The sequence below is a fragment of the Sceloporus undulatus genome, unplaced genomic scaffold, assembly GCF_019175285.1.
Source record: "Sceloporus undulatus isolate JIND9_A2432 ecotype Alabama unplaced genomic scaffold, SceUnd_v1.1 scaffold_14, whole genome shotgun sequence".
Classification (NCBI taxonomy): domain Eukaryota; kingdom Metazoa; phylum Chordata; class Lepidosauria; order Squamata; family Phrynosomatidae; genus Sceloporus; species Sceloporus undulatus.
In genome coordinates this window covers 2,273,525-2,345,613 of record NW_024802936.1, presented here as the reverse complement: position 1 = coordinate 2,345,613, position 72,089 = coordinate 2,273,525, and the positions used below count along the sequence as shown (strand labels likewise).

The following is a 72,089-nucleotide window of genomic DNA, read 5'->3' as shown; positions in this document are numbered from 1 at the left end:
ACAGAGGATATGAAAGTGTAACCAAGCAATACTTACTTTGTCAACATTTGTAGATTTATTTTAGAGATATATACCTTACTGCTTTCAATGAATTCTTCTGGCAGTTTACCAAAATAAAAATGACAGTAAAACACAGAACACTGAGATTCGCACCCACTGCTGAGTCAATCAATCATTATGTCAAATGTTTGGGGTAGAGGCTTTTTTTTTTGGTCAAAACATGAAGTTTTGCACCATGGAAGCCAATGGTGAATTACATTTCTATCAGCAACTACTCTGATGGATCCAGCCTTTCCTTTTAGCATTGCCAGCTGTTATGCTTAAAAGAATAGGAACAGAATCTTGGTCTTATTTGTGACCTTGTAAATCATATTTATATAGTTTGCATTAGCGGAACTAGTCATTGGTAATCAAATATTAATAATGTGACATCCACAACAAATTTGACATGACTTTCATTCTCATCATTCTCAGTTTGCATGCATCACTGACAGCTTCTACAAAAATAAGATAAAAGAGGCATCAGGAAAATAAAATCTAGAGCAGAGCTATTTAAAGACATAATGTATTTTTTTTCCAGATCGTGCACGGGTGCTGGGAGGCCTGCCTGATGTTGTTACTATCCAGGAAGGCAAGGTACAGTAAATTGTTTAAAACATTTAAAAAGTCTGGCTGCAGCTTTCTCAATCTCAGAGCAAGAGAGATTCAGAATTACTCAAAGGTTCTGGCATTTATGAAGAGGTAACACTGCTTATTTCTTTTCAAAGTGGAGAGTGTAATTGCACTATTGTACACAGGCTGGCTTTATGTATTTGGGACACACTGACTGAAGTGGTTAGGGAAAAAATGAAGAAGGTGGCAGCCAACATTTCAGGCTACAATCCGATTGAGATCTAAATTATGTTAGGCCCCACTGATTTTCAGTGAACTTCACTGTACTTACCTTTGGTTTAAAGTTCACAGGTCAGTTTCATGGACAACCTATCAATAACTACAAAATCCATCGTTACTTTAGTTTGAATTTTGCTCGGCCAGTCAGCCAGACATATGCATTTTCTTATGTAATGGCACACATTTCAAGAGAAATAAGAGTAGTAATGAAACAAAACATTTAAAAAGAAAAAAGAAAAAAGAAAACCATCTGAAGTACTTAGATCAGGGACTGGCAAAGTATGGCCCTAGGACCACATGTCATAGATGTTTTGTGGCCCTCGAATGACCATTTTCTGACTAACAGAGAGAGTGAGTTGCCCCCAGGTGTAATGGTTTGCCTTTTAAATAGGTTGCAAAGCCTCCCTGTACTGCTTGACTCTTTCTACTGAAAATTAAGATCCAGCTTTTCATTGCATGTCAAAATGAACAGAGGATATTAGTCTAACACCACGATGGAGCTAAAACAATACCAGATAAATATTTTCTCACTATACGCACATACACACAAGTACACACATATCGACACACACCAGAGCTATTCACACCAGATTTTGTTCCAGATGCTGTTAAAATATTGGAAAACCTCATGGCAAAATAATATATAGCTATAAGTGGTAGAACAGATATTGTGATGATTCTGTTTCATTTAATTCAATTGGAGTAAAAAAAATAGATTAGCAGTTATAAGTGTCACATATGTAAAATTCTGAATAAAAAAAATTAATTCAGGTTTGTTGCCAAAAATATGCAAATGTTTACTCTGGTCCCAATTCAATTTTTTTTTAATCGTCAACCACATTTTGGAGCAATGGAGAGAAGACAACCCATCAGTACTTTCTAAGTACTATTTAATTTTGTAAGAAAAAGGTGACCCACGGCTACAAAGCATGACTTTGGCTCTGTGATTTCATTAGCAGACCTACCCTTCAACTGTCCTGCTAAGAGTAATTTATTGTGAACTAGCTGATCCTCAAAAGACTGGGCCATTTCCTCTTGTTCTAGTCTGTATGCTTTCCTGAGATCTATAAATACTAACTTCCTGTTGCTGACCTTGGGAAAAAGAGCTGAGGCTAGACAGATGGTGGGAAAAGCAGAAGAAATCCCACTGAATGTACAATTAGAATTAGTCTCATAACATAAGCCCATTATGGTGGTTTTAAAAGTGTAAAACAACAAGCACCTGCTGGAATGAATATCTAGTTGTGGATATGCATTAGAAATCATGTTGTTCCTTCAAGCTGCAGCCTGTGTTAGAAGCTGGGGAGGTTTGGTGTGCATGTGTCTCCTTGAATCCTGTTTTCTGGGCACCATTTTTTAATTTGTCTTGCCTGTCTATTAGAAATTACAGGGGGGATTTACATCAGGGAAATGCCATGTGGGAGTGAAAACCCCTCCCTTAGGACTGTGGGCCTTATCCATTTCTGGTCCTTTGACCAGCAGCTGCTTTTCAGACTGAAACAAATGGCCCTGGACAGATGGGCCCTTTGCAGCATCATGCCGACGTGCTAGGGTTGCCTCGGGGCGGCGCATGCACATGCCCCGCAACCCTAGCATGTGATGAGGACATTGCAGCTGCGTAGTACCATCTACATGGCGTGCACAGCTATGATGTCGCAGCAGTGCAGCATCAAAGCAGCGCTGTACATCTGCAACGCCATCACACCATCTCTGGTGGTTTGCGGTGTCACAACTGCACCGCAAAAAGGAGCCGGCACCTCTTTTTGGCACTCTGTACTGTGCCAAATGGCAGGAGATCCAGTCATGGATTTCCTGCATCACATCTAGCTAGGGTTTCACCATTTTATTAAGAATGGCTCTGGAGTAGAACAGAAGAAAAGAGTGCTCTCATTTCACACAGCCTGACAGATATCTCACAGGCAGCTGCCTTTCCCTTTATCCCTTCAGCATTGTATAGTTCCATAGGGATACCTGACTTTACTACCTTCATTCTCATTATACATTTAAATAATGAAACAGTGTTCTCAGAACTCCATGACTGGATAATAAAAATTCACTCCAGTCTGACTTCCAGCATTCAAGACGATACATAGGGAGTTTTATGCCATTAGAAAATTGAAACCACATTTTCCAGACCAGTGGAGGGGTGGGGGGACAGGCTGAAATGCTGTCGTTTTTCTAATTTTAGCTATACGATAAAGCATTTTTCTAAGAACTAATCAACAGTCATGTAATGTGACACTACATGTTATAATAATACTTAGTCTACATTATTAGTGTTGGTATAATTAATATAATTGCTTTTATTACCAATTTGTAAAGCATTTTTGTGCATTGGGTCACTATGTCAAAGAGATAGTTTCCTCAATGATAACCTGTGTTCTAAAAAGAAAAGTCTAATGAAAAAACCCTACCAGTTTTGACTTTTTATTCACTAGCTTCACATAATCGACATTGCACAGAATTGTTCGTAAAGGACTTGGGATGGATGCCATAAATGTGAACAAACTCTTCCATGTTCCCAGCACTTCTGGGGACAAGCAGAGCCAGGAGGAAAGGACTTACAGCAGAAAACTTATATGGGGTCTTAATCCGGGAGGGAGTTTCACAGCTACTCTTTCTCCAAAATAAAAGCATCCATATTACAGACATATTGTACTTGTTTAAACACATGGCTAATATCATTTGTAGCTGCACCTTTGGTATTTGTTTTGGTTAGACAGGCTTTGTTTAGCCTAGCTCATTGTTCATACATAGCCATATCGTCTTTACTTTTATCTACATGACATAGAAGATGGTTTTAGGAGTACTTCCAGATTGACAAGCCACTGAACCTTTGATAGGCACTTGAAAATAAATCCTAATGAGGGTCCCAATTTTCAAAGGTCTCTGATTTGTGCTCCCACCCTGGAACAGCTCAGAGGCATGCCAAATGCCCTTAACAGACATAATAGAAATACCAGAGCTTGGCGAAGGGAGATGGGAGCATGTAGGCTAACATTCTCCATGGTTTATTAGGTCAAAATCATTGTCTGACCCATCTCACTCTCATAAAATATGTTGCCTCTGTGGTTTTGTCTGGCATGCACACCTATTTCACTAAACTAATATTTGTTAAGAAAGATACAGATTCTAATGCTTGGTGGCAGAACAGTAACTCATCTACCCCTGTAGAATTCCATTCCTCTCATCATTCTGGTTCTTTGGAGAAAAGAAACAAACAAACAACCTATTTTTCTTCACGTATGGTGGATTTTTGTTTGTATTTCTTTAATCTTTTGGTATTTTTCCTCCTCCTTGTTTTCTTGAAAATCCATGGAAAATTACAAGAAATTATCTGCTGTGCTCTGCTTCACCCAACTCCTTTTCACCATTAAGGCATCAAAGATGAAGCAAAGAATAAGACAGTAAACTAAATTAATATATCACAGGTCTTATCATGAACTGGTAGTTATACAAATGTGTCTCTTAGTGGTATTTTTAGGGTGTTGTTTTACAAGTTGCTCACCTGAGAGAAACACATAATATTGTACAATAGCATCCAAAATCCACAAAACAGCAACACCTTTATTTGACCAGCCAACATGCACAAAATACATGAAGCTCCACTGGCTTCTTTGTCAGGCAAAGATGTTAAAAATCATACAGGAGAAAAAACAACAACTTTTGACTGTGTGAATCACAAGGTTACATTTTTTCCAAGATGTAGCTGTTCTCAGTTCAGATGATGTGGAAGGACATTTATTCAGGCAGACCCTTCCTCCTCCTGGCCATGTGGAAGAGGAGGGCCTTGCCTGCATGAATGTCCTTCCGCATTCCCAAAACATGGAGAACATCTTGACAAAATGCAGATTTGTGACCAACAGCATCATATTTTTTTCCTCCTGTGTGATTTTTAACACCTTTGCTTGATGAAAACACCAGTGGAACTTCGGAGGCTTGCAACATGTATTTTGTGCATTTTGTTTGCCCGATAAAGGTATCACTGTTTTGTGGATTTTGGATGTTATTGTACTTTGCTACATGGCCAACACAGCTGCTCCTGGATATGTTTTCCATAAGATAATACTATCCATTCCAGATATATATAAGCATTTCTTAAATATATTCAATTTTTCATGTAGATAATTATTAGAAACAGATTTATTGTGTTTGAAATTTTTCTATAACTTTTAACTATCTCTTTAAACTATGTTTAAGTCTAATTTATTGAAATTATGACATCCTATTGGCTCATATCTAGGTTCTTCCTCACCTCCTCAAACATGTCCAGAAAATAAATTCTCTTGGCAAATCCTAAGCTAGCCAACATGACCTGCTCGCCTTCACATAATGTTGTCCACATTATGATCATAGAGGCTGAGTTTATAGCAACACTGATATCAAAGAGGAGTGGTCCGTCTAGGTATATGTAGGGCTAACACATCCCTATATAGAAGAAAAGTGAAAACACCATATTCAGGTAGCTTTGATATGTAAGAGAGTTATTCATAACTGCTATTTATGATTTTTTTTCCTGTTTTTTCCAGGCACTTAATCTCACTTGCACTGTCTGGGGAAATCCCGTGCCAGAAGTGTCATGGCTGAAAAATGAAAAGCACCTGACTGGAGATGACCACGTCATCCTGAAATTTGAATCAGGAAAACTAGCCTGTTTTGGTATCACTGCTGTCAATACGGTGGATTCGGGGAGATACAGCCTTGTAGTGAAAAATCAATATGGTACAGAGACAAGTGATTTCACTGTAAGTGTGTTCATGCCTGAGGAAGCATTGGAGATCCCACATCCAGAACCTAGTAAAGGAGATAAGAAAAAGAAAGCATAAAGCTAAACCTAAGGAGGACAAATGTTGGTGAGAGCTAGACTTCTACCTGGTTTAATCGTGTGTGTAACCTGTTTTGCCTATGCATAGGAGGTAGGTCTGGGTCCTTACACTCACTTCATTTCAAGCACGATGACTTAGTTATACTAGGCAAAATTAAACCACTGCCCTGCACTTCCATATACAAGTTCTCCTACTGTTGTCTCAGCCTTCCATCTTAAATGGAGCACAATTGTTCAATGAGTGCATGTGGCAATAAGGGTATGGATATTCTGTCCTGGTGTTCATAAGCCACAACCATATGTAATTAGTGAGAGGAGTGAAAGGATATGTAATAACTGGATATGTCATAGCTGGTTTACTGGAGATTCTTTTCTCACCAAGAATCTACTGTATATACTCATGTATAAGTCTAGAAATGTTAGTAAAAAAATTAACCCCAAAAAACTGGGTCGATTTGTTCATGGGTCAATGTGAGTAGTGTACTTTAATAGTATATATATTTAAAAGGTGCCATCATTTTCTCTGAGTAGAGTGGCTAAAGGCAAGAGCTTAGTCCATCTTGGGAGCACCTAAAAGAAGCATTGGCCCTCTCTGTTCTCTCATCCATGCAGCCTTTAGGGTGAGCACAAACAGTTATGCCTGCCATAACTTTATAAGTTCTTTGCCATTATTTTCCTTTGCTTCATCCTTTACATCCTTTGTTACATGCCTCTAAATTTTACCCTTGACTTATCCATGGGTTATATCACAATCCATAACTTTGGCCCCAAAACCTGCCCTCAACTTATCCACGAGGTCGACTTATAGTCAAGTATATATGGTAGATTTGATCACATTGGTAATCTAATATCAATTGAGTGTACTGTAGCATAATACTAGGAAGCAGATGTTAAAAGTAAACAAATATATGTGTTGAGACTGTATTAGTAGGCACAAATGTCAATGAACCCTCCTCAGTGTTCACTAATGAATAAAAGAAAAATTTCTTTCATCTTGGTTTTGTGTTTTGTTTACTTATTCTCTGTTGCCTCCCATCATTCATGTACTCCTTTCTTTATACCTTTCTGGCTGTCATAATCTTCAATGAGGTTTCTTGATGCACTCTCAGAAACCACAAGCTGACATTTTCATGCAATCTGCACTATCCTCTGCCTTGTTCAGTCTCTGCTACAAAAACTACTTAAGCATTCCACCCACTTTAAGCTTGTTAATAACTGCTGAGCTGAACAGAAGGCCTCTTATTCAGTGTCCAAGAAACTCTTAGGTATTGGCCATTCTTGACAACAGCCTTGTCCCAAGCCTTTTAGCAAGTGGGGTGGGGGAGGAGGGTGGCTGTAGAGGCCTTGATGCCATGCAAATGACATACTTACAGCCATCCATTGAACTAAAGGGTGAGGCAAAATTTCAATGGAGAGTATCTAATTGTCTGGCTATTGGCTTATAATATTATGCTAAGCCACCTGTTGTAAGTATACTTTGAACATGAATTTGTTCACATACCTATAAGATTATTCCATTTTTAAAAAAAATATAAATAGGAGAGGATAGGCTTTTAGCCTTGCTAAAAGGAATCTGTAAATTACAATGAACAGCTCTTTAATGTCATTTGGGACTGCATCAACAGAAATTTTATAGTAGAAAGGTGGGAGATGATGTTCCTACCTTACTGGAGAATAGTTAGGAAGCAATCAAGGTTTTCGTCATCCTGTTTTGATCACCACATTTTAAAATGAGTACAAACAATGGAAATTTCAGGGGAAAGCAACAGAAGATGCAGGAACGATGAGTTCAAACACAGAGAGGCTGAAAAGGCTTGGTATGTTTAGTTTGGATAACATAGGCTAGAATGAATAAATTGACTATCAACATTTTGAGTAATGAAGCTTTCCACATCCCTTTCTTAAAAACTGGCATGCCTTGTCATTTTAATAAGCAGATTTTCACTTCTGAGTTTGTTAATCGATTTCTTTCACACATTAGTTTCTTTGGGTGCACAGGATCCTGGAGGTGGAGGTATAGTAGTTACAGATCATAAAACTTAGAATAAAAGTAATACTAGTAGGTATGAGAAAACCAGATAGGTTAATTTACCACACCATGACTCTCACAAATATTTTTTTTTGAATCTCTATTAATATCAGTAAAATAGCAGTGCAATCCTGTATATATATTTACCCAGCAATAAGTCACATTGCATTCAGCTGGAAACTACCTTTGAAAGACGGGAATTTCAAGTGTGGGTTTTGACAGGAAATGTGTACAGAATTGCAGCCTAAATGAACCTCTGGATGCTTATTCAGCTAGAAATAAATACTGCAGTTTATTTATTGCTTCCTCTTAGCTGTCAGTTGAACATTTTGTATTTTTTGTTTTATGAAACTTGAAACTATGATGGAAATGCATTTAAACTCAAATATACACCCTTAAAACGATTTGGAATTGTAACGCAATAATATATTTATTATTTTTAATAATAAATTAATAATACATTTATTTAAAAAATTAAAAGTATTTGATGTATCCAGTCAGATAGGGATTGTTATGCCATTGAAACATTATGAAATGACTAAGAAGATCAAGGTCAATCTAAGTTAGCACTGGGTCTTTGTAGTACTGTACCACAGTGGTGACAATGGCCACAGATTCTTCATCCACAGGTTCAACCATTCACAGCTTGAAAATATTCAATATATATACACATACATTCCAAAAGGCAAACCTTGATTTTGGCATTTTATATATTTTACTATGCCACTGGAATTAACAGGAATTGAGCATCTATGGATTCTGGTATCCATAGGGGGTCCTGGAGCCAAATCCCAGCAGATACCAAGGGCTCACTGTAATAACATTTGTTTCATTACATGCTGTATCATTTTGTGTTATCCTTGCTATAAATTATGTCTCATTAGCACACTCCTGAGAGTAAGGGGCGAAACAGACCGCCCTGAAGTGGTGGCTTCAAGCTGCCCCTGACAAAGCTGGATTGGGGCTGCGGCAACCACATGCCGCACCTCCAATCTGTCTTTTTGCTGGCCAAAATATGCGCGGGAAGCAGCTGGCTTTTTTGTCCTGGCTCCAGTACCATGTAGCATATGAATGCCATGCCTCCAGACTGCCTGGAAGCCGGCCCCCATGTAAATGGCTGAGTGGCCTGAAGCCATCTTTGGGGCATGCATTGTCTGCACACTGCATCTACAAGCCATCTGGAAACCGGCTTTTAATGACGGTCTGTTCCAGGTCTTAAGACCCACTTAAACAGATCAGGTGATATCCTCTGTGACAGCAGCATCTCTTAGTGTAAGAGTTCTGATGTAGTGATAAGATATTGTTTAATCCAAAAATTTGTACTCCACAGAGCCATCCTTACCGATAGTCAGACTGGGGCCACTGATGCACCAGCTTGTTGTTTCTGAGTCCCTTGGCCTTCCTTTTCTCTTCTCTTCTCTTCTCTTCTCTTTGCTATATGACCTTCTGTGTCCTGTGATCTCATTGCTGATGTTTAAAACTTAAATGTAATTCTTGTTTGCTTCCATATGCAGAGCAGAGAGATACATTGTTCTAGGTCAAACCTAGCCCTCTCATTTAGGCAGGAAAATCAATAATAAGTTGGTGTCACCTTACCAATGTTACACCTCCTGTTTTATCGCCCTTCATTAATTATGCTTTGAAGTACACAAAATCTTTTATACTCTGTGTTAATTCATAGCAGACAATGTAAAATGTTACCTCCAATCATTAGCAACAAATTTACTGTTTTTCAAAAGCACAAAGAGATACAATGATTTAATAGTAAAGGAGCCTAATGAAGATGTTGCTGGAAAATAACAGTAATTATTCAGATTAGGTTATCAGAATCTAATAGTGCACGAGACAATTGATATTAATTGACAACAAAAAGTGAAATAGAGATATTAAATATATATGCTCTTATAAAATGATGTACTTAATCAGATGAATGGGCTGATGTGAGAAGAGATTCTGAATTTAAATAGCTCATCTGTCAATACTGATTCTGAAATGAAGAGGCCAGTTTTATAAATGTATAATAGTTATGTATTGGTAGAAACTGCCTTCTGTTGATAAAAGACAATTGTTTAATATGTTTTAAAGCAAACATTTTTCTCCATTCTGAGCAGTAAATCACTGGCTGCATTGCTGTTGATGCTATAATAGGATCTGGTTTAAGAGTCACTTTTTGAGAGCATATATTTACCCTCCTCCCACCAAAGAAGCCAAAAAGGAGATCTCTGTTAACTTTCAAAGCACTTATCAGTTTTGAACAGAACATGGTTGAGAAAGAAAGACAAATCTTTAAGGGGACCATATGCTAATACAGTATAACAGAGCTAAGAGTATATGACACAAACAGAAACCATATTATGGTATGTTAAATGCCACATGTATAGGAAAGATTTTTTTTCCAAGTACAGCCAGGAGATTATTCAAAGGTTGGAAATATTTTATCTGTTTCCAAGTAAACATACATAGTTTTAGATTGACTGACAGACTGAAGCTTAGATACAGGACTGCTGTAATTCAGCTCCATCAACTGAAGGACTACTGAGGCACTGGAGAGCAGAACCTTGAATGATCATGTATCTAGTCCCTTCCCTCCAGTAAGGTGTGGTGCAAAAAACAGTTGCGACAGGACCCTCCAGGCCTTGCTATGAGGAGTGTGTTGGACAAGCCATCATTGAGCATCTTGCTCTCCAGAGCTTCAGGACTGCTTCGGTTAGTGTGGTTGCCTGGCTTCTAAGATGGTTTGGCAGGCTTGAATCAAAAGATGCAGCTATGACAGGGGAGCTCTGTTTTTGTAACTACGTCTGAGGTTCTCCAAGCATAGTAATGAAGTCAGTTCTACATGAAGAGAATGCATACTTAGGTTCAGTTTCAATAGGGTGTTGTAGCTTTGTGGCAAAGTGCATGTTTTGCAAACAGGATGGCCCCAAACCAAAAGGCCTGGAAATTATTCCCATGTGAAACCCTGGAGAGCTCAGGATACGATACTGAGCTATTTGGACAAATGGTGTGACTCAGTCAGCATGAAGCAGCTTCCTATGTTCTTCTTATATCCTGGATCCATGAAAAAAAATTAATAAGGCCTTGTATACAAAATAATGAGCATTGAGAAAAGTACACAAACAATATAACCCTGTAGGTTGATGGGGTTTCTACATATCAATGCCTGATTTTATAGCTATTCTGTTTCATTCAATATTAATAAACACAGATGTAGTAATAATAAACAAATAAGAAATAAATAAATGCCATATTTTTTTAAAAAATGTAACATATAAAATTAAGTCCAGATTTAAAATCCACTCTTGTGAAACATCGTAAATTTGATTGTAAAGTGCCTCTCAAGTCCAAGTATTAAAAACCAATGAGCTAGAACTTAAATTCTAGAGGCTGGATGAAAATCATTGGTTTAAAAATATCCAGCACTTTAAATTTGGAAAAAGAAACCCTACGTTTCATGCAGGGTCCTTGTAGAGTGTCACTTTTCAAAGGTTTCTGCTCAGTTTATGAAGGCTACAAATTTATGCTCTAATACTTAAAGTGCTCCACTGGCACATGCCCCAGGCCAATAAAAGGCCGGCACCACTGCAGCTCTTGAGGCAGCAGGACTGGCTGTGTTCCAATAAACAAAAGCAGAAGTTTTGTGCATCAGTAGCATGATGTCAGCATCAAACAGGATGAATGGGTGATTCATCCTGCATGCTTATGTGTACTGCAGTATTTGCAAATAGACATGCTGCCAACAAGAGCTGTTAAAGATTTCCATACTCTACTATTATATACTCATTTAAAAATAAGTATAATCAGCCCTATATTATTCAGACAGGGGTTATTTGAGCTCACCAGTGAAATGCATCTGTTATTAGTAGTATCAGAAAACAAAGATGGAGATTCCCAGTCTTTTGAAAAGATAATATTTCCAGGGAGAGGCTTGGATTTTCAAGAACAAATCGCTCAAAAAATACATTATTTCAAATTTCATGTATTAAAAACAAAACAAATAAGCAACACTAAGAATATGAATATCTGTAACTATGACATTTTGTGTATAGGCATTATGAGATTATTTTACATCTGTGTCTATGGATGACCACCAACAATTTCATTCAGTATAGGTCAGAGCAGATGGACTGGAAGGAGTGGCCTGAGGCCACTCCGGCTGCAAGCGGGTTGGGACTGAAGCAGACACATGGCCAGCTCCCAAAGTGGGCCACTGCTGCAGGGTAAACCTGTACCAACCGGAGTTGGATTATCCTGCTCCTTTTTGTTCTGGTCCAAAGGACTGGAGCATGGCGCCAGAGTGGCTTGTGGGACATACGTCATGTAAATGCCACGCCATCAAAGCAGCGAAAAGCCACTTCATTTGGCTTGGCTGTTCTGGGCCTATATCGTTCCATTTAACAAATGAGCAGAACAAAGTTGACGTTCACAACCATCAACCCAACAGAACCTATGGTAAGTTGAAAGCTGTATACTAATAAGTTTACAACTCTGATCTTCCCCTTGCCACATCTCCATATGAACAACAGGTAAAGCAGCAGGTGTGCATCTGGAGGAATGCTGCAGCACGTCCCTTCGTCTATCAACTCAGACTACTGAGATCAGACATCAGATCAGACAGACAAGGAAGAAGAAACAATACTGCAAGTTCAGAAGAATATAGTTCAGAGGAAGGGGCGTGCTTAAATTATTCAAATACAGAAGATAACATTCAGATATCACATCCTATTCCCGGTAAACAAAATTCCAGGATACCCCGCTATTGTCTTCAATTTATACTAACCAGTGTGCTTCTTTATGGATGTTTGAATTCTAACCCCTGAGGGGAAAATAACCATACTGCTGTAGGCTTTGTTGATCCTCTTTCTCTCCATACCAACATTTAATTCACCCCTTGAATGGGATAAACAAAGCAGAGACTGAACTCAGCTTCTATAAAGCAGGGAACACCCACCTCTCCACTGTGTTAGTAATGTTGCTATAATCAAGTAAACATGACTAACAGGAATACCAATACCTGCTATGATCCCCAATGCTATAAAACCAGTTTGTGCATCATGATGTATATGAGTCGATTGTGTCACTGGAAATTGTTTTATGACTAAACAGTTTCAGGAGCTGATAAAGAGAAAGGACACAGGAGCACATGACTTGTATTTGTAGCCAATTTTTATGGCAGGTAGTTAACCGAAAATGCATAATAACATATGGAAGTCATGCATGCAGAAGTGAGGTACGGAGGGTATTTACAGGAATACAGAGAGTAGTTACAGATCTGCTTGCAAGTGGCAGGAATATCAAGAAGATGCACTTAAATCAAGAGAATACAATTTAGGTGTGGCATGCAGAAGTATAGATAAGGCAAAGTGATTTGTTTCTTGGAAATATTAACATTAGCATGAGACATGCCCCGGTGATAAAAGGCAAATGATGGCAGACTACTCAAGGTTGAAAGTACTGTTTTTCCTTTCCAAGGCTAAGATGGAGTGTGAGTATTTTACCATCATTGGGATGTTATCATACAGGACGTGACACAGCTACACTGATGGATCATACTTCTACCCTGGCAACCATGTAGTCCCTTCTGGAAAGCACCAGGCTAGTTTAGGGGTTGCCCCCATATATTAATGTGAATGGAATGCATGGATACGGAGGGCGGACTGTGTACAAATCTACCGGATTATACGCGGCAGGGATGCGAAGAGGCAAGGGCTGCATCTGCACTGCATACTTAACCCAGTTTCATACTGTTTTAACTGCCATGGCTCAAGGCTCTGGTGCCACAACAAATGACCATTCCCAGAATTCCATGGCCTTGAGCCATGGCACTTAAAACAATATGAAACCAGGTTTATTATTATTATTATTATTATTATTATTATTGTATTTAATTTTTATCCCACTTTTTTCTCAGAACTGAGACTCATTTAAAAAAGTACAATTAAAAACATAGAAAAAAGGACATTAAAAAGGAATTAAATCATTACAATATTAAAACAGTTATTTAAAAGAATAACTGCCTAAGCTTTTGTTTAACTTTGGCTGTTTCCTCCTCACTGCATAAACACCATTTTATATATAGTTTTATAGCATATATATATATATATATATATAGTTTATACATATATATATATATACATATATATCAAATTATATATAGTTTTATAGTTTATATAGTTTATATATAAGCTATTATATATATATATATATATATATATATAGTTTATACATGATATATAATATATAAATATATATATTACATATAATTATTATATATAGTTTTATCTTTTTAAATTGTGTTTTATTCTTTTAAATAACTGTGTTTTAATATTGCAATAATTTAATTCCTTTTTAATGTCCTTTCTTCTATGTTTTTAATTGTACTGTTGTTTTTTACTGAGTCCCTGTTCTGGGAAAATATATATAAAGTATATAGCTTATATATAAACTATATAAACTATAAAACTATATATATATATATATATATATATATATATATATAATTTGATATAGTATATATATAAAACAGTTTATGTATAAACTATATAAACTATAAAACTATGTATATGTATATATATATATATATAGAGAGAGAGAGTTAATGTATTATATAACTATATATCATGTTTTTAGAAGTGGTGTTTATGCAGTGATTGAGGAGAAACAGCCAAAGTGAAGGGACACATAGGGGAAGCGTGGTCTGAGAGAAATCCTCAGAGAGAGATTCCTACGAACGGGGGGGGGGGGGGGGGGGGGGGGGGGCAATTAAAGAAAGCAAGAAAGAGGGAGGCGAGGAAGCTCCGCCCACTCTCTCCATCGGTCACTAATTGGCTCGCTCGGCTTTCAGTCGCAGTTGGGTGGAATCCCTGAGCGCGCGCCAGGCGGGTAATCACACAGTCGCGCGAATGCGCGTGCGCGCACTGCCTCGCGCACAAAACATCTCTTTCCTTTCCCTCCTCTTCCCCCCTCCCTCATCCCTGATCACGTGGCTTTTCCCTCACTCGCTTCAAAGATGAAGAGAAAAGCGTGAAGTGCTAGAAACGAGGGGGGAAGGGGGGGTGAGAATTTTCATTCGGCGCATGCGCGCGGGCGTCAGCGCGAGGCGGCGGCTGCTGCTCCTCGCGTGCGTCACCTTCTCTTCCTCACCCCTCCTCCCTCCTCTTTTTTTTTTTTTTGCAGTTGGGGCCGTGCGCATGCGCGTTCGTCCGCCTCATCCGCTTAGTCGCGCGCCGCCTCTCCCTTGATTTCATTCAACAGCCGCCTGGAAGAGGAGAAGGACGGCTGGGCGCTGCTTCCCCCTTTTCTGCGAGGGAGCTCAAAGGCAAAGGTAAGGCGGCGGGGAAGGAGCCTTTTATGATGATAGCTCTCTTTTTCACCCTCTTCCTCTCCATAGTAGCGAGGCTAGCAAGCTTGTCTTCTGCTGCTCCAGAGAATAATAGGACTTGGAGCAATGGATGCAAGCCGCAGGGAAAGAGATTCCAGCTCGACATTAGGAGGGACTTCCTGACAGTCAGGGCTGTTGGACAGTGGAACACGGTCCCTGGGAGTGTAGTGGAGTCTCCTTCCTTAGAGGTCTTTAAGCAGAGGCTGGATGGGGATGCTTTGAGTGAGAGTTCCTGCATGGCAGAATGGGGTTGGCCTGGATGGCCCTTCCAACTCTAGGACTCTGTGAGACCAGGGTTAATTCCCAGCTCTGCCCTTGCAAACCCATTGGGTGGGTGAGTCACACTCTCTCAGCCTCAAGGCAACGTGCTGTAATGGTTTGAGAGCTGGACTACGACTCCGGAGACCAGGGTTCGAATCCCCATTCAGCCATGGAAACCCTCTGGGTGACTTTGGGCAAGTCACGCTCTCTCAGCCACCGAGGAAGGCAGTGGGAAACCCCCTCTGGACAAATCTTGCCAAGAGGACCCCATGATGGACTCTTGCGTTACGGTCGCCATAAACAGGAAACGACCTGAAGGCACACAGCAACAACAGCAACACGAAACTGTTCAGTAGCTCCCAAACAAGGGTCCAAGAGGCATATTCACCAACAGACCAACACACAGATTAACATGTAAGTCTCTTCCTCTCAACCAAGGGTCACACAGTATCTGTGCCCCACACACTTCCATGCCTCCGCCTTCTGAAGATGCCAGCCACAGGCAAAACATCAGGGATAAATTCCTCCAGAACTTGGCCACATAGCCCAAAAAACTATGGGCTTCGGCTGTGAAAGCCCTTGACTTCACATTGTTCAGTAGCCATTTGGGGCTTTGCCTTGTGGGTGTCTAGCATCCCCCGGCTTCAGCCCTGAGGACATCTAGGACCCTGGGCTTCAGAGGGAGCTGTTCAGGATTGTCTTCTCTGGAAGCCTGGCTTTTCCTTTTCCACGCATTCATATGCTTGATGCTCTGTGGGTTTTGCCATTTAGTTGTCTGGATGCTGGTTGTGGGCGTCTGCTCTGCCATCAAAACCACTGTTTGCACATCTTGTGATGCATCTGTGTAGGTATTTTGTGGTGGCAGCTTGTTTGTTTAAAGTGAAATGTTGTGCTTATACTCCCAGCTCATTTCCATCCAGTTCCAGTGGTACTGTTTTGATGCTAAACCAGTGTCTTTTGTCAGTAATGGACCTGATGAGGGTGAAGAAGCAGAAGCTTAATCCAGACAAGACAGAGATGTTCTTGGTCTGTCAAAAGGCCAATCAGGGATATAGTGATTCAGCCTGGATGGGGTTACATTCCCCTGAAATCTCAGATTTGCAACTTGGGCATACTCCTGGATTCATCCCTGAGCCTAGATGCCCAGGTTTTAGCGGTGACCAGGAGTGTTAAAACTAGTGCAACAACTGCCCTTGTTCTTGGAGATGTCAGACCTGGCTATGGTGATATATGCTTTATTGCATCTACTGTCCTCCCTCCGTTCTCGCAGTCTTTGGACTTGCGTCCTTCGCTTATGCGCAAGGGACGAACGGAGGGAGAATGAATGGGGTGTGTGCCCATGGCGTGTGCCTGCACAACCCTGCAGCAAGCACCTGTGCCTATATTCAAACCAATGGGGCTTGAATATAGGGGAAACTCCGCTTTCATGAGGGGGTCCAGAACAGATCCCTCGTGAAAAAGGAGGGGTGACTGTAATTTCAGTACTGTAACACACTCTGTGGGGTTGCCTTTAGAAACTGTTTTCAGTGTGTTCCTGGGCTGTACAACACTTTCCCATCAGGTTTTGCCTGCATGGCAGGGGTTTGAACTGGATAGCCCCTAGTAGCCCCTATGGCCCTCTCCAACTCTCGGGCTGCAACCACTCTGCAGAAATAACCCAGTTTGACACTACTTTAACTGCCCTGGCTCAGTGCTATGGAGTTCTGGGAATTTGAATTTGTTGTGGCCCCACCAAAACAAACTCCAATTCCCAGAACTCCGTAGCATTGAGCCAGGGCAGTTAAAGTGGTGTCAAACCGGGTTATTTCTGCAGTGTGGATGCATCCTTAGCTTCTTTGACTACACTTACCCATCACCTTCCCTGCTCTCTTTTCTTCATCATGCAAATGGTTTTTTGCCTATGAACTGGTTGTTGTAGGAGGGCTTTTAGTGGCGAGCACTCCACTTTTGTTCTTAGTGTGACTTTTAAAATTTGTCATTAATTATAAAGATCCTTTTTAGTTCCATATTGTTTTAATCTGTGTTGTGAATTGCCTTTGATTACATATTGGGGGGAAAGATGGGTCATTAAACAAACAGTGTGAACCGCTTTATGGACAGCAGTTGAAATCTAGGAGACATATCTGTTGAATGAATGAATATGCTACAGTAGCTTTCTGAAATCTCGGTTGATAGTACCACAAGTGCTTGGCAGGCTGGCTATACACTTGCAAATATTACTCTTTTATTAAGTCTTCATGATGGTACACACATTCTCACGATTTTGAAAAAAAGGTATTTTGTTCCTCTATTCCATCATTCTTTAAAAGCTGTAACCATAAGACCTCATAAACCTTCAAATAATTCATGTCCTGCAATTGTATGTATGGTTAAAACTGGTGCCTGATCTATATGTTTATTCACAGGATATTGTAGCAAGTTTGACTTGTTTGTTATATCTGGTACAGTAGTAGGAGTTATGGCCACATACATAGAAGATGCTTATACTCACGGGCTGAATCACAAGAGAGATCTAAAATCATTAAAATACTTCCAAGTGAGATAAAGCCCTGTGATCTGTGTTATGGGCAGTCTAAGGTTTCCCAATTATTATAAAAAATTAGACGCGATACACTTTTACATCTCTCTTTCTCTGTGTCTGAACTGAGAGTCATTGTACCTTTGTTGGTGGTGTTTGTCCTATACTTTTGGTTGATAGTTACTTCCAGGCAATTTGGAAAGTTTGAATTTGGCATATATACAGCTCAGGACAATGCAGATTACTTGAAAAATCTCATAAGGTGACATTTGTGGATTTCTTCCTAGAAGGGAAGTCATTGGCTATATCTGTATGTCACCATAAACGAAGGTTCAGAGAGCATTGAACCTTGGCTTGTTTAGAACTGCTTACTAATGGCCTGTCAGGGAAGAGATAAGACAGATTGAGTTTGAATATCAAAATAAGTAAACCATGTAGAGAAGGTTAGTGGCTTGTTTAGCCATTTCTCCTTGCAGTGGAAGCAGTTGGTAGTGTGTACTTGCATACTGTCTCATTCATGATTGTGAATTGCGTAAGTGTGCTTAATGAAATCATTAAAGAACAGCTGAGGGAGCATTCTTCCTAAAATAGTCCAGGAAAATGGCATTTGATGTACAAGCTGAGTCTCCCTTATCCAGAATTCCAAAATGTTTGGAGCTACAACACAAATAATGTAGTACAGTATGTACATTTGAGAGACTGGGGAGGGATGTGAGTCTGGACATACATGTGAACTACCAGGAGCCCCCGCCATTTTATTTTATATAAGGGACCATATTATTGTTTAGGAGATCTCTGTGAAGCCCTCCAGCAACCTGCTTCTGCCTTTGAGGCAATTGGGTAGTATGCCCCTGGTTGTTGGTTGATAAGATGGAAGTAGGCGGCTGTCAAATATTCCAAAATCATGTCCTTTATATAAAACAAATGGATCAGTATTTGTGGGTTGCAGAGACATGCAGTTGGGGAGAGCAACTTAAATTTTGTGCTGCCCTGCCCATCATACACAGATTGCCAAGGCTGCTCTTCCTGAAGACTGCTCTTACTGGGCCCTATCCCCCACCAGCTTCTGATGCTGCTTGCTTCCTCCCACCAGTGCCCTAGTAATCAGAAAGTTTATTTTTCATGCATCTTTTAAAAAGCAAGTTTTTGAAATCTCATGCCTCTCTCTGCAACATCACATCTCTTGTGTCTATCTGTAGCCTGCAAATACTACACTATTTTATTTTATATAAAGAACATGATTACTTTATAGGAGATCTCTGGGGAGCCCTCCATCCATCCGCCTTTGCCTTCAAGGGGGTTGCAGCGGTCCTCCTGGTCATTCATTCACTTAGCAATTAGCAAATATTCCAAAAGGGAAACATTTGCAAAATCTGAAACACTTGTGGTCCAAAGCATTTTGGATAAGGAATACTCAACCTGTATTTAAAGCTCAAGAAATAAGCCTGAAGATGGGAACCTATATCTAATTATCAAGTCAATGTACATAGTTTTCCTCTTAATAAAGATTAGCATTCCACTAGATGCAACTTGAATATGGGAGACCATATTGGTAACTGTGGGATTTCTATTGTGGCTTCATTTGGTTGCTTGATTTGGAGAAGGGTTGTTCCAGTTGCAGCAAGAAACTTAACTACCTGTGTAAAATTCACATGTCATTTAGTAGTACTCCATATAACCAAAACAGATTTTGTGATTCCTGCCCACATTTTGATTAGATTTTATTGGATTTTTCTTTAAAGTTCTATATACTTTTACCATAACCTAAGATTGCCTACACCAATAATAAGATCTGAATGTTTTGGCAAATACGTTGATGATTTCTTCAGCACAATATTGTTTGCTGATTCTTAATATTCAGCATATTATTATTCATTGTCTTCCTGGTTGATTGAATTTAAAAGCCAAACATGTCCAGCACTCTGTCCCTAGCCAAATGTCTAGGGATAATCACACCAATGTTTGATACTGAGATAGCCATCTCTTGTTGTGTCTTTTCTATTACCAGAGGCGGTTATTACTTGTGTTGTTGTGTGCCTTATACAGTCCCAGAATCTACAAGTTTTATTCTTAGTTATTATTGATAAGAGTTTTATGGTAACTCATCTTGATCAGTAGAGTTTTCTGGTCCCTTTAGCAGCCAGACAATGGGGTAGACATTGCTATATGACAGGCTGACATGTAGGAAATCTAGGACTCAAGCAGTTTGTAATGCTACTGCAAGTCTGAGCTAATCAGTTCTTCATTACAAAGGGCCGAAATACATGTGACATTATTATTGCTGTCCTATTGATCCATTCTTTGTTACCAAAGGTCAAAATATATGTTGTTCTTGTAATTAGTAATTGCATGAATGTGTTTTGGTTTAAATACATGTGTGTGAGAGAGAGAGAAAGAAAGAAAGAAAGAACAGGGACTAAGGATGGGGGGCTTTAACATGCTACCCCTCACACTGGTTCCAATTGGTGTCAAGGCCAGTGCTGTGGACACTTTTTGCACCGACAGAGAAATTGCTTTTATTTCCAGTAGATGCTTACATCATTCAGCAAATATCAGTAATTGTGATCTTTCACTGGTGCTATTTACTTTAAAAACAATCTCATGTTCACATAGTTATTGACATTGTGTTCATTTTAGCTTGTAAGCTGATCAGAGATCTAAAACCTCGATTAGTCTTTAAACCTATTATTTTTCTCTTCAGCTGTTATATTTCACCCTGATATGTAAGATTAGACAACACATAAATTATTTATTTGTTGAATTTATAATGTCATTGACTAGCTGTTTCTAGTCACTGATAGAAAAACAAACACAAGAGTTTAAAGTACTAAAATAAGATGATCTTTAAAACGTATCGGTATCTCATTTATTTGCCCTGTGATTTTGAACTAGACGAGGCAATGCTTATGCTTGACTGGTGTTATATTACCCAGTTACAAGATTATGTTTTCAGGGCTGACCTTAACCTGTTTGTATGAAGTTGGCAGCTAATACTTTGTCAGGCAGAGACTGACCACATTACCGCACTACACTCTTATAGTGCTGCTGTTCCACTTTAACTGTTCCAGCTGCCTCCTGTTGCATTTTGGGGTTTGTAGTTCCATGAGGCCTAAGAGCTCTCTGGCTGAGAATTCTAAATGCCCCTCCATACACTGCAAATCCCAGAATGCAACAGGAGGCAGTCAGAGGAGCTGAAGTGGAATAGCAGCACTATAAGAGTGTAGTGCGGCAATCTAGTTAGAATACATTTTTGTAAATATCTTTAGGGAATAATTTGGTTATAATGGAATTCACTTATATCTCAGCCTCAGAGGAAAGCAATGGCAAACTCCTCTGAACAAATCTTACTAAGAAAACACTGTGATAGGCTTCCTTTAGAGTTGCCAGAAGTCAGAAAAGACATGAAGGGACACAAAAATGACTCGCCATTCAGCAATTGATTCACTGGGTCTAGTTATGATTCTAATATAAATAGGATCCAGGCCATTTTCATGTTTGCTGCTGATCTTTATGTCAGGTTCTTATCCAATTACCTTTGCAGAAAATTTCTTCTGACTTATTGAGATCAGATACAGTGGGAAGAAGTATTCTTTAATATTGCCCTCCTTTCAAACTGTCCTCCTTTCAAACTGCACATTTTGCTAAGTTTGTGTCACTTGTAGAGTCCAATCTACATCTTCCCACAATTCTCAAAGCTTTTACAGGCTAAGAGGCTTCACAATACATTAGGCTATATAGATCAAATTGCAATTGACAAACAGACAGGCCAAATGAAGTGGCTTCAGGCCACTTTGGAGGTGTACTGTTTAAACAGTGCATGCGTCCCTAAGAGGCCGGCCTCTTAGGATGCGTGTGTCCTTTAAACAGCACATCTCCAAAGTGGCCCAAAGCCACTACATTTGGCCTGTCTGTTCGGCTCCAGAGATACTAGATTACATGATGCCCTGGTGGTATAGGGACTACCATGCTGTTCTTCTTTAAATGAATAGAACCTAAGAAAAGCCATCCAAATATTTGTTCGAAATACAGTGATATCAAGATTGGCTATGGAAGAGTACTCAAATTAGGCCATATTTGTCAATTATTTGTATGATTTCTGAGATATGCCTGATGATGCAGACTCATTTATGGACAATTAATTAAAAAAATTAATCTCAGAAATGGCAGTTGTATTCTTGGATGAATAATGGCTAGTAAAGACCCCCATCAAAATTTCCTGTAAATAGTATTGATTTGCTGAAAGTAAACATGAAAGATATACAATAAGAGAACATGCAATATCTGTGGTAAAGCATCCATCTTATAGAAACCTTGAATATAGGCGCATTTCCGTTTTTTGGGGAGTCTGGAACGGATCCGCCATGAAAACGGAGGGGCGACTGTATTTCCTAATTTCACACACCAGTGGTTTCAAACATTGATGAAATACCAAAGGGGAGAAAGGAAATCTTTGTTGCATACCCTTGTTCACCTTAAAAAGGAAAAATAAAAAAGCAGAGAATACCCATCTGCCAGTTGATTTTACCAGCATAAAGTGAAATAATGGCAGCATGGGATCAGTCATGTAAAAGCAAGACAGAGAAACAAGCCTGAAGGTGTATGACTCAATCACAAATAGAGATGGGGACTTTGGTTTTATGGAAGAGACTCTGGAGAATTTGAGGGAGATCATGGGGGCTGCAGACTGAAAGAATTAGGGAAGCTGGTGATCAGCACACATATGAAGATGGGGGGGGGGGCAGTCTGTGAGGAACTGCAGGTGATTGTTGAGGGCACCAAGAATTATGTGGAGTGGAAGAGCCACTTCAAAGGGGATGATATAGGCATGGATTTGGGCTACTTTTTGGATGGCTGTTCCTATCCCAGGTTTCAGATAATTTGCACTTTGCCCAACTTGACCCATGCCATGGCAAATATTAGGTAGAAAACCCATTTTAAATTTAAATAAGATGGGTAGCTATAGCACTTACACTTCTATACTGCTTTACAGTGCTAGGCACTCTCTAAGTGGTTTGCAATGTGTTAGTCAGTTGCCCCCTACAAGCTGGGTACTAATTTTACTAATGTATGAAAAGATGGAAGGCTGAGTCAACCTGAAGTCCTGCAGGATTGGCCTCTCAACGTTTTGGCTGTAGTACTGGCATTTAACCACTGTGCGACTGGGCTCTTGCCACCAAGGTAGTGAGAGGAGGGTTAGATTTTTTGGATTTTGGAATATGGGTTGTTATTTGAGGCTGATTTAAGGTAATAAATTTATTATTTAAAATAAAGGAACATAATTTTAAGGCAGATTTTTATAGGGTTGAGTCTTTTATGAATATTAATAATAATAATAATAATAATAATAATAATAATAATAATAATAACAACAACTTTATTACGGCCAATTGGCCAGTACGTTAAGAATAATTGAGAAGGCACTGGAGACTTATTAAATGGATGATTGTGGTATAATTAACGGCTTTTGAAAACGAAGAGAAGAATGTAATTTTTAGTTTCCTTTTTTTAAATGGAGATGAGAGATACAGCTGATGTTCTAATACACTGAGGTCAAATGGGATTGATTTTAAAAGAAAGGGTGACGGTGTAAACTGGTTATTATATAAAGGTGGTGTGTATTAATTTTGATTAAAACTAGGGGAGATGTAATAGCATTAGAAATAGCTAATGATAATTAATGTTGAATATTAATATTAGATTTTCTGTTCAAGACTTTACTAATAGGAATATAAGGCATTAATTATTAAAAATTAGATTTTATAGAAAGGAGGTGATTTGTTAAATGAGAAGGTTTTTGATAGGTTTTTAAGAGAGTGTGTTGGGTTAATAACTGCTGAAATCGCTTTTGGAGTTGGAAGTCGCTTTTAGCTTTTTTCTTCCTTTTTCCTTTATAATGCATTTAATTCTTGTACTTTTAGCTTTTTTGAATTTTGCAGTTCCGATCACTTTTCTTATTTTTTTTCCTTTTTCATTCTTTTTGTTTGTTTGATGTGTTGTTGTTGTTGATCTGTTTTAGATATTTGAAAATTTTAAATAAAATCATTAAAAGAGGGAAGATCCAGGCTGTCCCTGTCATGTGTGAAGCTTACTGCTCCTTTGTTGTTAGGCAGCGAAAATTAAATTCCTCAAAAAAAAAAAAAAAATCCCTATACTATTACATCTGGGGAGAAAATTAGGTTCTGCTTAGGTAAAACTTGCCATGTGTATTCTAAATGCAAAGGTTTTACCTTTGTTGGAAGTAAAATTCTCATAGAGTTAAATCCTTGCCCATTGACTCCTTCTTCTTAAAGTTTCCACTGTTGCTGCAAATTTCAGTATCTTCAAATCCAGGAGACCTTTTCAGGGTTTGCTGGGTTGGTCATGTGGGAAAATAGAACAAAATCCATAGCTCACAAAAGAGCAATACCTTGAGTAATTGAAAACAAATCATCTTTGTGAATAAGAATGACAACACTTTTGCTTTTGTATAATTATCACTCGTGTGGTTAAGACATTGACTCTGTTGATTGCAAGATCGGCAGGTTGGCAGTTCGAGGCCCGGGTGTCGCACGATGTGGTGAGCTCCCATCACTCGTCCCAGCTTCTGACAACCTAGCAGTTCGAAAGTATGCAGATGCAAGTAGACAAATAGGTACCATTCTGGTGGGAAGGTAAACAGCGTTCTGTGCAATCATACTGGCCACATGATCACAGAGCAGTCTGACAATGGCTGGCTCTTCAGCTTAATAACGGAGATGAGCACCACCCCCTGTGGTAGGACACGACTTAACAACCATGTCAGTGGGGAATACCATTACCTTTTAAAACTTTCAAACCCAGTCTTTGCAAAGTTGATCTTTATCAGACATCAAAACATGAATCTCCAGTGGAAAGATAGCATCAGCTTTTAATTTTTTAGGCATAGCAAAAAACCTGTTTTGCCTTGTTAGAGGTCCTTGGACCGTTAAAATTTCACATGATCAAATTTATAAACACATTAAGGTATATCTATAACTTAATAGATAAGGGATCAAAGCCAGCTGCCCAATTATATATTTGATCAAAACAATTTGAAGTGAAAAGGAGAGAAAAAACAACAATAAGTGGATATTATAAAAGGAAAGGCAGATGGAAAGAATCCAGTTTTTCTAGCCGAGAGTATGGTGTGCCCATTGTATCTTCTATTTCTTATCCTCACTTTGAGTCAAATCTGTTCTAAGCAAAAACCATCACATTACTATAACCCACAATAAGTTTAGAATTTGAACACAGGTTTTTTTTTAAATGTTTGAACACAGTAACATTTTCATGCCCAAGATTACTCAGAGGCAGATAATAGATGAGTAATAAAGGATTAAATAGGTAAACATACGAAGTAGTAAATGGGGTAGTAAACAATTAATTTGAACATGCCATTAAAGACAGTTGTGAGGAACAGTAATTATTTTATCTGAGAAAAGACTAAAGTCACCAATGTATCAGTGTTTTAACAAAAACAAAAGCAACACAAAGTACTTTCATCTAGAAATTTACAATCAAGGACACAATTTAACCACAGAAGAAAACAAACCAAATTAAACAGCAAGAAGGAGGAAGTGGTGGTGAGACCATTACAGGAAAGGGGGGGAAATGCCTCTCTGAACCCCACCATTTGTAAAATTAATGGCCAATCTCCAGTATTGCTTTCTGGGGTAAGTTTCTAGAGCACTGTGACCTCTAGGCTCAGGAGGTGCCTAGATGAGATGTATTATGTAGATCCATTTCAGTCTATCTTCAGGCTTATTTAATGGATACAGCTTTGGTTGCTTTAGTGGATGACCTGTGCCAGGAACTGGACAGAGGGAGTGTGTCCCTGTTGGTTCAGTCAGACCTCTCAGCAACGTTGATATCATCAATATTGCTATCTAGAAGAGTTTATTCCTGATGTTTCACCAGCAGTTGTGGCTAGCATCTTCAGAGAATTTTCCCCGTAACAGTGCATGTTCCATTCGATTATATATACAGTTGGCCCGTGGGAATTTTAAGGTCCTTTTTGCTGTGAGAAAGTGTGGTATGGTATGTGTGTGTCTGTAGCGTAGTAGGAAGGTTAGTGAGCAGAGTAAATGTGCTCTCTTGGTCCAGAGTTTTTCCAGTCTCCAGTTGTCTTGGAACAGTTTCTCCTCATAGAGATGGCCAATGTGAAATCGAAGGCTTTCATGGCCGGCATCCATAGTTTTTTGTGGGTTTTTCAGGCTATGAGACCATGTTCTAGAAGAGTTTATTCGTGACGTTTCACCAACAGCTGTGGCTGGCATTTTTTAATGGGTATTTGTGTGTGTGTGCTTACTTTTATTCTTGCTGCTTCAAAAAATAACTTTGGCCTGTTACAGACTGCCAAAATAAAGCTGCTTCGGGTCTCTTTGGAGTTATGCTATTTAAATGATGCATGGGTCCTAAGAGTCTGGAGGTCGTGCCAAAGCCACACTCCATTCCTAAGCACTGGAGTGCAGCTTTGGTGTAGCTTCCGGATTCTTAGGATGCATGCATCATTTAAACAGCATACCTCCAAAGAGACCCGAAGCAGCTTTATTTTGGCAGTCTGTAACAGGCCTTTGATACTCTTTTAAGTTTTAGGGTTTTAATAGTCTAACTTATTTAATTAACAAAACAAAACCTTTTTAGCAGCAGGTTTTTAGCTTGTACTTTGTTTTGACCTGCGTTGTAAGATGCCTTGGGTCCTGTGTCAGGAAAAAGGCAGTACAGAAAATACGTACAGTGGACCCTTGTCATACGCTGGGGTTTGGTTCAAAGATCCCCCATGTATAGCAAAATCCGTGTATGCTCATGTCTCATTAAATTTAATGACATAGCAAAATGGTGTCCTTATAAAAAATGGAAAATCAAGGATTGATATTTGAAATTTATACTTTTTTTAACATTTTCAAACCGTGTATGCTTGAATCCATGTATAAAAAATCAGTGTATAAGAAGGGCTGACTGTACATACATACATACATACATACATAAAACAGGAAAAAAACCAAGTAGTTTAAAACTTAATGAAGACAAATATCATGCCTCATTTTTCCTCTTTTCCTTGTATCTCTTCTGGCCAGTGGAGTTGTTTGGAACATTGCAAAAAGATAGATTTCAGGGAACCTCTGATCTTTAAACCAGGGGTTCCCAACCTGGGGGTTGTGACCTCTTCGGGGGTTGCTCGACCCTTTCTCAAGGGTTGCCAGGTTGGGATTCACCCCTGCCTCCTCCTCCTCCACTCTTCCCTGCGGGTGCCAGCGCAAACACTACCACCGCATGGGGACAGGGCTGCTTCCTCCACCTCTCCTTTTCCCCAAGGGTACCGGGGCAAGCACCACCACTGCGCAGGAATGGGGACAGGGACAGGGCTGCCTCCTCCTCCTCCTCCTCTCTTCTTCCTTGTGGGTGCCAGTGCCAGTGCTGCCACCGCACGGGGATGGGGCTGCCTTGTCCTCTGATGGCAGCCGCGGCAGGCCAGAGCAGGCCTGGCTGGCATGGAGGAGGAGAGGTGAGGAAGAGAAGGCGAAGGGGCTTCCAGCAGCCTTTGCGGCTGGAAGTCCCACCTCTTCCTCCAGCTGGAGGACTCCTTAATTGGTTGGGAGGCCGGGAAGGGGCGGGACTTCTGACTGCAAAGGCCACTGGGGCTTATAAGTGACTGGAAGTCCCGCCCCTTCCTGGCTTCCCAACCAATCAGGGAGGCCGCCGGACGGGACTTTCACCACAATAGGGGGCACGGCCCAACAAAGGTTGGGAACCACTGTTTTAAACAGATGAAGATGATTAAACTGATAGAGGCAAAAGGTGGCAGGAAAACTCATCAAATCTTTTAGGTTTTTTCTTTTGCCAATTTATGGACTTAAAAAAGGGACGCCTCTTATCAGCAATCTCTTTAGAGAAATTACAGTGTGGACAATGTCTTGCTTCATTTTTGCTCTCAAAATTGTAATGCATGTGCATTAGATGGTTCGAACAGAAGCCTTCAAACATTGGAATGTAAATGGGCAAGAAATTTACATTCAAGTTAACACTCTTCTGTGAGGCTTAGGATCTCCAGTAATAAGCTTTCCATAAAGCTTATTTATGGAAAGTGGCCTCCCTTTGTTTTCTCACTGGTCACCAGAATACACAGATGTACTATCAAGACTGAGCTTCCCAAGATATTTACTTGTTTTTTAATTAATATGGAGCAGTGATACCAGCCTCAGTGTTTACAACATGATTATCCAGTATTGATATTCCAGTCTCTACAGCTCCAAAATAGGAAAAAAATATTATCAAAATATGTTACATCCCATTTGCACTGTTGCAATGAGCTTTACATGTCTTTGAAAAGCTCTAAGAAGCTTCACTTGGCCAAAGAACTGCGGCCATATTTGTTAATTGGGGCTTGGTACAAGGAGCATACACTCCCTTATGCTAACATCACCACTGCTGTCCATTTATGGGCACAATTCAAAGTACTGTTTATGACCTATGAAGCCCCTACATGGCTCAAGTCCAGCTGTTTGAAACAGTGTGAACTTGACTGGGCTCTAAGATCTTCAGGGCTAGCTCTTAGCTCAATCTCACCATCATCTCAGGAAGACTTAATGGGAACATCAGATAAGGTCCTCTTGGTGGTTGAGCCCAGGCTTTGGATCTCCCTCCTTAGTGAGGCTAGAATTGATCCTTCTGGCAGTCTTTCATTTGGCAATAGAAAAGCTTTCTGTTCTGACAAGCTTTTAGGATATGACTGCAAAGTCTTTTAATGTTGTGCTGCTTTGCTAATTTTTAACTGATTCCTTTTTATCTTTAATCTTTAAATTGTTTTTAAAAGATTTAATTTAATAAATAGTATAATAATGAAAAGTAATAACCTTTTAGACATTTTACCTTTATCGTTGTAAGTGCTTTTAATGGTATATGTTTTAGGTTTTGTAAGCCACACTGAATTCAGTATTAGGAAAATGGTGGGATATAAATGAACTGATAGTGGTGGTTGTGATGATAGTACTGTAATGATAAAGATGATGTTGAGAACAGCAAGAAATATCTTCATAGTATTCATATTCCAGCTACTGTTTTAAGTAGTACATTGAGAACTTCTGCCACTGTTTCTTACTATTCCAGTGGTACCCATTGTTCTTTGGTCTCAATAGGAAAGCAGGGATGGGTTTTTCCAAGACAGGAGAATTCTTTTCCTTTGAGTCTCCTTTTACTGTCATTAGGATCAATAAACAACAGCCAGCTCTGTAGCATGCACACATAAAAAACCTTTGCCTGATTTTTAGTCCAAAATATGAGGATTGAAAACTAGGATTACTGTGTATATTTGACTATAAATCGATCTCATGTATAGGTCAAGGACAGGTTTAGGGACCTCTATTATGGATTTTGATATGACCCTTGGGTAAGTCAATTGTAAAACCTAGGGGGCATGTAACAAAGGATGAAAGAAAGGAAAACAATGCTTAGAAAATTCCAACAGATACAACAATTTGTTTTCACACTAAGGGCTGAATGGATGAGAGTATTTGGGGGGGGGGGGGTCAGTGTTTCCTGGACAGATTACACTCTTACCTTTCACCAGGAAGGTTTCTTTTTTAAAATAAGAGTTAAAGTACAGTACAGTACTTACCTTGACCTGTGAATAAGTTTAATTGTTTTATAAACACTGTATTTTTAATGTTTCATATTGTTTTCACTTAGGGCCGGTACAGATGGCCCTAAAGGGACGGCTTGATGCCGGCCCTTTGAACGCCAGATCAGGGCCGCAGGAACCACATGGTGCAGTGCAGAAGGGACGTCATCATGGCGTGCTGCCGAACCTATGACACCCTTTCCAGTGAGCAAGAAGGAGCCACTTTTCACAGCTTTTTGCTCCCTCTGAAGGCCACGGCGTGTGGTTGCTGGAGCCTCCGTCCAGGGCAAAAAGGGGCAGCATTTAGCCGCCCATTTGTACAGTCCCTATGTGAGAAAGGGTTGTCTCAGAGACTGTTCCTGTATTCTGGAACTCCCTTCCTCAGGATAGAATGATCCTCTCTTTGCTGTCTGTCCTGTGTGTAGGTAGCAGTGCATAATTTCCAACAGGTTTCCAGGAACTAGGGTTTTTTTTTAAAAAGGGGGGGGAAAGAAAGGGCTTTTAATAAGGTGTTGTACAGTGTTTTCTTAATTCATTCATATTAATGCATATTTTAAATTATTCTTGGTATGTATCACAGATACGTAGTAGGGTGAGGCTGGGGAGTGTTATCTCTCTCAGCTTTGTCCATCTAGGTTCTCTGCACAGAAAAAAGGAAGACCTGGGGGAGGAGAGGGGATGTGGAGCTGCACTGGTCTACTGGGATTCCATCACCCTGACCTGGTGCCCTGTTCCCTTAGTTTTCTGAGTTTGCGTGTGTATACCTGAGGCTGGGTGTCTAGAACAGATTAGTGATTCTGTTGGTGTACCACTCCTCTTGCTGCTCAACAGTCTCACTTTGTAGGCTTAAGGTTGGCATTGGAGTCTCTTTGATTGTAGTGCTGGGATATTTCATTATTCATGCTGAGACTGACCTGTTTGCCATAACAACCATGGGTCTGTCCCAAGTGGCAGGCATACTGTTTTGCCTTTTGAATATATACTCACAAGATTGGACATTGATATTCTATAACAGATTTTCCCTCAGTGATATCAAGAAGGGCTATATTTCACTAAGAAAGAATACATTTACGATCTTAGGTTGTGCATTTTACGTTGACCTTGTTCAGAGCAACCTATTGTGGCATTTAACAGCTACTTTAACAGAGAGGCGTTTCATTTCTTAATCGTCTGAACATGGGTTTTTTGCACTTGTTACTTCCAGACCACTGTATTGTCTTTTTCACCCTAGCTCTTCCCATTATCTAAATTAAAGCAAAGAATAGGTTCTGTGCATTTTGTTCTCTGCTTTATTATAGTAATATTGAGACACCTAATTCAGCAATAAACTGGCATACTCAGTATGCTTGTGCAAAAGTGTGGTAACTGTGTTGACACATAACAGTATTTTAGGCATCCGGATTCTTAAACAACAATGTTGTTTAGTTGTGCCTTCTTCACTCCCACATTGTTCTTTCTGAGTACGTAAACAAGTCAGATATGGATAGTTGAGCAGTATGTATACTGAAATACAGAAATAATGCTAAGCTCCCTATGTCTGGCTAATTTACTTGCTTCTCCAAACAGGAAGAGGAAATGAGAAATGAACAGATTGCATCTATATGTAGTTTGTGCATGTTACAGTTTAATAAGCCAGCATTTCTGGGTTATCATGGTTTGTACACAGAGAATATTTTGTCTGGCTGGGATAACAGAAGTTAATAGCATCCATCATGCCTGTGAAATATGAGATTAGTCCAAACCTTTCCAAATACTGCAAATACCTAAAGTGAGATTCTAGGTCTGTCTGGTCATGTAATGATATAATAATGACAAAGCTAAAACTAAGCTAAAAATATAACACGCGAGCTGTTGTGGATAAAGATATCATTGTAGGATAAGGGAATGATACAAAATATGTCCAGTTTTTTTTTAAAAAATGTAGAAAAATTATTTTAAAAGTGTATTTCTGATTGCTTTGAGTAGGAAAACAAATAAGTAATAGTTTAACAGTTCTAGAACCTTGTTTGTTGACACACATACATCTGTTGTGTTCTGTAGTATGAATAGCAACATATCCAAGAAACCTTTAAAACTTTCTAATCAGAGCTGGAAGTATATACAATCCGCCCTTACCTTACGCAGGGGATCTGTTCCGGACGCACACACCCCCGGTAAGGAAAAAATGCGGATGCTCAAGCCCCATTCAAATGAATGGGGCTCGTACCCGCAGCAACGCGGCAGTGGCGTGTGGGGCTCATGCCATGGCAATGTGTGTCATTGTTTCCTTCTGTTGCAGCTTCCAGCGTATGCTGGAAGCCGCATAAAATGCACCCACGTAAAACGTGGCCGCACTGTATATTTGATTAACCACAACTTCTCATAGAGCATTTCCTGCTGCAGCCCCTAAATTATGGAACAGTCTGCCAGAGGAGATCCTTCTTATCACCACCTTAGATGCCTTTAAGAAGACACTAAAGACAGATCTGTTCCGGCGGGCTTTCCCATTGGATTTGATATAGAGATGACGATTAAGACCCCCCTCTCTAAGTATGATGGTATATGAACTGATGTTTGGAGATTTTAATGAACTAATAGGGATGTATAATTCAGTATTAGTATTTTATTGATTGCTTAATTATAGTGTATCATTTTAATTATGTAATCCTGCTTCGATCCTTAGAAGAGGTGGGACATATAAATAAAAATTATTATTATTATTATTATTATTATTATTATTATATCACATTTTAGGTGTCATTTTGTGGAAACAAATAATACCGATTTCTTCATTGTTTACTTGGTGTGTTCGGAGAATAAAAATGAAGTTTTTAGATATTGCACATACTTTATGTCTTTGTAATATCAAGTAGTAAGACTTATTTTCTATGTATAGTGAGCCCTTGGCTTATGCGGAGATCTGTTCTGGACCCCCCCCCCCCCATAATAATAATAATAATAATAATAATAATAATTTGTTTTATTTATATACCGCTATTCCAAGATCATAGCGGTGAACAGCAAGTAAGCTAATTAGCAAGTAAGTAAGCCAAAATGTGCTTATGCTCAAGCTCCATTCACCCCACGCGGCTCTCCACAGGTTTGAGCATATGCTCAAACCCGCATATACCGTGCCCGTGTATGATGAGGGCGCACTGTACTTTTGTTTTCATAGATAAACACTACCATTGGTTTCAACTGATTCTGCCACTTTCCCCTGCATTTGTGGGACATCCCTTCACAATGTGGTATCCTATAGGTTATTTGGTTATACCTCCTGTCAGCCCCAGTGAGTATAGTTGGTAATTAGAAACAGGAGGCATTCTGCCTCTCCCTCCCCAAATAAAGGCCCTTGACTATAAGACTTTGGGAGTAGCTGCTCTAGGAACAGGCAGTTAATATAAAACAATAAAGTCAAAGATCAATTTCCAGTCTCTCGCTTTGCAGATGCTTCATCTTGAAAATGTAAATATGAGACATTTTATTTTGGCATATGCCTTTTCCCTCTAAAGACAGTTAGCATTAGGTTTTTCGCAACCTATTTGATGGATCACTCAAAGGTGAAAAATGACTGTAAAAATGGGTAGGACTGTGTTTTGTACTAGGATCTGTTTCTCTTTCTCCACGCAAACCTTCCAACCTAGCTTGACTATAAATGCTTTCTATTTTTATTTGCCTGGGTGACATTCAGACTCAGGCTTTGTTTGTGTAGCCTGTTAATTTTCTTCTACATATCATTGCCTGACATCCTGCCATCCCATCTTGTTTTGGACTCAGCCTGCTTCCCTGAGTTTCTGTGTGCATGCTACATTCATCCTCATTCCAGCTCTTTTCAGTCAGTTCTCTTCATCATGGCTTCAATCATGCTCTTCTCTTGGATTAACATCCTATGATTCAGTCTCAGTTCTCCACTTTGTCTCTTTCAGTTCTACTATGACTTGCATTTGTTTTCACCTGTGTTAACCGATGAATGCTGGCATGCATCCATATATCCCTTACAAATTGGGGATATATATCCATGCCATGTTTCCTTTTTGCACAGATGGGCCAAGATGCAGGTAAGCAGCAAAAAAGTTAACACAAACCCAGATTAAAAAATGGTTGGGGTAAAATAGGGAAAGGAAAATTCCCATCCTTTTATCAACTTAACTAAAAGCTCATGGTAAATATTTGGCAGTGAGCAAGCATATGACTGTTCCATCTGCCTCCTGATTAGGGCCTCAAGGTAATCTACACACTCAGAAAAAGTATGTGGTAAGTACAGCAATCCTGCGATTGCATTATCTTAGAAAACATATGGGGGAAATCACATATTAACCTTAAAAGGAATGAAATGACTATAATGTTATTTGATGTAATGCAACACCATTGCCTATCACTGTAAACAGATGTTAAGTTGTGTCCATGTGACTTATCTCTTGCAAGGCTGCTGGGTCAGTCATACAGTAAAATTTCTGCATGGTTTTCTTGAGATTAGTTATTTTTAAACTGCACCACTGCTATGTTAGGAAGCAGAGAATAGCCAAGTACTGTATTCTTCTGGTAAAAATTGTATCCATTTAAAGAAAAACACACAAATATAGGTAATGTTTTAGTAGAGTGTTTAGCTGGACTGAGAATAATGGTAGAAGTGATTAGTGGTATTTACAGCTGGCCATTGCTTATGAGTGTGCCTCCTGGTATCATGATGAGTTTTAAGGCTTTTATCATATGAAGTTTAGCAAAATAGTGAACATTTTCTAACTTTTTCTAATTGTAGAAAATAATACTAATAATGGCCCAATCCTGTACATTCTTGTCAGTAAATTGCAGTAAACTCAACTGTATTTTTATTTTGATTAAACCCTTGGTTTTATGATATTTATATGCTTCCTTACACCATTAATTATTTAGGGTGACATAGGCTCACCATGTAAATATTTCAAAGAGTTCTATAAACCTCTCATACTAATCCAGCAGCACAGAATGTGAGTGCATAACTGATTTTTATTAGTAACTCTGTTACTTGTTGCATGTTTTAACTGTTACTGTTGTGCATACTATTTGTATATAATGTAGTTTAAGCCTATTCACATTTATTGGAAAGTGAGTTTTTTTGTTTTCACTAGGCTTACACTTCATAGGATAACTGCTTTAGTTCTCTTATTTCATTTTTTTATCCAGAAAGTATATAATCCATTTTGAGATCAAATAATCTTCAAGTTGGTTGACAGTTTTTGTTGTTAACTGCCATCACTTTGACATTGACTTATGGTGACCCTATGAATCAGAGTTCTTCAAGTGACCCTACCATAAACAGTTTTGCTCAGGCCCTGTAGGCTCAGAGCCATGGCTTCCTTGATTGTGTCTATCCATCTGGAATGCAGTCTTCTTGTTATCCAACTGTCTTCTATCTTAGCAAAGATTGTTCTCTCTCTTTTTTTACTCTTCTCATGATATGGCCAGAGTATGGCAGTCTCAGTTTAGTCATCTTGGCTTGTAGGGAGAGTTCAGTCTTGTTTTATTCCTTGGTTGATTTGTTTTATTGGCGGTCCATGGTATCCGTAGAACTCTTCTCCAATCCCATATTTCAGTTGAGTTGATTTTCTTTCTATCAGCTCTCTTCACTGTCCAGCTTTCCCAGCCATACATAGAAATGGGAAATGCAATGCCATGGACAATCCTAACTTTAGTATTCAATTATATATCTTTACACTTCAGAATTTTGTCTAGTTCCTTCATAGCTGCCCTTCCAATCCTAATATTCTGATTTATTGACTGCAGGCTCCAGTTTGATTAATGATGGAGCCAAGGTATGGAAAATCTTTAACTATTTTAATGTCTTCATGGTTTGCTTTAATGTTTAGTTATAAATGTGTTTTTGTGTTTTCCTCCTGTCTTTCTTCAACAATTTTTCCAAATCTGCTCTTTTCTGCTAGTAGTATGGTATCATCTGCATATCCTACATTGTTGATGTTCCCTCCTTCACTTTTCATGCCTCCTTCCTCTGAGTCTAATCCTGCTTTACATATGATAGCTTTATGTATGATATGTTTGGCATACAAGTTAAACAGATAGGGGAATAAAATGCAACATTGCTTGACATCCCTGCCAATTGGAAATAGATGTGATTTGGTACTGAGTATGAACTGTGTTTTGTTCAGTTAGATTTAATAGTAAGACTTTCACTTACAGGGCTTTTTAATGGACTTCCATGTAATAATATATAATTGTATAGCCAGAGTGTAACTGTGAATATATGTGCACAGGGAATCCTGATGTTAGCAGTTTCCTGATGTGTATACAAATCTGGGTTTGTATCTGTGTAGCCTACAAGTTGGGCCATAGTGCAACTGTGACCTGTGTTTTTCATCTTGTGTGGATGACTTGCCTGGGTCACTTCAGTTTGTTATAACATGATGATGAATTTGAGATTTTTCTTTTCCTACCTGAATGAACAAACCTAGCCTCTTAATATGATATGCATATTCACCTTTTCTCTTTACAAGTTAAATTTGTGTGCTAGTTTTTAAGTGTCCATCTAAATCTTTTCTAGCCCATTGAAGAAATTATAACAGATAATAATTATACTGTAGAACAAATTGTTCAAATCTGTTTTCCTATACTGTAGCATGGAAAATGTCTACGTAATCTCTTGAATGAAATATGTGACCTTTGAATCTAGAACAAAAGTTCCAATCCATCTCTTTTCTCCCCACAGCCTTAAAGTATGAATTACGTAGGACAGCTTGCAGGACTTTTGGTTACTGTTAAGGAACTGTACAAAGGCATCAATCAGGCTACGCTTTCAGGATGCATTGATGTAATTGTAGTTCGACAACAAGATGGTACATTCCTGTGTTCTCCATTCCATGTCCGATTTGGAAAGCTTGGGGTCTTACGTTCCAAGGAGAAAGTGGTGAGTACTGTGTATAGATGTATACAAGGTGTATAGAGATTAAAACTATTCTGTACATACACAGACCACAGCTTCAGTGTTAATGGGTCCTTGGTGAGGGGCTTTGGGAGTTTAGTATATAAATAAATAATAAATAAAAGTTTTATTTTTATACCGCCCTTCTTCAAATCAGGGCGGTGCACAACAGAAATTATACACTACAATAACCACTAGAGCAAGTACATTATACAAAAGCCATATCACAATAAAACCAAACATATTAAAAACATACAACCTCATGCCAGTCTACAATGAGCTGAGAGAGTAAGCCTGTGGGTCTATAATAATAATGCAAAGTCTTGGTGAGCTCTTCTTGAATATCTGAATCTGAAGCAAATGTGTCACAACTTTACTAAAAATGTAATGTTTTAAACAACTATGTCTGGGCCATGTGCCTTCCATTTAAACAAATGCATGATCTCACTAGTTGTATTTAGGAAACATAGTGAAACCAATTAGGAAATATCTAAATATTTTATTTTTATATATAATCATACATACAAACAATAAAAGCTCTAAGACTTAAAGTGGCAATCCTGCTTTTGTTCCTTTCTTTTAATTTGGCCTTTATGAGTATGGCGTTGCCAGCTCTTTTCTGTTGTGTCCCAACTTTAGCCAAAGAAGCATTACTGTTGTTCTTTCTTATCTTATTCAGCCTTCCTGACTTGTGTTCTTCTTACTGTAGTGGTGTACTATGTTCAGGTTGACCAGGAAGCCTGCCTGTGCAACTGAATCATATGTTCCCTGATCATACTTGCTGCAGGTGCCAGTCAGAAAAATCCAAGGAAGTGTGGTCATTCATTCAGCTCAATAATTTTGGGAGCACGTCTAGCCAGATTGCAGGGGTCAGAGGCTCTACTTTGGAGGCCATACTGTGCTGCACCTACCACTGTCCCCATACCCTACAACTCCCAAAATTTTGGCAGTCCACTTCTAGATGCCTCTAGTGAGTTGATTTACCATTTGGGGTCATTTTCAGGACAGGTAGGCCTGTTATACAGGCCATGTTTCAAATGACTTCTGGTCCCTTGAAAAAGCCCCCCCCCCCCCCCGTATTAGAAGCCTGTCACTCCCCCAGAAATGACCATTTGTGCTCTCTAGAGGCTTTGAAGGATTTGATTTGACAATTTTAGAGGCATTATTGAGTGGGGCAAAGCACTCTAAAATAACCTTTGAGTTGTATGTGGTCCGTGGCCTGCACTTACACCCTTCCTTACACAGTGGTAAACAAGGTTGTTGTAGGTATTTTTCTTGTAAGTACATAAAAAGGCAATTATGTTTTCCACAGATTGATATTGAAATCAATGGAGAAGCAGTTGATCTTCACATGAAGTTGGGTGATAATGGCGAAGCTTTCTTTGTGCAGGAAACAGAAGAAAATTTTGTAAGTAGTATAATGTAAAACTCAAGGCCTTTTGTTCAGCTAGAACTTTAATAAAGAAATAAGATCTTTCTTTAAAAGAAATAGAAAAAAGGAATAAAATCAGTTTTAAAAAGGAGTTGAATATTGTTTGCTTTCAGTCCACATGTTAAGTCACAGCATTCTCCTAATCCCTCATTTTTTGATGTTACCACACCTTTTTTCTTTCTCTTAGTTGTGCTTTCTGTTCTTAATTTTTCTTTTTAATTTTCTATTTCTTCTCATACTTGCTTTTTCTCTCTTCTTTTCCAAAATTGGAAGTTGTTTTAGCTGGGTGGTGTTAGCAGATTGCAGGGGTTGGGGGGTGTTAATTTCAGAATATATTCTGGCAAAATTTGACAAAATTTCATTCATAATCAACCTGTCAATTTGATTTTAATGCTTTTTCTAGTTCTTCTAGTTTAGTGATCCACAAACGTTGGTCCTCCAGATGTTTTGGACTTTAGCTACCAGAAGCCCCAGCTAATGTGGCCAGCAGCATGGAATTCTGGGAGCTGAAGTCCAAAACATCTGGAGGACCTAGGTGTGGGGACCACTGTTCTAGTCTATAGAATTGCTTAACATTTCCCAATACCACATTTGGGGCTCTAATTAATGTTATTTATAACTTGATTTCTCATTGTTAAAATAACAATTGTTGTGTTACTGATGTCAGAAGTAAGATTTATCATTGTAGTCCTTGTTATTTTAAGTTTTAAAAATTCAAATACATGAGGGTATATTCTCTTTCAGCTTTGCTCACTGGGTTTCTCTGTAAAGCAGCAGATGAAGCCTAGGGCAGGGAGGTAAAGATGCAGTAAACTATTGGACTTTCACCCCCTTGACCAGGTGACCTATCTCACAGTCTGTTTGGTTTGAGCATGTGCATTTGAGGATGGTACACTCAGGAGGGATGATATCTACCACCTTGGCCATTTTTCCATCCCATGTTCAACCAATTCAATCTAATTATCTGTCATGGTATCAAGAAAATCCTAAAGAACTATCAGGAAACCACCTGGATCTGTCAGTCTCCTGGGACTGCCTCCCACCCTGCTAGGGCCCCAAATTCCAGTAGGTCTAAACCCCACCATATATTCAGCCATCTGCAACAAAACAAATTAGACATTTTTTCTACTCCAAGATCATCACTATCTAATCACCAATACAGCAAAGAAAATTAGGTCCAGAGTGTATCAAACAGTATGAATTGGGCTAGATACCACTTGGGACATAGCCCTGATTATCATGGCAATACATAAAGTACTGAACCACAGGGAAGTATGAATGATTAAATCCTCTAGCACAACAAGCTGAAGGAAGTCATAACACTGCTGATATCACTCCAAATTTCTCAGAAAAGAAGACTTAAACAGCAGAATGGACAGTACCATCAACAGAATCCCTATTTTTGTCTTGCCTTGTTGCAAGCATTTGGCAGTACTTTTGGTTTAGGTGTAATATTAAGATGCAGGTAATACAAATGGAAGGGGGCACTTATTATCTCCTTCTGAGTGGGGAAAAGGGTATATGAGCACAAAGCTTGCTGCATCTTTTTCTTGCTATCATCAACTGTGGCTTAATATGAAATTTGAATATAATTTAGGAGTACAAAACTTGGTGACTGTTTTGACAATCCTGGACATATTTTATATCCAGAAATTCACATGTGTCTGTGTGTGTCAGCATTCAATATTATGTGTCTGTGTGTGTCAACATTCACTATTTGTCTAGAAAGAGAGGAATTTTTTTAACCTTTAGGCAGTTTCTCCACTTTTGAGGATTTGAGTGAAACTTACGTCTGGGCATCGTGACATGTTTTTGGAATCCCACATAAATTTGGACCTGCAACATGTGTGTCATATATTTATAATAGTCTAGTAATGCATATGTAATGCAAGTTATAGTCATTCTTGCCTAAATTACTTTTTAAAGGAAGAAGTACCTGCTCATCTGGCTACATCTCCAATACCCACAGAAGCACAGTTCTTCAAAGATACTGATGATTATTTGTTAAAGTCGGGTGCAAATGAAAGGATGTATCCAAGATCAGAAATCCCACAGATTGAAGAAACAGAGCCTATTTTTTCTTCTGGGTCAGTGAAGAAGAAGAAACGGAGGAAAAGAAAATGTAAACAAGATGCCAAGAAGGAAGATCAAATTTCTTCTCTTGGAATGGAAGAAGTCTTTGAAATGGAAATAAGCTCAGATGATGAGAGAAGTGTTCAGCCTGTGAGGTAAATGTTCACTTGCCTAAACTGTCACATTATGAAAAGCTCCATAGTGATATGTGTCTTACCGTATATACTCATGTATAAGACGACTTCTGAGGGCAGGTTTTGGGAGCAAAATAATATATTTTGATATGACCCATGGATAAGTCGAGAGTCAAACTTAGGGGCATGTAACAAAGGATCTAAATGGAGGGGAAAACAACACCACTTCACTTCCTTCTTCTCCCTCTCTGGACCTCTCCCAAGAGTCACAGTCTGGCCATGCAAAATGTGGAAAAGGGGGGCACAGACCTCCGATTTCCCTCCATTCCCCACAACTTCCCCAAGGCTGATGGTTTGCAAAAAGGGGAACAGACCTCTGATTTCTCTCGTCTCTCTCTTTCCTCCCTTCTCCACAATTTTACCAAGGCTCACAGAGAAATATTACCGTCTTGTCTCGTATATACGTCTACCTAGGATTTTGGAGCCCATTTTTGTGCTTAATATTTTTGACTTGTAGACGAGTTTATAAGGTATATTTCACATTGTGAAATTCAAAAAGAAATTTTCTCAAATTTTATGATAATACTGTTTAATGTCTTAATGTTTAGATATTCAAAGTAAATAATAACATTTGAATCAAAAAGAGCTAGGTGAATGAATAATAGTAAAAGTTATAGTATCACAATTATGTTTAATTACAACAGAATTTTTATCAGGATAGACATACTGTACTTTTCTAACACCATAATTATCCACTTGAGATTATTTTTATTATTGTCAAACAGGAAAAATTAAAAAGTCTTATAAATGTGTGACATTAAACATACTTAACTCATTACTAAGTAAGTACACTACATTCCATAAATTTATTATGTACAGTGTGCCTTTTGTTTATGTGGGGGATCCGTTCCGGACTCCCCCGCATAAAACAAATAACGCCTATGCTCAAGCCCCATTTAAACGAATGGGGCTCGTGCACGTGGCGGTGCGGCAGCAGATGCACACCCCATTCATCCCTATGGGACGTGCCACCCCTTCCTCCCGTAAAGTGTGCCTGCATATGACGCGGGCGCACTGTACATATTTAATCTCATACATTTATATGAGTTTTTCATTTTTACTGTTTGACAATAATAAAAATAAAATTCTAAGTGAATAATTATGGTGTTAGAGATATGTATCTATATTGATAACAATTCAGTTGTAATATAATTGTGCATACTATAACCTTTGTCATTATTCATTCACTCACAGTAACTGTTTTTGATTGATACAAATATTATTTACTCTTGATATGAATCTCCAAACATTAAGTAGTTAATTTAAACAGTGTTGTGGTAACTTTGGGAAAAATTTCTTTTGGGATTCCACATATTGGAGCAACTGAAGATACCTTTGTGAAGTCAAAGGCTTTCATGGCCGGCATCCATAGTTTTGTGTGGTTTTTTCGGGCCATGTGGCTCTTCTAGAACATGGCCACATGGCCCGAAAAAACCCACAAAAACTATAAAGATACCTTTGTATATAAGGGACAAAATGTTTCCATACAAAAACACAAAAGGTAATTGTGCAGCATATTTTTCTAGACTGGAGTGGGACTCATTTAACGTCCAAATGTTGCTGGACTGCAGATCACAGCAGTCCTAGCCAGAAAATTCAGTGGTGAGAAATTCTGAGTAGCAGTTCAACAATATCTGGAGGAGCATGTGAATCCCAGCCATGGTTTAAACCTAGAAGAAAAAATACAGTCTATCATAGAGAAGCTTTGGGACAAATCTGGTTCTGAAGGCACACATATCATTTTTTTCCATGCTGAGGCACAAAGAGATGCTCTTTAACCCTCCCAGATATCATGTGATAGTGAACAGTTTTCTGCCACAGCCTTTGCTGCTTTTTCTCTCCCTCTTCTTCCCCCCTCTCTCTGTGTGAAAGAAACTCTTTTTTGCCTCTGGCACAGCTCACAGTGTTGATTATATTATTTAGATCAAAATACAGTGGACCCTTAGTATCGGCAGGTTGGCAATCTGTGAATTTGACGACCCGCAGCTTGCCACTGCTCTTATTACTCAATGGCAGGGCTTGCACATGGATGTGCTAATGTGGGTGTTCACATCTTGCTACCATTACATAATATGGGATGCGACCATCTGTGTTTTTTGCCATCCATGTGAAGGCTCAGAATCAATCCCCTGTGGATGGGAAGGATCCACTGTATAGCCCCTTTTGAAAAGGAATTGTTGATCTATAAGGGAGGGTTGTCTCACAGCTTTCCTTTCATTTTTTTAACCCTTTGAGCATGTTAGCTACACTATGTTATCATGATTATTTCTGGAGACCTCATTTTTAATATGCTAATTCTTTATTTCCATAGAAGTTCTTCAGATTCTCCACCAAAAGATGAAGAATATAAAGAATCATTGATTTACCATTCAAAAGACCATTACCCTTTGTCAGATGGAGACTGGTCTCCTTTGGAGAAGTAGGTCATTTTCATATGAAGAACGGTGATATTACAGACTAATGATTTTCTGACATTAATATTATATAAGATGTAGCTATTTGCATCTGATTTCTACTGCTGTGGTTTACTGTATTTCCAAAGATGATGTTTTCCTGCATTTAACTACTAAGCTTTCCTCATCGTAACATCTGATGTTAGAAGCTTTTTAAGGGTATGGGGAAGCCGTTACCTTAGTAACAGTGGGAACTCTTTTATGATATTTTGGTATTCTGAGCACTTTTCATATATCCTGAAATTGGCCAAGAACTAAAGCCCCTGTGCTTTGTAACTGAGAAGGATTGAATTTTTAGTGTTCATAGCCTGAGTGGAGTCAGCCAGACATGGCTCTTGGAATTCCAAGAAAAGGAGGCTGAAGAGGAACAATTGGAGGTTTGACTATCCAGCTGTCAAAATAGGATCAGTTAGAAATAGACAAAGGGTTAGAGATAGGAATGGATATGATCAAAATAGATGGAGATAGATATTTAGTTGGATGGCAGCTAACAGGGTAGTGATGCACGGAGTAAAGAGTTCAAGGAAAATCTGAGATTTTGGTTCAGACTGAGTTGTTACCTTGAAATACATATGGGCCAGTGTCAAGTGATACATTTAACCTGTTTGTCAACATGCCTTTAGTAAAGCCTACTTGTCTGCCCTAGGTAGATCTGCAATAATATCAGCCAGTATCAGTTACCTGTTCTTTTCAACAGTGGTGTATTTTAGCCATAGTAGAAGAGGGCAAATTGGAGAATGGTCATAGTAACAAGAAGATAGCCCACTGAAAGCTTGTGACACAAAGACTCCCTAAAGTATTGTAAACTGAATTGGTATGAGAAAGTAAAATAGAAATGGACAGTAACGGAGTTATGAAATCATACTGGACAAATCAAAGAATGTTCTTCCTTTGAGGCTTTAAAAACTATACTTCCTCCCTAAAAGAATACCATATATACTCGACTATAAGTTGAGAAATTTATGCCCCAAAATTGACTCTAAAATTTTGAGTAGACTTATATAAGGGTGAGTATATCAGTAGTGCTTAGAAAGGTCCTAAAGCAAGCAAGCTTGATGCCCCAATCTCCAGTGAACACCAATTCTTTCTTCCTGCAATCTGTTTTGCAAGCCTTTGCTTCCTAACATTTAAATTCACTTGCTTTTCTCTCTGCTCCGTTTTGCAAGCCCTGGCTTCCTGTGGAAAAACCTCTCCATTTAAATCCACTTGCTTCTCTCTCTGCTCCTATGGAAACAACTCTCCATTTAAATCCACTTGCTTCCTTTCTCAATCCAATGTTAAAACCTCGCCTTCAGCACCTGGGAATTGATTGGGAGAGGTACAGAGAAGGAGAAGGAGGGATGGAAGTGGTATTTCCCCCTTTCCATCCTTCCTTATAGCCCCCTAAGTTTTATTCTCGACTTGCCCATGGGTCATATGAAAATCTAGGATTTTGACCCTGAAACCTTCCCTCGACTTCTACATGAGATCAACTTGGTACACGAGTATATACGGTACAACCCATTTTTAGCTACAACCTGGATTGCAAGTTTCATACAATGTATTTGCATTACTATGAATATTCCAGTATAGTGTTTTTTTAAAGTTGGCTGTGTCTTACTTCTATTCATTCCTATAAAATAGGAACAATTTGGTGACAGGGAGAAGTGTGTGTGTGTGTGTGTGTGTGTGAGAGAGAGAGAGAGAGAGAGAGAGAGATAACATATTTAAATTGTAATAAATCTGTTTAGAAAAATCAACATTAATTCATTTGTTGTAGTTTTTAGTTTTACTCTCTTATATCACAGTCTGGAACCCCAACTTGGCTTTCTGCCTTTGTACTGAACAAGTGGGCCTCTATTATACTGGAGAAAACAAATTGTAAAAGGAGATGTACAACGAATGCCTTGATACACAACTTTGTTGTTGCTTTTTACAGCCAAATTTGCAAGTCAACTTGTCCTAAAAGTGATTCAGAACTGGAAGTCAAACCTGCAGAGAGCTTACTTAGAACAGAGTCTCACATGGAATGGACATGGGGCGGCTTTCCAGAATCTACCAAGGTAAATATATTTATAAATAGATGTTTTTTTTTTTAAGGAGCATGTCTCATATGCTGAAAAACATGAGCTGTTGTGAATACTATTTTAGTAGAAATAACATGGATGCAGCCCCCTCTTGTGGTAAAAATTATTGATCCTCTTCTAAAAGAAGTTGTAAATAAATTTTGTATGTCTTGCATTACTGTGTATGTGACTGAACAAAGGAGTATCCTGCATAGCTCCTGCTATAGTATTTTGTGCCCCTGGCATCTCATGGCTGCTTGGGAATGGTTTTATTGTCATTTTTGGTGGGTAGGTAGTGCTAAATCTGGGAACAAATTAAGCAAAAGATCCAGTCGTTTGGTTGATGCAGATTGTGTGTCCTAAATGATAACAGCTTGCAATCTAGAGTAATTTTTCCTATTGTATCTTAGAAATCTAGACTTTAAAAATATTAAAGGTATAAATAGCTGCCTATAATATGCATGGTCACTTTAAATTATCATAATTTTATTTTGTATCTTTCTTGGGCATTGTGATGTTGAAGGCTTTCACGGCCGACATCCATAGTTTTCTCTGGGTTTTCTGGGCAATGAGGCTGCGTTCTGGAAGAGTTTATGCCTGATGTTTCACCTGCATCTGTGGCTGGCTTTCTGTGGCTCTCATGGACATTATTTGCGTAGAGTTATGCAAAATGAATTGGTATTCATATTGGAATTGTCTATATTATTATATAATACAGATAATGAATGAGATCAAGACATTTTTTAAAAAAAAAATTGATGATTTCCCTTTCAGATAAGCAAGAAGGAAAAATGGGAACATCCTAGAACAGCCACCATTGCTCCATCAGAGAAGACTCATTTCAGAGTTATATCTAGCATCGATGCAGTTGAAGATGATGTTTTGGTTAATGAGTCTGTCTGTACCGTCCTAAAACCTGAACCAAGAACTCACCCGCTACTTAAGGAGTTAGATATTAAAGAGAGACTTAGTACTGTACCAACAGAACCTGTTTTGGAAATACTCCAAAGTTCACCAGTATTAGAGTCTGATACTATCCCCAGTCCATTGGTAGATTCTCCATCAGATATTAAACCACCAGCAAAACTTGATTCTCCATCAAAGAAAAAAGGTATCTACCTTTGACTGGATTCCTGTTAACTAAATACATTTCTGTTTCTGCTTCTCTCCAAATATTTAACCCTTTTGTAGTAAATAGTGCTGTCTGTGTTTTTGCTGTTTTAGCCTTGGTTGCAACCATTTATTCAGCATTGCATAAATAATTAGGAATGGCTAACTGAGGCCTGAAAGAGAAAGGTGAAAAAAGCTCACTTCTGGGTGGCTTGGGGTATGGTAATTTTATGCCCCCAAGCTGCCTGGACCCAGAAAAGCTGCCCTAAAAAGGAGCAGTAAAAATTGCTCCTTTTCAGATGGCTGTTCGGAACCACAGCGGCAGGGCAGATTGGGGCCACACACATGCAGTTACTGCAGCTCTAGGGCAAGTGGCTCCAAGGAAGCCTCAATCCTCCCTTTTTGGTCGGTCTGTTTTGCCCTTTAGAGATCAAATTTTAAATCTCTCAGCATAAAGCTTATACTGTTTTCTTTTTCTCCTTCTGCAATGGAGGATATAAATTCATATTAAATAAAAACTGTACAGAGATTTAAAATGAATGTGTTACAATTAATTTCTCACATTTTAACACAAATGCTTAAATAGTCCTAAAGGCAATTCTGTGGATTGTAGTAACTTATAATAACTGGAGCCCTAAGTATGTGTGTGAAAGGGAGACTGAGGGAAGGTGACTTTGCCATTCTCTCCTTTCCTTTGTAACATTTCTTTTGTAACAAAAGCATTTCTGAAGGAAGCTTCCTAAAGATTATGGGATGGAATGAAGGAGCTGGGTGGTGGTGGTGAATTGCCCTAATCAAGTTGAAGCAGTTCTTATGGCTCACTCATTAATTTTTTGTTCATCAAAAATTCTGACAATGAACACTTTGTGGAAATGTTACAATTTAGTGGTTTTTAATAAGCCTTTGCTGCCTTTTAATATATATTAATCTCTTGTCTAAAATGCACCCTTTCTTTCAGGAATACATAAGAGAAGCCAGCACCAAGGACCAGATGACATATATTTGGATGACCTGACAGCTTTGGAACCTGAGGTTGCTGCTCTTTATTTTCCCAAAAGGTATTTTGGGCACAGTCTGGCACACTTAAACATTTAGCTATATGCAGTTCTTCAAATGGATGTGAAAATGAATTCTAAAACTTTTTCTAGAAGGAAATAGATTCTTTAAGAATTTTTTGGTTTGCAAACCAGAAAAGTAAGCAGAGGCTTAAATAGGTCTTAGAAAATGCTTGTTTTAGCTTTGCTTTAAAGAAGTTTGAATCAAAGTTTCAAACAGTGTGCAGGCTCTTATATAAGCAGAAGAATAAGAAGTGCTGCCCCCTACCTGTTACAGAACTTTCTTAATATTTAAGGCATCCTTCCAAAGCCTGGTGTCCTCTAAGTCAGTTGGACTATAATGCTGTAGTTCTCTTTAACCTCAGCCAACATGACCAGCAGTTAAGAATTATACAAAATGAAGTCTAAAACATCTGGAGGACACCAGGGTAGAGAAGGCTGCTTTAAGTGTCAGTAGTATGAGTGATTCTTTTGTTCTGATCAATAGATTTTTTTAATGCAAAGCACTGAACTTTAAGGCATGGTACTTTTGACTTGTATATCGTACGAGCATTTAAAATACAAATAAATAAAATATAGTCTTGCATGCTAAGCTCACCTGCTCCTTATTTTCTATGCAGTCAGTTTCAATGTTTTTTACTCTGTCTTCTTCCTGCATAGGTTTTGAGTGTCACTGATATACTGAAGAAGAAATTAATTATTTATCATAATTTTAAGGATGCATTCCATAAACCACTTATTTTCATCTTTCTAGATTACTGCACTGCACTCTTATAGCGCTGCTATTCCACTTTTACTGTTCTGGCTGCCTCTTGTTGCATTCTGGGATTTGCAGTTTAAGGAAGGGCATTTAGAATTCTCAGCCAGAGAGCTATTAGGCCTCACTGAACTACAAACCCCAGAATGCAACAGGAGGCAGCCAGAGCAGTTAACATGGAATAGCAGCACTGTAGGAGTGTAGTGCAGTAATGTGGTTAGATTTCCCCTTTCTACTAAAGAAGAAACATTTCAAAATAAGTTATAGAACATCTTTAAATTCATCTCACTTTTTACACAGACAATTAAGCCATCCAATCCAACCTCCTGCCATGCAGGAATGCACAAAGCACTCCTAGCAGATGGCTATCCAGGCTCTGTTAATAACCTCTGAAGAAGGAGACTCTGACACACTCTGAGGCAGCCTATTCCACTGTCAAACAGCTCTTACTCTCAGGAAGTTCTTCCTAATGTTGAGGTGGAATCTCTTTTCCTGTAGTTTGCATCCATTGCTCTGTGTCTTAGTTTTTGAAGCAGCAGAAAATAAGTTTGCTGCCTTTCAAATGTTTAAATGTAGCTACCATGTCACCTCTCAACCTTCTCTTCTTCTACCTAGCCCCCTAAGCTTCCATCATAGGGCATGGTTTCCAGACTTTTAAAAAGAATGCCGCTGTACTTTCTTCTGTTGTGATAGCCTAAGCCATTTCTAGCTTTATTTCCCAAGTCACACACTGAAAGTCCCTCCCACACTGCCACCATATTTGGCTTGTTATAAAGTGACCAAGTTGTTGCTCTTGTCAGTACATACTGGGAAGCAAAAATATTGTAAAGAAGCAAAAATGCCTTTTCTGCCTGATGGTCTCTAAGGCCCGTTACAAACGGGCAGGAAAGTACGCTCGGAGCGCGTACTAGGGTTAGAAAGGGGCGGTGCTTCCGCACCCCCTAACCCTAGTGCGCGCTCTGTGCGCACAAAATGGCGGCTGCCGTTCCACACGGCCGCTGCCATGAGGACATCACGACCGTGCCGCCTCTATACGGGGCAGAGCAGACGTGACATCCTCGCTCCGCGCCAGGGAGCTCCTTCCTGGTTTGGTCCGCTGGGCGCAGCCTGCACACGGCTGCACCCAGCGGACCAAAGGAGAAAGGGGCCAAGCGGCCCCTTTCTCCTCCTCCCCGCTGCCGCGGGGTGTCCTTGGGGCTTGAAGCCCCAGGACACCCCTTTCCAGGCTTCAGGGAAGGGGCCTTTTGCCACTTCCCCGCAGCCTGAAAAGCAGTGGATCGGGGCCTCAGCGGCTGCCGCTCTGAACACTGAGGCCCCGATACAGCAGGGAAAGGGGCGGGTGCAGCCCGCCCCAAACGGGCAGTCTGTAACCCGCCTAACTCACAGAATTGGGTTACCCTGCACATGCTCAGTGCATCTTCAGAACCTTCTGGATTAGTTCCATGTGCTTTTGTGTGGTAGATTCTCCCACCCTCAGCTTTAGCCCTCACTGTTCCTGCTTATTTACCTCAGTTCCTTTTTGTCTGCCACATGAGCAGCATCAGAGGAAGCTCCCTAGCATATTTGTCTCTTTTTTCAGAAAATATTTGCAGTTCAATGAATTTGGCTAGGTCTTTGATGATTTCGCCATTACCTTCTGATTTGGCTTCTTGAGATTTATTCAGCTTTGAGCTGGCTTGTCTATCACTGTTCTTTCGAACATCCCTCAGCTCAGCTCTTCTCTCAGTCTCTTGATAACTGAGTTGGCCCATTCATCATTGTCAGCTTTCTTTATTAGTCAAGATAGTGTTGTCTGCTTCTTTTAAGAGGTCTCCTTACTGTAGGACTAAATTGCCTGATTGTGATGGCCACTCCTGGTGTCTCGTGTGCCTAGGAAAGAAGCATAATGTGCGAACATACACTCACTGCAAGGTGTTTACACCCCAGGCCCCAAAGAATTTGGAATCATGCCTAAAGGCTGTGCTATTTGAGCAGGCCCTAAAACCACACAACTCTAATGACAACAGTGTCTGCTCCATTTTTGCTAGTACACATATTTTTGTAAGCAGTTTCCTCATATCATGTGTTTTCTGTACATATTCTAATACATGCTTTTTTGGAGCACATTTGTCTCCTATATATGTACCTTGTACACATTTTTTGTTCGATGAATATTGTCACATAATTCTTAAAAGAGCAAATGCTGAAGTCTCTCTTTCTGGCACACAAGTCCAGTCAGGAATGGTAAACATGATACGCTTGTTTCAAAAGGCAATGAACAGAAGTATCCCCATTTACAAAAGTAAATGTCTACTTTACTGTTTTCAGTGACTCTGATCCAGGTACCAGGCAGTGGGTGGAGTCTGATACCCTTTCTGGTTCCCAGTCTCCACAGTCAGTGGGAAGTGCTGCTGCAGATAGTGGTACAGAGTGCATGTCCGATTCTGCAATGGATTTGCCTGACGTCACATTATCTCTTTGTGGAGGTCTTAGTGAAAATGGGGAAATATCTAAAGGTATGTACGAATGCCCTGTTTTAAAATAAGGTTTTGTAGCATTAATTTGCATAACTTTTAAATAATAATTTATTATGAAACAAAATGCATAATCAACATGTAGCACATATGAAGTGTTTTAAGAATTTGCTTCACCATTAATATAGCTCAATTTCAGGGGTCAATCTACTGTTAGCATTTTCACAAAATACTATTGTATTTCTATTTTGGCATTTGGAGTTTCTTACTGGCTGTTATATTAGTGAGTGAGTTTGAGGGCTAAGTTATCACTTGATAAATGATATTGTCCTTCAGAATTACCCCTGTGTTTCATCATGAGATACGTCTACCTTTCCATATAAAAATTATGGTGTTAGGTGATTTCTCTGCCCCATATCAAGAAAATTCCCTGAAGTTGTGTGATCTACCCTAATCACTGTATTTTCCATACCACTGAGAAACTATACCTAAGAGTTGGGGAACCTTGAGAACCAGTATGGAGTCTTGGATTCCATCCCAGGAGAAATGAAAGGCAGGGTATAAATCCAATAAATAAAATAAAAATATGGGGTGTAGTGTTGTGGATTGCAGCAGCTCAGAGGGACTGGTGAAAACTAGAGCCCTGCCATACATGCAGTAGAAGTACTTTCCTCTTATCACAAGCATCTTTGGATGCAAGGTGATCATGCCAACAAGTATGAAAAAATGTACAGGTAATAAAAATTTTGCCTGTTTACATGTATCAGAATGATGAAGTGGTAAGTAGGAAGCTGTCTGCTTAGAAGAAGCTGTTATATTAGCTATGCTTATTGTAGTGGAGCCTTTAAAACTACAGTTAAGTGCTTGAATAAGAAAATTAGTGAATTCTAGCTAAACAAATGTTTATAAAGTGCAATGAAGACATTTAGAGGCAAATGATTTTTAAATAGTCACAGTACTGTTTTATCTGAATGGTGCCATCAGACTTTCTTCTGGAAATTCTGTAAGTTGTATATACAGTGGAACAATTGTATAAATATGTGCTGTGGTATAAAGCTGCAGCCATTAACATTTCCTTCTTCTTGATAGCAAATTAACATTTGATCTATGTTGTAAAACTGTTTCATAAATAAACTGACATTTAAAAAGAAACAGTTTAGTTTAAGATACATGGCTTCTCCTTCACCTTTTTCTGCATTAAACCACTGTCTGTCTTTGAAGCCTTCTGTATATTCGCCATGGACATAAACATGAGAAATGAGAATAGATGAGGAACACTTGTTACAGGAATGTCTCATTTTGTTTTAGCATATTGCTTACTTTTTTACCCCATTGATCATTCCATGTTTGAGGCAATTGGTAGTAAGACTATTGAGTTTCAAAACAAGGTGGTATTGACCTATATCATGGGATGGAATGTGTAACCTCCTACTGAGACATTATATATGTAAAACACTGGGAAGTGCTAATACATCTCTTTCTTCCTGGCACATTTTATATCATGAAAAGCTCCAATCTTTCTATAGGACATATAGTGGACCCTTGTTATATGCTGGGGTTTGGTTCCAAGATCCCCCATGGATAACAAAACCCATGTATGCTCAGATCCTATTAAATACAAATTGGTGTATAAGAAGGGTCAACTGTACTTCTGAAATTGAATCAGTATTCCATCTAGAAGAATATTCTGCTTTTCAAGGAGATCAGTAACAGGACAGAGAACTCCATTCCTGTTTTTTCCACTTCTAGCTTAATTCCAAGTGGCTGTTTATTTTCTTTTTTGTTGAAAGCTACTTTTCAGGCTTTTATGCCAACTTTCCTCGTTATTGCCTTCAAAGAGTTTATGTGAGACTGTTTGAATTTGAATTGGAAGGTACTAGGAAATATATTCAGCAGGTGGCAGTATGTATAGGCTTTTTAATATCTGGACAGAATATAAATATTTAATTTAGATCAATCCACTTGTAAATAGCCTGTAATGGTACAGTTACTATAACAAGAAGTAGATTAAGTCATTGTTTGTAAACAGGAGCAAAACATTTTAATCAACTGATACAATCTCTTTGTATTGCAGAAAAATTTATGGAGCATATCATTACTTACCATGAATTTGCTGAAAACCCAGGACTTATAGACAGCCCTAATCTGGTAATAAGGATATATAACAGGTAATATTCCCTGACTCTTCTATTTCTTTTGCTACAGTGTTTCATAATAATTTAACTTTTGTGAATAATTTTTGCCAATTTGCAAATGTTGTCCTGCAGTAGTTACACTTTATCAAATCTGCCAAAGGAATTAGAAAAGACTATCACAACTAAGGCACTCATCTGTGTTTAACATAGTTACCATACTTCTACTGAGAATATGTTTTGTACTAGAGCCATACTTTTAAAAAAGCTGTTCTCTGTATAACAGGTATTATAATTGGGCATTGGCTGCTCCCATGATTCTCAGCTTGCAAGTGTTCCAAAAGAGCTTGCCACAGGTAATTCCATGACAGTAAATACTGCAGTCACCAGCTTTGATCAACCATAGGGGCAGAGTAGAATAGCAAAGGTCATGCTCTCTTCTCACAGCAGAGTCACAATGGAAGCAGGAGTTGAGGTGATATGGTGTGCAAATTTAGGTTGTGCCTTATAACATGTATTTGGTGCATCTCCTTATTTTGTGAGGGGAAAAGCATTGCAAATGACACAGAATAAGATACAACTGACACCGTACACTCCCTCTGAAAATTGTATACCTGCATGATGCAGCAGTTACATTTAGGAAAAAAGATTCCATCTGCATGAATAGGACCTTTTTTCCTAAGCAGAATTATTGGGTGAGATGGAGAAAGAATGGGGAGGGCTTACTGTAGATGTGTGTAAATTAGTAGTAAGGATGGATGGATGAAAATGAATGGGGTTGCATGTGTGTGTGAAAGGAATTTGTCATCCCCACCTCAGTCTTCCCCATTGCTGGTATTTTCTTGCTAGTGTATTTTCTTGCTATTATTGTGATTTGGCTCCTATTACTGGTCATCCAGTGAACTGGAAAAGGAAACAACTACAAAATCAGAGTACTCCATAAAAAAGGAGTGGCAGGCACTGGTTTGACAAAGATATCTTGTAACGTGCTTTAATGGAGTGGTTCTGATAGAAGCAGGTAACATTAGCTGCTTTCTGGAGAAGATTCCATACTGGGGAAAGCTTCACCAGTTTAGGTATACCTCTCCCATTTTAGTAGTTTGTTGAGCTGAAATAAGAAGACAGGCACATTTCAGAAGTTCAGTATGATCAAACATGCATGTATGCAATACTGTACAAGCAGTTTTCAACAAGAAGACAAACTTGTGTATTCACACTAAATGTTGATGTGTTTAGGCTACAGTTGAATCTTGGATTAAAGATAAAATGCCCAAAAAATCTGGGAGATGGTGGTTCTGGCGTAAGAAGGACAGCTTGATTAAACAGGTAACATGAACTTCTCAGCTTATGGTACTGTGTCAGGTCAGATGTAGCATCCCCAGGTTTATCAGTCATAATTTATTCTCTTAAGATATTAAGCCAAAAATTAGCGTTGGGCTTTCATACTCTTGTTCTGTGTACTCATTGTGTGCTGATTTCAGTCCAGAAGAGGAAATTGTGGCTGAATGGTGGTTTCCTGACTAGAACCTTAAACACATTGTGATCCTGGCTTAAGATCCTAGTTAGTTAACTGTCTTTGAACCATAGTTCAATGATTTAGACTTAAAGATGAACTGTGGTTTAAAGAGATTCAAGATTGCCATACTGAAGCCAGGAGAAAAAAAGAGGAGAGAACACTCATTTCTGAATTCTTAAGCTGTTGTTTGGGAAGCTTTAATTGTTATATGTGAAACATTTCACAATTGCCTTTCTGAAAACTTATTTTCTCTATGCTTATCAAATCGTTGGCAGTTAGTGATCAAGTGTAATTTAACTCAGTTTAAATACTTGATTATATTGTCTTGAAGCTGTTCTGATTTTTTTCTAATGAAGTAACAAAGCAGAATTCTTTCCCTCTTCCTTGTAGAACTCAAATTGTACATATGTCATCTTATAATGACAGTACTTTATAGCCAATAATGTGGAGCTGGAAAAGGGAAATTCTTAGAATAACATATTTTGACATGATACCCATCGAAATGTGGTGTGAGAAGCTCATGAGTCTTTTTTAAAATCTAGTTCTTTATTGCATAAAGACCTAATAATAATAATAATAATAATAATAATAATAATAATAATAATTTTATTTAATTGTTTTTATCTGTCACCTCTCTAATATAAACGTATCAAGTTAAAACCAACAATTTTAATACAAGACTGCTACAGTTTTAATACAAGACTGCTGTCAAGTAATGCTGATCCTGTTCTAGAAAAGAAATATATTTGTATAATCTATTTTTCTTTTTTTAAAAAAAATCTTTTTCTGCATAAACTATTAAAAACTTATTTTGGCTAAGGAACAGAATGGTTTATTTTTCTATATTAATTCATAACTTGTTATTTGCACAATAACCTGGCAGCCTGTTCAATAAGTGTTGCAAGCTGGTTTTGGTTTAGCAATTAATTATACATGCAGTTTCATCTTACGCGAATAAAGAGTTAAGTTTTGTGAAGTATGATGAATGAAATCACTGGCCCTGAAGTAGATTTCAAATAATTGATCAGTAAGTACTGCTGGGGTTTTGTTTTGTTTTGTTTGTTTTTTGGAACTAGATTGACATGTCAGTCAGAAATACTGCAGGTTTTCTTTCTGTTCAGGTGGCAGTACTAAATGCTGTCCTATGCTGATGTGGTCTCAATGTGCTTTTCATATATTAGCTTCCAGAGGCAAAGGAAGGGAAATCTGAAGCTCCAAAAAATGACTCATCAGCCAGTGCAAAGGAAGAAGTTGAAAGTCGGTATGTTTATTTTGAAGCATTTTGTTTTTAGAGTCAATAGCAGGGGTAGGCAACCTTTTTGAGCCGGGGGCCGGGTTGCTGTCCCTCAGACAACTGGGGGGCCAAAGCCGGGGGGGTGGAGCTTCCACCCCCGGCGGAGGGGCCGCGTGCCGGGGCGGAGCTTCCACCCTGGGTCGGAGTTTCCACCCCCAGGGGCCAGGCCACCTCCTCTTTGCCGGCCCCTGACGGGGCCCCAGGCCCCGTCAGAGGCCGGGAAAGAGCCGGTGGGGACCGCCAGCGCTGGAGGCCTCCCCGTCTTTGCTGGCCCCTGACGCCAGAGGCCCGCTGCTGCCGCAGGAGCCCTCCAGGAGGGCCCCAGCGACGGCAACTGGCCTCCCAGGGGCCCGCTGCCACCGTCGGAGCCCTCCTGGAGGGCCCCAGCGACGGCAATGGGCCTCCCAGGGGCCCGCTGCCGCCGTCGGAGCCCTCCTGGAGGCCTCAGCGAAGGCAACGGGCTTCCCAGGGGCCCGCTGCCGCCGCTGGAGCCCCCCTGGAGGACCCCAGCGAAGGCAACGGGCCTCTGAGAGGCCTGCTGCCGTCGCAAGAGCCCTCCTGGAGGGCCCCAGTGAAGGCAACGGGCCTCCCAGAGGCCCACTGCTGCCGTCGGAGCCCTGGGCGCCGCCATTTTGGGGGGGAAAATGGCGGCGAAATCTTGTGCGACCTCCGGGAAGGTCGCGTGAGATTTCGCCGCCATTCCCCCCAATGATGGCGCCCATAGCGGGCAAAAGCCGCAACCGGCGGCGGTGGCGGCAGGAGGAGCCAGGGGCCGACTTAAAGGCCTCCGTGGGCTGGAGGTTGCTGACCCCTGGTCAATAGCATAGAAATCTGCTACTGAATAATTTGAGAAAGGGTTATGGCCTAGTGGTAATGCATATTCACTTAATACCGAAAGTTTCTGGTGTTTCTAGGTATCACTGAGAAAATCCCTGAGACATTGAAGAGTTGTTGGCAGTCATTGTAGATAGACCAATAGTCTGACTTAGTGTGAGAAAGGAATAATAGGAAAGTATTAAAAGAAGGAAGCAGTGAAAGAATATTAACTTATAATTAAGTAAGTTAATTATTATTAACTGAATAAAAAAACTGGGTAGTAAATATGGATCACTTCTTCAGTACATGACAACAGCAGCAAGAATATTGTTTGCTCTAACTTGGACTAAAGGACTGACGATGGAAGAATGGATTTTTAAGGTTGCTGAGCAGCCAAATTAATGTGAGGTCTAAAGGATAAGCTAACTGAAAGCTTATTGGAAATGTTGGAAACAATGTATGGATTTTTTGAGCAATAAGTAATATAATGATGTAATAATCATTGGCTATGGATATAGTAATTTTAGTAGGATTATATAATTAAAAGTGTAAAGGTAAATTCCCCCCTCCCCTTTTCTTTTAATTACTGTCAGGCTGGGGAGGGGGACAGGCCAAGGACCTACTGCATATTAGTTGTATCTCTTTTTTCTTTTTCTCCTTTTTTCATTATTTCTGTTTCTTTGTCTTTGATTGTTTATTACTTTGATTGTACATTACATTGTTCTCTCTAAATGTTAATAAAATTTAATCTAAACAAGAAAATAAATAAAAATTAATTTCAAAAGTTAAAATCCTCTCTGCCCATTGTGTCTAAGGCTAAATTGATTACAAAGGCATATAGGCACCTGTTTTCATAATGAAGGGAAACAGCATTTTTGCTTTCATTGCCACCCTAAACTCAAGCTGGGAAATATGCTTATCTTTCAAGTTTTATTCAGAAAGAGTCCTGCATGTCATAGAATGTATGAAAATATATTTAAATTGTTTCTGAAGTGTCTGATATGTTGTTATTTTAATGTCATGTTAGGCCTTTAAATGATGATTCTTCTACTGATGATGAAGGATCACAAGAACTGAAAGAATCCTTAAAAATAGATTCTTCACTTGAACATACAAGCCACGGAAATACGACTTCTTATAAAAAGTCTCTTAGGTTGTCTTCAGATCAAATTGTAAGTGATTGGTTCTTTTAAGTGCCCTCATAATTTTAAGTAATTCTGTATCTAATTCAATAAAACTTTCAGAGAGAGAGAAAACAAGAACAAGAACAAATAGTGGTGTTTCTAGGATAATTGAATACTGGAATTGATAGGGCAATTTTTGCAACTCCAAAGAAATCTTTCTACACCGATATAGATCATATAATTGTAGAGTTGGAAGAGACCACAAGGGCCATCCAGTCCAACCCCCTGCCATGCAAGAACTCTCAGTCAAAGCATCCCCGACAGATGGCCATCCAGCCTCTGCTTAAAGACCTCCAAGGAAGGAGACTCCAGTACACGCCGAGGGAGTTTGTTCCACTGTCGAACAGCCCTTACTGTCAGGAAGTTCCTCCTAATGTTGAGCTGGAATCTCTTTTCTTGTAGCTTGCATCCTTTGCTCCAGGTCCTAGTCTCTGGAGCAGCAGAAAACAAGTCAGCTCCCTCCTCAATATGACATCCTTCAAGTATTTAAACAGGGCTATCATATCACCCCTTAACCTTTTCTCCAGGCTAAATATCCCCAGCTCCCTAAGTCATTCCAAATAGGGCATGGTATCCAGACCCTTCACCATTTTAGTCACCTTCCTTTGGACACGCTCCAGTTTCTCAACATCCTTTTTAAATTGTGGTACCCAGAACTGAACACAATATCCCAGGGGCCTGACCAAAGACACTATACTTCTATTGATGCAGCCTAAAATTACATTGGCCATTTTAGCTGCCTCATCACACTGTTGACTCATGTTCAACTTGTGGTCTACTTGGACTCCTAGATCCCTTTCACACATAGTCTCCTTAAGCCAGGGTCCTCCATCCTATATCTATGCATTTCGTTTTTCTGTCCTAATTGCAGTACCTTACATTTTTCTGTGTTGAATATCATTTTGTTAGCTTTGGCCCAACTTTCCAGTTTATTCAGGTCATTTTGAATTTTGGTCATGTCCTCTGAGGTGTTAGCTACTCTTCCTAATTTGGTGTCATCTGCAAATTTTATAAGTATACCCCTAATTCTATCATCCAAAGATATTAGATAGCACTGGGCCTAGGACAGAACCCTGTGGTACCCCACTGGTCACTTCTCTCCAGGATGAAAACAGAAATATGTTTCTTTAGTTCCATAATTTGGATCTGAGTGATAGGAAATCGTTGATAAAAATCATGTTTCTGATGATAGGCACAGATTATAGGAAAATAGGCATAAAACTATCAAAAACACATTATAACAAAATTATAGCAACAACTATATGTTTTTTAAAAGTATGTTTTGGCTGAGGGAAATAATGTTTTATCCCATTGTTAAGTTGGTAATTACTTTGAAGTGGTAATAGTGATACATCATTTGATCTACCTTATCATTTGACTCATGGGCGGGTTACAGACCGCCATAAGGGATGTCCTTAGGACGTCCCATTTTGAAAAAGGGGCGTCTCTTCCAGACGCCCCTTACCCTGTTATGGACAGAGTCCGTAACAAATGGCGGCGGCTGTTCCACACGGCCGCCGCCATTTTGATGTAATGGATGCTCTGCGTCCACACGTCGCGGCCCGGAAGTAACGCGAGTGCGCGCTTTGGCACTTGCGTCGTCTCTTCCGGGTTGCCGGAAGGAGCGCGATTTTCGCGCTCCTTCTTTGCAGCGCGGAGGAGTCGCACAGTTTGGCTGCTGCGACTCCTCCGCGCTGCAACCGGCAGCGGCCCAAGACCGCCCCTTTTGGGCGGTCTGTAACGGGCCAAGGATTTATATTTGTTAAGGTTAGCATGTAACAGCTGTCATCTTATGCTAAGTGAAATAACTAGAAAGTAGAAAATAATTTTAGAAGATTCATAATGTTCCTAGTGCCCTGGAAAGCAAATAGAATAAATCCAGGTTTTAGTGTGATAGACACTTCAGTTTTAAATGTGTATTAACTTTTATTTTGGTCAAATGTTACTGGCTTGCATGCTTGGTACCCTTGCCTCATGAATGCATCTCATAAAATAGAATAAATTGGTTCTGCTTCCACCCTAGTGTTGGATGTGGTGGTTCATTTAATCTGGAGAAGGCAGGTGCTGGTACAATCCTGAGATGTGACTTGTGTCATTCCTGTGTGCTCACTATTCAGGTCTCACCATTAAGTGATTGCTTCCCTTACCACCTTTAGCATATTGTTTATAGATGGTAGATTTTCTAAACATCTTTTACAATTATTGCACGAAGATCTGGAAATGGTGCCAGCTTGAAATATTCAATGTATTATCTGAATGTTTTAATTTTAGCATCAGCATAGGAAGTATTTTGGAAAGAAACTAAAAACGTCTTGTTGTTGTTAACATTATTGTTTCTTTTTATTTTAAAGGAGAAACTGAAGCTCAGAGATGGACCAAATGATGTTGTGTTCAGCATTACAACCCAGTATCAAGGAACCTGCCGTTGTGCAGGGACAATATATCTGTGGAACTGGAATGACAAAATAATTATTTCTGATATTGATGGCACAATAACTAAGTAAGCTACAGTTTAGTTTTACTCTATTGAATCATTGCATTGTTGTGTTAAACTAATTTATGTAGAATAATCTCTATAATCAGCCTGATCAGGTTACTCACACAGACACTGACCCTGGGCTCCCATCTCTCATCTTGTCTCTAAACCCTTTAAACCACTCCCTGGCTTTATTATTTGAAGGCCCTGAGCTGACTAAACATTGGACCCATGAATATGTTCTGTGCTAGGTTTGGTTTTGTATATGCATGACCAATTTCCTCTAAAACATTCAACAATCAGACAGAGATGTAAAGAACAACAACAGTTTACTGAATCAAAAGCTGCTGATGGTATCAAGCTTGTAGGTTCACTCAGTACTTATTGTAATGTAAAAAACTGTTTCTGTTTAACACTCTCCATACTCTCCCTTCAGATACTTAACCACCAACTTCTCCTCCCTAGTTGTCAACTCAGTAAGATCAACCATATTCCCTATCTCATTTGGACTCCTTCTCTATCTGATGGTTAAACAACCAAGCCTCCTCATTTTAGATCCTTCTCTTTCAGCATCCCTTCACAGTATTCAAAGGGTGTGATTGGCCAGTTATATGCTGGGCATTTGTCCTGCAGTCCATCATACCCTACTGTAAGATTTTGTGCTAAAACCAAGTAATTTGACTTAAATTCTTCTGTTCCTACCTCGCAGCTACTTCTGTGCAAAGTTTTATATTTTATAGCTAACAGTATAAGCAAGAGAAGGAAAGTGTTTAATTAGAAAAAGAAATATGGTAGGTGTATCTTGAATAGAATATTAATTTTATTTATTAGATAGACTGGTATCCTGTCTTTTGTGCAGTGAGCTCTTCGTCACTGCTCTGTCAACTGGCATTAGCTGTTCTTACTCTGTTCAATTAAAATGTTTGTTCACACTGTTCTATTTCTAACTTTTCCTGGTTTAGGTCTGATGCTTTAGGACAAATTCTCCCACAGCTTGGCAAAGATTGGACTCATCAGGGTATTGCAAAACTCTATCATGCTATTAATGAGTGAGTATATTGCTTATGAAAGATTTATGGTACATGACAATAGCTATAAGCCTGAACTTAATGTTTACATATTTTCATGGTTTGGGCTGATGAAAGATGTATGTTAAAGTTCTTTACTGTAGAGTAAGCAAAGCAGTTCAGATGTAAAAGTTATCCATATAGAAATATGTTGGAAGTTTTAAGGCAGTTCTGCTATGATTCTTATGTTAACAACATAAGCAAGCATGAGTCAGATGTTGAATTTGCAAGTTGAAAAGAAGAAAATGTCACTCAAATGATCTGAAAGAAAGCTAGCTAGGTTTCTTTTTCTTCTCATGCTAGCTGAGAGAGAGAGAGGGAGAGAGAGAGAGAGTAATGGTTTTAAAAGGTTTAATGCAGCCTGATGGGTTGTTCAATCTTCATAAATCCAGCTTGATCTGGTATTTTAATGTTTTAAAAGTTAACCTCATCACAGAGATGTTTCTGACTTAATACACCAGCTAAGCATTCTATTATTTCTTAGGAATGGCTATAAATTTCTGTATTGCTCTGCTCGTGCAATTGGAATGGCAGATATGACAAGAGGATACTTGCACTGGGTCAATGACAAAGGAACAATCTTGCCCAAGGGTCCATTGATGTTGTCTCCTAGCAGTTTATTTTCTGCTTTTCATAGGTATGTAAGCTAAATGTAAACAAAGTATATCTTAGCATCTTTATAACTGATTGTACAATATCATGTAAGGAACTGAATGAAATAACTACTTTTGACACCAGTGATGATTTGGTTGTACAATTGCATATTACGTGATGCTCCTGTCAAATGTAGCATTGAATTAAAAACAAACAAATTCCTGACTGTGGAGAAACACTGGCAAAATGGATTGTTCACAACAACCAGTTGGAGTCAGGCTGGCAAAAAGGTGTGGGCCTGCCTGATGAATGGCTATAAAAGGAAGAGAAGCTGTTAAGAAGGATGAGTGTGTCTTAGAACTGCCAGGAGGGTAGTTGGAAATAAAGTTTCAGCCTGAATGGGATTCAGACTCCCATATAAGGAGAAAGGGATTTAAAAAGGACAAAGGAAGTCCTGTGAAATCAGTTCAGAATACACTCATCCCCCATATTTGTGGCTTTGATATTTGCAGATTTGATTAATATGTTCACTTGAGGAATATCTAGGTCCTCCAGTGCATCTCTGTGGTCAACTTTAACTAGAAGTTGCACTGAAAGACCTAGAGATTCCTAGAGAGAATATTCTACTAGGCATTTGTAGCTCCTCCAGTGCAATTCTGTGGTCAGTGTCTGTCGGACGTTGACCACAGAGTTGCACTGGAGGACCTAGAGATTCCTAAAGAGGTGTCCTCTCAGCTAAAAACATGGTGTTTTTGTTATTTGTGGCCTTTCCATATTAATGGGGGTCTTGTGCCCCTAACCCTAACAAATATGGAGGGACAAGTGCTTTACCTTTTGGGGGAAGTGGAGAGCCAGTAAAGGGAAAGCTCATATCCGCCTTATTCCGAGGAATTGTAACTTATGAATAAAGGTAGAGTTTCATAGGATTTATAATCCCAGTGAATGAGCTTTAGTGGAAGGTATGTGTAAAGAACTAAAACACAATTGAAGTGTAACAAGTTATTGACTGAACTAGAACAGAGTCCATTTGAAACAAGTTAAGTGAAATACATGTTGTAACCACACACTTTGAGAAATAACTACCAAAAGAGATAGCATCACACGTTATTTCTGTAAATAAAAGTTATTCTCTTCTTGTTCACAAAATAGTAGCTACTAAGAAAATTAGAAACACTTAATATTAAAGAAACTGAAAAAAGTAGGAGGACCAATAGTTAGAGAAATAGTTCTGAGGGAAGAAAAGCCTCAAATTATTTAGGATAAAACAGGAGAAAAACTCTGTGTAATGTGGTGGTCACAATGACATACTGAATACAAAAATTAGTCTAGAACAGGAGTGGACAGATGGTATATCATGGTCCATTTGAGGACTGTGTAGTCTTTGCTGGACCCTGGTCTGAACCTACAAAGTGCTTCTTGTATTCTTGTTTTAGCATGATCACTAGAAGATGGAAGTAATTTGACTTTGTCACCAGCTCTCTAACAAGCCTAGAGAAAAAAACCTCTCCACACTGTATTTGGTGGGGAGGTATGGGAATTGTGTATAGGCTTTTTGTTTACAGGGTTGTAAAGATTACCAAAAGACAATACACGTGAAACACGTATTATAATACATGTGACATAGATGAACTGGAGATATCAGGGATTGAACCATTTAATATGTGTGCTCTTTCACTGAGCTATGGCTTATCCTTCCAGATTAATGCAAGAAGGTAGCCAGAAGTTGCAAGTAGTTAAGTGCTGAAAGGGGAATTAAAAGGACATTAAATAAATAGTTTCACTGATTTATTATGAGCACCCTCAGTGCCTAGCTGTTTTTACACCATGTTTAAATAGCCTTTGGCCTTCCTGGAAAGGGCTGATTTATCATTAAAAAAGTATTAATCTGCCTTTTTCAAAAAAGAAAAAGTGCCTGGAACTATTTTCCTATATATCTGTATTCTTTTTCCCCAGGGAAGTGATAGAAAAGAAGCCAGAGAAATTTAAAATTGAGTGTCTAAATGATATCAAGAACTTGTTTGGACCATGTGAACAGCCCTTCTATGCTGCTTTTGGGAACAGACCTAATGTAAGTCTTCATCATGGTAAAGCAAGCAAAAGAAATGCTAAATGGGAATATAGGTGTTTGTTTTTTTTTTTTTTAATTATTACAGATTTCATAAGTAATCTGACAGGCTAGGATACTTCAGGCCTGTGTGAGAAATCACACCACAGTCTCTAGCAACTTTAGTTTTCTTTTGGCTTCTCCTTCTTTTTCATTTGGTCTATTTGTCCTTTATAGCTTATATCAAACAAAGAAAAGGGTAGGAGTCCTGAACAAGGCTCTTTCTACTTGGATACTGGACTTAGCAGGTGGTGATGCTTTCCCAAGCTACCTTTTCCAATAGAGAAACTGTTTCTATTATGGCTGGGAGATATGAAGTAAATACATAGGTTTTAATTTTAAGGTATTTTGACTTAAAGAGGTTTATGGAAGAAAAACTTCTTTTCACTTCTACATTTTATGATGTAGTGTCAGCGAGATTAAAAATGGGTGACAAAGTCTCTTGATTAAAATGAAATGATGTTATATTTTGTGGCATTCAGGACGTGTACGCCTACATGAAAGTTGGAGTTCCAGATTGTAGAATATTCACAGTCAACCCAAAGGGTGAATTAATTCAGGAACAAACAAAGGGAAACAAATCTACGTAAGTATCTCTTTGAAGCAAAGAGAAGCTGTTTTAATCATTTGTATAGGAATGCTGTGTAATTCAGATTTTAAAGAAAATATGTAAAATCCTGTGTAAAACAGTAAATTGACTAAAATGACAGTAACCAGCATTCTAGTATTGTGACTAGACATTGTTGAGTGGAATTATGTATACTTTGAAGGGCTTCTTTTCATGCAAGTATGCTCGGAACCAGACTCAGATGACTAGGTTATGGCTGTGGTCCTGTGCACACTTACCTGACAGTAATTCCCATTAAACATAGTGGAGCATATGAATGAGTAGAAATTACATTATAAAATAGGCTGAATATGGAATTTGAAAATGAGAATAATTAATAACTATTCTTATTTATTTTTGAACACAGATATTACAGACTGAGTGAACTCGTGGAACATATGTTTCCACTTCTTAATAAAGAACAGAACTCTGCTTTTGTATGCCCAGAATTCAGCTCATTCTGCTATTGGAGAAAACAGCTTCCAGAGGTGAACGTAGATGATTTAGCTTGAACAACGTCCATTGTTCACACTGAACCTTTTTCCAGAGAGGCTACTTTCAGTGCCATGTGTCTTATTAAATACAGGAAGCATCATGGGTTTGGCACAAACCAGTGAAATGCAAGGCTGATATCTCTTTGTTCTTTAGATGTTTATACTGAATGATTGAAAGCATTGTAAAGATAATTGTCCTTTGAAATAGTAGACCACCAAGAAGACAAAAAATGAATAGGAATTTATGGGCAGCTTTGCATCTTCATACATACAAGACACAGTCGATATGTGTAATGTTTTGTTTACTAGTCTTCTTACTATATCTTGGAGGAAAACAGAAAATGTTGTAGAACTGAAAGGCAAGATTATATTAGGCACAATATAGAATGATAGGAAAAACTATATGAGGTGCATTATAAGTATATCTAGTATTTAAATAGCCACTTACACTATTTCAGGTACAACATGAGATTTTGATAATTCAGGACTCTTATAAAAATCTCTTCAACAATTTACAAGTTAATATGTAATGGACACTCAATTTTTTGTCTAGAAGAACTTGAGTGTTTTAGTTGAGATGGCACTTTGTTTAGCACTCACTTTGTGGTCTTTGCCTCTTGCAGTTGGTAAGAAAGAAACCAAAACGATACAGCAAGTGGGCTGCCTGAGCTGCCTTTTGTTACTTGTGACATTTTATGTTTTGTAAGATGCTGTGTGAAATTGGAATCTATAGAATTGATACAGTATTTCATTTTTGCTGCAACAACGGTACAGTTGACATCTCTTAACTGCCTTTGGTATGTGTGCAATGTATCATCAGTAGGCAACATATACATGCACTTTTCAGGGATAAATTCTTATCTTATAGTAAAGGTAATGTCTATAGTCAGACTTTAAAACTGGGAGTACTATTATGCCTTTACAGATCTTTCTATTGGGGTTTTTCAGTTTCACAATAGAATCCAGTGAAATGTACTATGTATCAGCTATAAGTGTCAGTTTAGATATTCTGATTAAATTTTTATGTGTCACTTATACCGTGAATCCAGCAGCAAATGGAGTGCTGATTCAGTGCTGGCATTATTTGAAGATAATATTCCTGTTCACCCTGTAAATCCAAGATTAAGAGTTACAACCTCCCCAATTTTGTTGGACCTCAGCTTCCTTAAGCCCCTAACCATTGTCTGTGCTGACTAGAACTGATGAGAGAGTACAACAACATCTGGAGGGCCAAAGTTATCCATTCTCATGTGAATGTATTAATACTGTACATTCTTTGCCAGGTATGAATTATTAAACTCAGTTTTGAGGTTTACTACTGATTCTGGTATTATGGTGAGCCAGGTGTGGTGGTAAGTGCCTGAGGTCTAGGTTCATTAGGCTCTCTCACAGTGCCCAAAACATTGGCTTGCTCCATAGTGAATTTGTAAAGGAAATATATTGGCGTCAGAATTAGAAATGCCAGCTAGCATCCTGTTAGCTAATTACACTAGCATAAGTCAGACTGAGGCTTGCACCCTCACAAGTCACTTTTTGGCCAGTACTGAGATTGGAATTATCTTCCAACCACCCAAAGATCAAAATCCCCTCTCAACCATGTAAGCAGTGCAGCTGCCCCACCCCTCCCAAAAAAGCATGTCTATTCCCAGGTTGCTGGAGAGTGTGAGTTTGTAAGGACATACCTAGTTGTTTTCCTGTAACTAGATGCACTCCAATGATGTCACTTCCCAGCATCTCCTGGGGACGCCCAGAAGTCCTGCAGATTCCTGTTGCTGACTTCCAGATGCAGGAAAATAGCTTTTGTCTCCCTACTGATTCTCTCCCTCCCCCCACTTTCCTGTGACAACAAGGAAATGACCATGTTGCAGGTGGCTATTGCCGTGTTTTAGCTTCTTACAAGAGAGACATAGCTAGAAATGTAACAAGATGGTACACATACATTTCCTGATGCAGGATCTTGGCTGTTTTGTCAATCATTTTTTCTGAGATTGCACTAAATCATCCATGTAAACTATATATAAACAAGCAGTATTTGGATTGTGCTGATGTGTTTGAAATTACTTTCTAATTAGACTACAGCTATGGAATCTCTGGCCCTCCAGTTGTTGTTGAGGTCTAGTTCCCCTCAACTACAGCTGGCCTGGGCAAAGTTAGGTATGATGGGAGTTGTAGTTCTTCAGCATATTGGGCTGAAGTTTCCACATCCCAAAATTATACTTTAATCTCTCAGCTGAGTACAAAAAACAAAAGTCTACTAAATCAAAATCTGCAATACTGGCTGAATTTCATCAGCATGTGAAATTTGCTAATTTTTGTATGATCTTGTATTCTGTAAAGGATTCTGAAAATTTGCAGTCTGCCTGTATTCTGTCCCTCTACATTCCAAAACCAAATAATTTATTCCACACTTTCAGTAATACCTAACTTATTTTAATAGATATTGCTCTCGTAGTAGTAGTAGTAGTAGTTCTGAGACAAGTAGAGTGGAGCAATGTGTATTTGCCGCTTGAACATTAAGAATTTCCAAAAAGCTTCTGGAAAGATTTTCTTTCATAATTATAGACAAACAGAGTTTATATGTTTAATGCTGAAGGATGTTACTGAGCCATCATAATTCAAACACTTTAAATTTAGATAAATAGGCATGCACATCTAAAGAACTGTATAGTTTTGTTTTATGCTCTGTTGATCTCACTTTAGGTATCTCTATGCAGGACATTAGATACTCATTTTGGATTTTACCTCAGTAATTCTAGAACTGAACAGTGGTATACAGTGCCCTGATGCCGACAGGCAAACTGTCTACTAGAGCTCATCTTTGGTCTGTTTTCCTTGCTGTAGTAGAAACGAATGGCTTGGATCTGTTTTTGGGAAACTAAGCTAAGTATTTCATCTATCTCAGATCAGCATGTTACATTATTCTTTCTGTGAAAGAGATTTGTGTTTATGAACAATCGTCTTAAAAGATCTTTTTGAAAATACATTTCCTTTTACTTTGGAAGTGTATTGAACAGCTTCTGTGCACGTCTGAAATTATTTACTTAAAATTTGTCATTTAAAGTAAATATGACAGTTTTAAAGAAGAAGTGGGAAATAGTCAAAATTTCTGCTGCATTTAGTAAAAATAAATAAGACAAACTCTGTTTGTTATGCAAGAAAACAATCATTTTATATTACCATTTAAGGTTTGGGATTTGTTTTTTCTTTGATGTATTCAAACTAGTATTTGGAGAAGAGAAACTGTGTGCCTGTGGATGGATGTGAGAAACTCTCATGCAAAAGTATTCCTAGTACAGAAGAACCGGTGTAGTTCTTTAAAAATATTACTATGTTGTTATTGATATAAATTACATGACTCAGAATTGGAAAATTCTAATGGATCCAGTTTAATTTAGTATGACTGTGTGATGTAGGCTAACTGTTGGTGTAAAATATAGCTGCTGGAGTTCCTAACAACTAAAGGAAAATATCAGTTAACCAGCAAAATATTTAGAGACTGTTTTTGAAAACAAATTTGTATTTTGATTGGTTCTGAATGCTAGGGAGGAGAGAACGCCTCAGTAAATTCTGTATAATTGTGTTACAGTTTTTGCTTTGACATAATTTTACTCACTTATTGATCAGTGAACATTCCAGTACAGTGTTTTTGTAAAGACTGGGTCTGTTAGGGAAGAAAAATGTCATTTTGTTGTATTTAATAAAATTGACAATAAAACCTCACCTGATCTTGTCATTTGTGTACCTTTGAAGTTGATCCTAGTACAGCTTAAAATGACATGTGGCCTAATAATCGCAGAAATGCTGACAGTACAATAAAGGGGGAAGAAGAAATACATCATCTTGGATGCAGGATGAACTTTGCTGGTGCTAAACTAATTGAAAAAGTGAATATACAGCTTAATTCTAACTAACAGGAGATAGAAAAATCAGTGTTGCAGTAGAGTTAAAATTCATTTTTAAAAAATACAATTATCTTGTAGAGCCAAAGATGAGCATCATGTTGTTACTATTACCTGCAAACAGCTCACAGACTGAATGACTGCACTGAAATTATTGGTGTCAATATGCTTCATCTTTCCAAAGTTTATGGAGTAGTTGCATATTGCAAATTTTTAGAAGAACTGGTCTGGGTGTTGAATGGTTCTGTTAGTACTTGATATTCCTATAATTGTATAAGGGAAATAAAAGCTAAAACCATTACAAACCAGTGTTCGTACATATGTACTCATTTCCAAAATGACTTATAGTGGTTGGTAGTGTACATTTGATAATATATAATTCTGTGAAGATGCCAGCCACAGCTGCTGGTGAAATGTTAGAAATAAACTCTTGTAGAACACAGCCTCATAGCCCAAAAAACCCACAAAAAACTATATAATCTCTCTTTTCCAAAAGATTAGATCTATGTGGAAAACCCTCCATGTTGAACAGGGAGCTACCAAAAAGGTTACATTAGTAGCCCTCACCCACCCACTCCCAAAAACCTGTAGAAAAAAACTTAAAGGGCCTGGGCTAAAAGAGCCCAGTGAGGAGTAGGCACATTCAGAGGGCAAAGAATACTTACTTGCCATTGGGGATGGAGGATGGCATGGGTAGAAAGGAGTTGCTCCAGACTTGAACAGGATCCCTCGGCACAACAATGTCTTGTTGTAATTCCCACTTGTAATTTTTATTGCTAATTGGCTTTTTGTCAACATTCAGACCTACTTATCCTAAAAATCACTCAGACATCAAAAATAGATAAAATCCTTTATGCAAACTTTTGCACAGTCAGTCTTCTTAAAGCCATATAAGGTAGAGGATTATAAAATGAATTGATTCTGGCAGCTTTTCCCTAGGAATGCAAAATGCCTGCTCCTATAAGGTTATGGAATGTGGGGTGGTAAAGAGGGTCACGGAATGTGCAGAGGAAATCAAGCAGAAATGAGTTGGTGACAGACAAGAGAAGAGCGTGATAAAGAAAGGGACACCTCTCCGTTCCTGAGTGTGCACATCCAGTGTATAATTGCGTCATTTGATTGCACAATTCTGGGTTTCAGCTTATCTGTATAACTATTTTCTCATTGTTTAATAAGTACTTAAGGTAGTTAATGCATAGCGTAAAGAAAATATTTAAAGCATCTCTGAGACTGTCAGTCTGCCTCTCTTTATATCTAGCTCAGATACTCTTACTCATTACAGGAAAAATGAGTTTCTTTGAGGACAGTAGTTGTACCTGGATAAAAATAGGCTTTGCCCCAAGTGTCTAGAAGATTTTACATAAGATAATATCCTCTATGTAAACTTGGGAATATTTACCATTTATTTGCTTTGTTATCACAAAATGAACAACAACAATAATAATTCCAATGAAAGCAATCCCTTAGAATTGTTTTGGTTCTATTGTTCTTCATGATTACACTTAGAGATAAGCAACCTGTTCTTTTAATTGTATGCCACCCTGAGACTCATGCTAGAAGAAAGGATTGAAGTGTTTTGATAAATAATCAATAAATAAAATTAAATTTCCACCTTAGCAATTTTGAGAAAATATGTAGTTTTGGATTTTCTCAAATATTTGAAGACAAACTGTCTGAAAATGTGAAAAAAGGCCCAAATAATCTCAGCTTCACAAGGAAAGAGAGAAGACAAAGACCTGTCTTTCCTATAATGTGTTAAGTGGCCCTGAATCATGATAGTAGCCTGACAATCTCATGTTCATATTATCTTATGTTTTAATAATTTATGTTTTAATTTTATAGGAATGTAGGGTACAAACTAAAATATAAAAATAAAATTATTGTCCAGTGAGCAACAAAATGAGCTTATAACCTGTAGAACAAGGACAGGTAGCTGTAACTTCAGTATTTTTGTGGAGAAGATATTCTGTGTACAATTTTTAATCACTTGACTGAACTGGAAAGAGTAAATACTTCAATAAAGAATGTATACTATTGTTTCCTAATAATAGCAGTTCACTATGAAGAAACTAGGAAATGTAGAAGACATTTTTCTGTAACTCATGCATCAGCTTAATAGTGTGAGCTCATCATTTAGGAGGACGTTTGCTTTATGTTGCCTGGAAACAATTCTTAAGGGGATAGCTGACATGACTATGAAATAAAACCATAACTATTTCTGAGACCCCAGGGGAGAAGATTAATAAGAGAGATATTTTACAAGCTGGTTCATCAAGCAAGTTATTTCCTTAACTGCAGGAAGTAACTTTCTGAACACTGTTAGTAGATCACCAAATTGGGAAAGAAAACAGGGTGTGTCTTCCTTAGCAGGATGTTTTTAACATTGTCTGTTACCACAAGGGAGAAAAATGTCACATGAAGAGGGAGTCATAGGTTTTTGACCATGTTGTGTGAGGTCTGTTTTTGATTTCATGATTTTTGTCATGAATACGTGAGTTCGTTAAAGAGGTAACAAGTGAAAACATCATTTTTATTATCCAGCCCCACAGGAAGAGAGTTGCACCAAATATCAGGTACCACGTTATACATGAAACCAGATACTTTGGCCACAGGGAGAAAAATGACACATGAGAGCTCTTAAGAGATCAACAGAATTTTGTGACACCTTCTGATATTCCAGTATGGTGGCTAACAAAGGCCTAAATATCCTAAAGGCACAAGATCCTGTCTGGTCTTGGAAGCCAAGTAGAGCCAGCCCTGGTGCTGTAAGCTATATTTCAGAGGAAGGAACTGGCAAAACCACCTCTGAGTATTAATTGCCTATAAAAACCTTAAGAAATTTACAGGCTTGCCATAAGTTGACAAGCTGCATACACAATGGCTGATTATAGTTATGAATCAGAATGACTCTGATCAGAGTTCACTTCACTTTTACATGTCTTTACAAAAGGTACAGGCTCAGCAATCGCACCAATTAGCAGTAGGCAGCTAACAATTGCTGGGACAGACCACCCCAAAAGGGCAGCCTGCCGGTGGCTTTTCTCAGGGACAGCGCAGCCCCCAAATGGTGTGCCGTCAATGTGGAGGAAAAAGAACCTGGTATTTCCAAGTTCTTTTTTGGGCACTGCAATGATATCGCGAGTGCGCCACTGGTGCACTCACAATGTAAGCAATGTGCGGCACTTGGACGGGATGCCACCATTGTTACGCTGCCACTGCGTACTAGGATTAGGGACTGTGCGGTTGCCGTGTGGTCCCTAACCCTACTATCAGCGCTGGGATGCCGCTTGTTGGTGGTGTATACCAGGCCAATGATTTACATAATTGTTTAAAGATTGCAGTGCTGTATGAAAATGGGGAAATTGACAGCTCAAAATCTAATCATAAGTCCTAAACAAGCAAACAGGTTAGAAATCTGATGAGCACTCTTGTCCCTGATGAGCCAGGAGAAAGGAGGAGAGAAGAGGCTGAAGAAGACACTCTAGCCTGCAACGTAAATTCCCAAGAAAGTATGGCTCTCAACAAAAAGAAAGGTTCCCATTCTTGTAGTAGATCAGGGGTAGGCAACCCTTTTGAGCCGGGGGCCGGGTTGCTGTCCCTCAGACAACTGGGGGGCCGAAGCCAGAAAATAAATAATTAAATAATTTTTAAAAATTAAATAAATAAATAATCCGGGACAAATGTAGGACAACATTTTCAAATGGAGGGCACTTTTTTAATAAAAAAATGGAGGACATGCGAAAAAAATTGCTGATTATTTAAAAAATGTTAAGATAAATGCATGTTTCTGAGGCTTCTAGAGACAATTGCCCCACCATGCCCCTCGTGTGAGACGCCAAAGGCCCCGGTGGCAATCGGTGGCAGGACCGGGCTGGGGCCGGTCCCAAGGCCTTGCCGGGCCACATTCGGCCCACGGGCCGCAGGTT

The 72,089-nt window shown here is 38.9% G+C and overlaps 2 protein-coding genes across 4 annotated transcripts in view; both read left to right on the top strand.

The window, feature by feature from the left end:
* LOC121917293 (myomesin-1-like) overlaps positions 1-6,220 on the top strand; it is a 105,389-nt gene extending 99,169 nt beyond the window's left edge. Inside the window, exons 37-38 of one of the 2 annotated variants that reach the window (XM_042443111.1) lie at positions 581-636; positions 5,421-6,220. In XM_042443111.1, coding sequence (XP_042299045.1) covers positions 581-636; positions 5,421-5,717 — 353 coding nt within the window. In that variant the 3' untranslated portion in view covers positions 5,718-6,220. The remainder of the gene's footprint in view (positions 1-580; positions 637-5,420) is intronic. The other variant, XM_042443110.1, reaches the window with a different exon arrangement.
* An 8,713-nt stretch (positions 6,221-14,933) lies between these two features.
* LOC121917292 (phosphatidate phosphatase LPIN2-like) lies at positions 14,934-67,984 on the top strand. Of its 2 annotated transcripts, XM_042443108.1 has the most exons (20): positions 14,934-15,066; positions 36,196-36,393; positions 37,721-37,816; positions 39,767-40,068; positions 42,419-42,526; positions 44,479-44,602; positions 45,380-45,716; positions 46,674-46,773; positions 49,835-50,022; positions 52,055-52,148; positions 52,399-52,468; positions 53,349-53,438; positions 54,810-54,889; positions 56,766-56,910; positions 59,274-59,422; positions 60,361-60,447; positions 60,950-61,102; positions 63,013-63,127; positions 63,646-63,749; positions 64,138-67,984. In XM_042443108.1, exons 2-20 carry the CDS (start codon positions 36,205-36,207, stop codon positions 64,280-64,282), a joined length of 2,676 nt encoding a protein of 891 aa, XP_042299042.1. In that variant the 5' UTR covers positions 14,934-15,066; positions 36,196-36,204; the 3' UTR covers positions 64,283-67,984. The 2 variants fall into 2 exon arrangements, with proteins under 2 accessions (XP_042299042.1, XP_042299043.1); XM_042443109.1 differs by lacking the exon at positions 42,419-42,526.
* The last annotated feature ends 4,105 nt before the right edge of the window (positions 67,985-72,089 follow it).

Bases quoted from the DNA above. Each gene is read 5' to 3' on its own strand.
- LOC121917292 (XM_042443108.1), top strand. From the start codon at position 36,205: ATGAATTACGTAGGACAGCTTGCAGGACTTTTGGTTACTGTTAAGGAA. The intron at 50,023-52,054 runs GTATGTACGAAT...TTTGTATTGCAG, and splicing joins AAATGGGGAAATATCTAAAG to AAAAATTTATGGAGCATATC. The intron at 63,750-64,137 runs GTAAGTATCTCT...TTTTGAACACAG, and splicing joins ACAAAGGGAAACAAATCTAC to ATATTACAGACTGAGTGAAC.